The sequence below is a fragment of the Chelon labrosus genome (assembly GCF_963514085.1).
Source record: "Chelon labrosus genome assembly, chromosome: 20".
Classification (NCBI taxonomy): Eukaryota; Metazoa; Chordata; class Actinopteri; order Mugiliformes; family Mugilidae; genus Chelon; species Chelon labrosus.
In genome coordinates, this window is record NC_140353.1 from 5,308,185 (window position 1) to 5,363,169 (window position 54,985).

The window sequence follows — 54,985 nt, forward strand, 5'->3', positions numbered from 1 at the left end:
GCACTAATTCTCACCTTCATAAAGTTTATAGTATTCAGCATTTGTGTAGAATAACCGACAGAGCTGTTGATTCCTATTATTTAGCGTCCTATTATTCACAAACTACGTCCTCCAGTATGATCACGTAGTCAAATCACCACCTTTCTGACGCCGTTTCAACATAAACTGAACATTACAACAGTCACGAATGAGGATTTAGTGCACGACTGTTTGGGACTGCATTCGTTTCCGTTAGTGTACCTAATGTTTTGGCAAATGAATGTAGAAAGCAAAGCGAATAAAGAGAGCTTCCCCTGGCCAGCTGGCCTTGGTTGCCTATCGTCCTCATCTGTTCCCTCGTAAATCCCGGTGGCGACGCAGCAATATTGACCCCAGCATGCGGAGTGATAGATGTGTTCCTGTTTTTCTCCATTTCCTCAAGGCCCAGCTGTTACCTTTATTATTGTCCCCGAATTGGGAATCCCAAAGGTCTGGCGTGACGCTAATTTGATTTTGATCTTAAAGCACTGGCGTGGCTTATAAAAACATACTTGTCTGCACTTGAGGACCGGCTAATTATCCCGGATGTGTCCTAGAAATTTGAATTGAGTGTTTTTTTTTTGCCAGTTTTAGCCAGAAAGCTGTAGTGTAGTATTTTGGAGTGCAATGTACGCACAACAAAGATGAAAATCAAACTGTTAGCCAGTTAAGAGTGCTAATTTATATCCAGTACAAGTTGCTGAGATAGTACATTTGTTCAAGTGGTCTCAGATTATGTCTAGGAAAATATAAAGTGCCAAAATTTTTACTGTAAATACACAAAAATCTCCTTCTAGACTTATTGTTTGATTTCCTTGTTTTTGGGGTTACTGTAGAAAAAGGGCCTCTGGATAATGATAATGAAAATGCAACAATTAATTTGCAGTTACATGTGATTGTACCTTAATGAAAGTACAATTATCAGCACTGTATTCCAATTTCTTCTAATAGATCCCTTATTTTAAATCGTGCAACCCTGGTTTCTGTAACTGCCCTCTTCAAAATACTCAACATCCAGGCGGCGAAATATCAAACGGCACACCGACGGCACAGTTTAAGAGAAAACATGGATGCTTTCCCGGGGCGAGCTCCACCTCTTTCCCTCTCTCTCTCTCACTCCCCCCTTCAAGCTCCACAGCTGTACAGGAAATCAGTCATCCACCATCCACTGCTGTCGCCATGGCAACACAGAGGGGGGAAATCCATTCTCCGTCCTCCGTCACCGCCGCCCCTTCTCCCTCTCCTTTCTTTTGTCTTGTTGAATGAAGTCAGTTGTTTTGAGCATTTTCCTGCCTCGTTTTTTTATTTCTATTTTTATTATTATTATCATTTTTTTAATTAAAGATAAGTCGTCATGCGCTGACCCTGATAACGCCGCAGTCCCACTCTCACGTCTCCATACATCTCATCCCCCCCATCTGCTAGTGTGTGATCATTCGAGCTGATTGTTTGAGAGTATTAGGTGACAGTGTGTCTCCAAACAGCAGTGGTGACCTCTCTGTAAATCCCGTGGGCCATCGGGACAGGACAGGACAGGCGGGGCGGCTCTGCTCCGCTCTGCTCCTCTCTGCTGTGCTCGGCTCGGGCCAGCAGCTGCCTGGAGGAGGCAGATGGTCTCAAATCAGAAATGAAATCCAGAGCCCATCCCCCTCGTGCACACACACGCTCGTGCAAACACTGCATGCCCAGGACCGATGTAGCATCCCTCATCTTCCTCCTACTCACCCATAATGACTCTGTCAATGGGCTGTTAAACGTGAGCAAAAGCATTACAGTCATCTTTTTTAGGTTTGGAAAAATTTACAACTGTTATAACCCTTTCATACGGTGGTTAATCTCAATCCAAGGCAGTGCTTCCTGGTGAATTTTAGCTAATGCAACATATCACCTCTTGCTGCTGCAGAAAAGGCCCTTTTTTCATTTAACACCAAGTCTGAAGTCACCAGAATGTATTAACAACATTTTAATAAACCAGCCAATTAACGCAAACAGCTGCACGGACACCAAAAGATTCAGAGATGATCCCCGGAGCTGATAATAAAACATAGTAATCAGATTACAAATGAACAAATCTCTGGTTTTATCTCTGCTCCAGTGATGGAGGAGGGAGTCTCACTACTATTGCTGTTGCTGCTGATGTCCAACAAGCCCATAAGCTCAGAGCCATTAGTCCCAACCAGGGGTATTTACTTACATTGACTTATGTTGCCACGGGATAAAATGGAAAGCCCAACTAATGGGTGAGATAGTTAGCTGAATGTAAAGGCTAATGGATGAACAGTTTAAATAGTTAGCTAAAAGTAAGATAGTTAGGACTGGTGTAATACTGCAGTCATGAAAAAGTAGGCTAATGTTTAACTAGTTTCAGTAGATAGTAGGCAAATGACTAGACTGATTAAATGCCAATAGTTCCCTAAAAGCAACTGATAAATGACCAAAATGGTGAGCTAAAAGTAGGCTAATGGATATACTATCAAAACTGTTAGCTAAAAATAGCAGTATTTAGCTAACAGTAGGCTAACGGATATACTGTCAAAACTGATAGCTAAATATAGCTGTCGTTAGCTTATAGCAGGCTAATGGATAAACTGACAAAACTTAGCAAAACAGAAAATGGCGGAAGTTAGCTAACAGTAGGCTAACGAAAAACAGTTTACTAACTGCAGGCTTATGGATGGACAGTTAAATCAGTTAGCCAAAAGTAGACTCATGGATAAATTGTTGAAATGTTTAACTAAAACATAGCAGTAGTTAGCTAAGAGTAGGGTGACAGATAAACAGTTTAATGTTAACTAACTGTACGTTAATGTCAAAATGTTAAGCTAAAAAGTACGCTAGCTAGCTAAAAGTAGGCTAAAGGATAAACTGTCAGAATGCTTAGCAACATGATACCAATAGCTAGCTAAATGTAGGCTAACCGTAATAATGCCAGTAATTAGCAAAAAGTAAAATGATAAATAAGAAAAATAAATACTAAATGTAGTCTAATGGAGGAACAGTTAAAAGATTTACCCAAAAGTGGGCTAGTGGATAAACAGTCTAAATGGTTAGCACTAAATACCAATAGCTAGCTAGAGGTAGGTTAGTGGATAAACTGTTATGGTTGTTGGAAAAAATGGTTAGTTGGAAAACAGTCAAGTAAAGGAACAGTCAATTAGCTTAAATTAGGCAATTAGATGAACACTTAACTAACTGTAGACTAATGGACAGCCAGTTAAAACAGTTAGCTAAAAGTAGGCTAATGGATAAAGGGTCAAAATGGTAAGCTAAAAATGCCAGTAGTTAGCTAAAAGTAAAGATAAATGACAGAAATAGTGAGTGAATAGCTAAAAGTAGTCTAATGGAGGAACAGTTAAAATAAACAGTTGAAATAGTTGACTAATGATGTATTTGTCATGATTATCGTTAGACTAAAATTAGTCTAATGGAGGAACAGTTAAAATAAACAGTTGAAATAGCTGACTAATGATGTATTTGTCATGATTATCGTTTTGATATGTTTACTACTGTTAATGAGCAAATACTGTTAATGTGTGCATCAGGAACTCATACACTGGTTGTATTGATTTTGCCATAACACCAAAGCAACTAAACCCTGATAATCGAGTTGTATGAAAGGATTATTGCAACAGTATCTACTTTGACACAATAATGCATATAGATTATTCATAAAAAAACATATTTGGATCACAGCCGATGATGCCAGCGAAGGGTTACATGAGTTCATAGACTTAAAGCACAGCGTTGGTGTGTCAGACGAAAAAGGATGGAGCCAGTGTCTTAATGGACCCAGGAAGGGCTATCCCAGATCTCTGTAGTATCCCGTTAACAGAGGCTTTCTGTCCTCGCCTTCACAGGAACCGTGACTCACTAACTCTTCATCATCCTCCTCCTCCTACTCCTCTCCGCCTGGATGTGCACTGCTGCTACTGTAAGATTCACAGAAAATAACATCTGCGTGAATGGAGGAAAATGTGACTCACAGAAAACGTGATGTTCAGACAGTAAGAGGAATACGAATGATAGCTCAGTGAACCTGCAGGCAAATAACACAACATGCATGGAAGCAGATGTGTGATTATGCTCACGTAAACAGAGATACATAGATAAGAGCTCTGTGTATATGCTGCTAGGAAGCTCTCAAATAGTGCATAAACTAAGTGGCCTCATAGTGAATCATGAGTGCTAATTGGGGCGACTGGGTCATGAAATTTCTGAGAATGCAAATGTTTTAAATTTGTTTTGCTTTTGCAACACTTATCGGTAATATTTAGGAGGATTTCCTCCTGCAGATATGTGGCCTTATCATGTACTTCTGGTTGTGGTCGCACACCATGTCAACCTATATAAACAACAGTATTCGTTTGCACTATTTCATGCAAACAATACTGACATGATGATGTTTAGCAGGTGAAATGTTTTCTAGATCAAGTAGCTCACATTTGCTAATTTGTACTAAGGTGCAGCTGCAGCTTGTGGGAATTGTGGTCTTGCAGAATTTTTTAAAAAATAGGTGGACAATTTTAAAAAGTTGAAAATTAAAGGCAATTCATGCAGCATTTTATAAAATTTGTCACTCAACATCATTCCACAGTCAAAAGGCTTGTGAACCAAGAATGTAAATGTAATAATAACCGTCATAATCTAATCATAGTCTTTGATCGATTTCTATACTGCCACACTACTAAAGTGGCAAAATATGTGGAAATACTGCAAATTAAAAATAGCTGACAGGCTGTGTAGAGCATATTGATCAATATGTTTTTGATTTATTGACTAAATTTAGATTTTTCTCCAAATTATCTCCAAATGACCAAAAGATAACACTTTCCACTCGATAAAATAATCAAGTTTTTCTCTGGCGACTAACACCGTCACCAGATTTTCCCTAAATCTGTTCACTTTTGAACATCCTGCCTGCACACAGACGCGCATGGGACCAAAAACAACCTCCCCGTTTAAGGCAACACCCGTTCTCACGTATGCATACATTGCAGAATTTATCTTGCAGATCTCTCCCTAATTGAGCGTATCCTGTACATGCAAAATATTCCCTGCACACAAACACCCAGATGTACAGCACACTGTTTGTTTTGCGGCTCCAGCTCTGGTGTATGGTTGCTAGAGCTCGCTCTTTTTTTTTTTTTTTTTTTACATCTTTGATTGCTTCACTGTAATATGCAAGCAGACCAAAGATTGAAAGCTTCCGTTCTGGCAGCGCTCATGTCGTGGGTGCAATACAGGATGTTGTTGTTGAGGTTTTTTTTTTTTTTTTTTGAAGTTATGCTACCCTCATATGCCAAGAGGGGAAAAAGAAATGCAAGTTGCAATCTATGCAGGGTACCAGTTAAGGAAGAGAGATATTCAGCTGTAGTCCAGACTATCAGCTGTCCTGGTATGCATTTGTTTACTGTAGCTGTTTTGGAGAGAGAGTTAAGGCTTTTCCTGTGGACCTTTGGGAGGCAGAGGGAGTGTGGCCTAATAGCAGAGAAGACACAAAGAGGGAGGGAGGGAGGGAGGGAGGAAGAGGAGGGTAGTTTCTTGCAGCCCGAGCGCTTGGCTGAAGGGTGGAGACTCAGAGCAGCAGTGAGGAGGGAGGCAGGGAGGATCTCAGCTGGAGTAGATAGAGAGAGAGAGAGAGAGAGAGAGAGAGAGAGAGAGAGAGAGAGAGAGAGAGAGAGAGAGGCATACAGAGGGAGGAGTGTGTGTTGTGAGTGTGGATGTAATCGGCCGCCTCGCTCACTGACTGACCGACTGTGTGTTTGACAGAAGCAGGAGACGAGGAGAAAGAGTGGATACTCCTCCACAGGACTGGATGTGTTTGGAAGGAAAACACGCAACAAAGGTAGGATTTATTTTTGTGCATTTTTGGGTTACAGGTTTTTTTTTTTTATATATATATATATATATATCTGGGTTAATCACATCCTAATCAGGGTGTGTTCTAGAGGTGGAGTTATTATTATTTATTTTTTTCTGTCCATCTCCACGCTCTCTGTCAGCGCTCGAGGGGTGAGATTGATGCTGCTGGCTGGTTTACATCATGGAATCCCCTCCTCCCTCTAAAATAACTAAAAAGCTCCTCGCTCCTCGGAGGTGAGCTGCTGCTTAATACTCCCCCCCCCCCCCCCCATCCATTACCTCCCTTCACAAATGTGTATGAGTGAGTGGAATAAAGAGAATGGGCTCGATTCCTCCCTTTTCCTTCTTCTCCACAAAAATGTGAAGCAAGAGATTTTAAGGGCATCTGTTTCAGGGGGTATTTACACAAGCAGAGAGGCGGAGGGGGGGTTGAGAGAGAGAGAGACACACACAGAAAGAGACAGATGAAGAGGAGGGGATGTGGCTGATAGTAGGGGATGTTGAAGACGGAGGCAGAAGAAGCCAGAGAGGGAGCTTCCCCCTGAGGTTTTCCGACCATTCTTGACCCTCACGCCCTCGCAAGGAGAAAGCAGTCGACCACACACAAGCTCCATGTAGTGGTTGTATCAGGCAGATGGCCGGGGAAGAGGAGGAGGAGGAGGAGGAGGAGGAGGAAGAGGAGGAGGTGGAGGAGGTGGAGGAGGTGGAGGATGAGGAGGGGGGGTTGGTGTTTTTATGTTGCACATAGACAGATACAGTGGCTGACAACAGCGTGCATTCACAAGAAAATCCAAGAAAACAGACGTACTATTTTCTACCCCGCTCGTAGCTCATAAAACAAAGGCATCGTCACGTACGGCTCACATTAAATCACCCAATCACGTGCGCGCGGTTGTGTCACATACCCAAGCCCGTTACAAATGCACAGCGGAGTCAGAATTACGCAAGAGCTCATGTCCAGGCGGGTCGTACTGTATGTGGAAGACGAGCCGCTCTGAGGCCACGGATTGTTTCAAACAATGTTGAGGCTAGAAGAGCGGCTCACACGATATCCAGCGATTAAAAAAAAAAAAAAACCTTGAGACTTTTTTTTTTTCTTAGAATTGAAAGTGCTGAGTGTTAGAGAAAGAAAGCAGAGGGAGGATGGGGAAAGAGATGGAAGAGGATAAGGAAAAACGAGCAGCCGTCCACGCCTTACTGACCAAGCTGACCTCCGCACTCCCTTCACACGTTTGACCAAAACATCACGCCAAAGCCTCGTTCTCTCCGTCTGAATATCTCTATTTGAAATGTAAACCGGACTGACTTGTCTCTCTGAGATGTAAAAGACTTCAGAGGGGAGGCATCATGTGGTAGGAAGGATGTGGTTGTAGCGACGGCTCTGACCTTTGTACTCGCTGCACCTACTTGCAGCGAACAGTGTTGATTTTGGTTGTTAAACTAAATCTAGCGTGCTGTGGTCGAACTGATTAAAACACCCAGAGGTGAGGTTGTTAAGAGAAAGCCTCAAGTCTCGAGCCCTTGGAAGAAGTTGTGAAGACGCACGTCTAGAACATTTTAAACCAGTCAGGAGGTGACATTATTGTGACATAGTCTTCTCCAGACCAGCCTCAACTAACATTTTCGAGTACAAGTGAATTTTCATGTCAGATATCCACCTTCTGAGTTAGCATTTTTGTGACTTAGATGTGACTTAAGTCCATTTCTCAAGCCTCAAGTGTAACAGAACTATGGTCTCGCCCAAACAATTCTCTTGGCAAAATATGAATGTTTTTGCTAAAGTTAAGTCTTTAGGGAGTCAAGTCTCCAAAAAGTCAAGTGTCATGTTAAACCCTAAACACATTTTATGTCGTTTGGACCAAGTCCAAGCCTAAGTCCTTTCTGAGGAGTCTGAAGTTTACTGGAGTTGTTTCTGAGTCTCTCAAAGCAAGTACACACAAAATCTAAAGGCTCACGTCACTGAGGTAAAAAATAAAAGGGTCTTTGCTGAGTCAAATCTGTAGGGAGTCTCAAAAGCTGCAGAGTCTGAGTTGTGTCTCAGGTTCTCTTGTGACTCACTCTAATTAAGGCTTGTTTTAAGTTTTGCCCAAAAAAAGTCTGAAGTCATTTATGGGAAAAAGAATACATGTTTTGGGTTAAGTCTTCTGAGAAGTTCGGCCCAAAAACCACGTTTTAGCCTCGGGACAGAGTTTTTTGTGTCTTATATTTGATGCAAGTTGGCCGGAGCTGATTTTAATTCCTTTGGACCAAATGCAAGCCCAAGTCTCGTCCAGTCAAAAGATTCTTAAGTCTACCAGAGATGTTTTTAAGTCTCTCAGAGTGCGTTCAACCAAGTCTTAAAACACAACTAGTCTTTGGTAAGTCAGTAAAGTTGTAGAGACTTGGACTTATCATGTTTAAGCTGCAAGTTCTAAGATTTTGACAATCTCGAGTTCACTAGAGCTGTTTTTAAATCTTTTGGACCAAATATAAGCCTTTTACGACTTTTCCAATCAATATCCACATCCCAAAGTTTAGAGGTGTTTTTAAGACTTTTTGAAAAGGTCCATTGAAGTCAAGTCTAAAAGTCAAATTCAGCAAAGTTACACAGCTCCAGGAGTCCAAGTCCATCAAGATCCAAAACTGTGACTCATGTCAGTGAGGGAAAAACTAATCAAGTCTTTTGTGAATCAGGTCTGAAGGGATTCAAGTCGTGTTTGAGTCACGTTTCAGGTGTCAAATGCAAGTCTTGAGTTCACCAGAGTTGCTTTTAGACCAAATGCAGGCCCAATCAGTCCTTCAGGTCCAAGCCTAAAAGTCAAGTTCTGCAAAGTCCCACAGCAGCAAAGTCCAAATTAACATGAGACATGAGACTTGAACTGTTCCAATGGTCTGAGTCCTTCAGGGTAAACTTGAAATTGCGTGCCAACTCCAACAACTGTAATTGCTGAAGAAAAAAAGACTTGGATTTACAAGCAGTCTTTGTGTCTTTGTGGCGGTTTGGGTGAGATCTATGACATCCAGATACACAGTGATTCTCTTTCAGCCGCAGTTAAAGCAAGTTGGCATCTGAAATGGTCCAAGCAGCAGACTCTCTGTAGAATCTAAACAAGTCCGGATGTTTGTAATATTGTTAACAGCCCAGGAATCTGGCCGTGTTACTCGCTGCGTGCTGATTGATTCCAGAGGAAAAGTATGTTTATGCCTGCTCACTCCAGGCGAAAGCAAAAATCCTGCTGATTCCTTTACGGCGAAAGCACAAAGATGAGAGGTTAATTGACGGTGGTAAAAAAACGAGCTAATTAACCTTTTAAATACGGCGATCACAGACTTCCAGATATGATTTACACCATGTCTGGTTTTCTTCTAAACCGGACAGAAGAATTTTTAAACAGAGCTCCAACTCACAGCCAGAAATGTGTTAAATTTTCCTCCCTGGTCGCTCAAAGGGACACATGTATGTTCCTGTGACAGCAAGCATCAGACATTGTTTTGTCCACTAAATACACCGCTGCTCGCAAAACATGCACATCAAAGCTTTCTGAAAGCTTTAAATGTCCGAGGAAAAGAAAACCACTTGGCGGCTGCTTTAACAAAGAAGAAACACACCAGGCCTTGATCGTTTGATTTAATAAACATAATAGACCACATTTGCGCTCCCCGGGGCAATAAGCCTCCTCCCTGCTGCCTCCTTGACTTGCAGGGGATGCATCATTTCCTGGGCCACTGCCTTCTCCTCCTCCCCCCCCCTTCTGGGACTTAGATTAACCCCCAACACACGCGTGCATTTGTGCGTACACACACATTCATGTCAACCTCTAGGATGGCAGGATGGGCAGGACATGCTGGGGGTGGCACAGATGTCCGGGCTAATCGAATGATCATGGGTGGTGGTGGTGATCTGACCGAGAGGCAGAGATAGAGTGAGTGTTAATGCTCTCGCTTTAATAAGAGGCTCATGGATTGAGAATGAAGCGTTTCATGTCATATGACTTTATAATATGCATTGCTGAATAATAAAACATTTACAAAATATGTCCCTTATGGACTTTTTCCTCACCAGAAGCAACAAGGTTCAACACAAACTGACAATTTAAGGTAGTTCACGCCAACAAATCTTTACATTTCTTTATTTAGCTCTGATATCTAGCGTCTATCTATTCCTTTTCGTCATCTTAATTTTAGCCTGTGTCTTGTCACGAGCCGGGGTTATTTTAGCCTACTGTGACACGACTTTCTAGAAACAGTTTTTGTGACAATCAATAAATAACGTGTCGGATTAAAGAAACAACTCTCGCAGCTGCATCTATCTCGTTCACACTCGACACCGCCCATTGATAAATTCACCCATAACCGTGACATGTTTCTCATTCTGCGTCAAATAAATATGATGCAATATTGGCATTTACTGCATATGTTTCAGACAATACAACTTTAGGTTTATTCCAAAGATAGGATGCTAATTAGTGTAGCTCAAAAAAGACGTACTAAAATTACTAATAACTGACCTTTTGTTGGCCTTCTGATTGGATGGTGGACCACCAACCAGTGGACTCTTATCCATGGTTACATTTGCTCACATACTTCCTGTTTTTTTTTGTTTTTTTTTTACAACAAATCAAGCATCAAACTGCGAGTGAGAACAGGAAGATAGTAAAAAGGTTTGCACGGCGTACTGAAGTAATTTTTATGCCTTTTCCCAAATTGATAATAGATATTTATTTATAAGTAGTTCTGCCTTGTGACAATACCATTGGCCATTAGTTTAATTTTTCAGTTTCATAATGAACCACACGACCTATATTGTGTCTCTTCACCTGTAGTTTATGAAGCGTTTTAGCTTCTTTCAGCCCACTGTTTTGGTTCTAATTTTCAGTTTTGGCTAGTAGCTGAACAACAAGCTGGATAATTTTACAGTTAAGAAGACAACGTGGCTGGAAACATGACATAAAATTAATCCTAATCAGTTTGATGTTGATGTTTATGTGCGCAAAGGAACTTCCTGTTTACTACTTGTTTCTGCTGCCACCAAGTGGCCAAACAAGTTATTAGTGCAGCTTTAAATATAGATTACGTTAAGCAGTTCTGCCTTGTGTCGATACCATCGGTCGTCACTTCCACAGGCAGCCAATTAATCTTCTTTTTTTCATGGATTGGTAGCGTTTAGCATCTGTAGTGTGTAATATATAATGTGCATAACACTTTGCAGCATATTAAAGCCCTTGTTGCCAACATGTCGTAGATATTTAAGACCGCTACCTTCAAAAGATCTTGCTAATTGAGTCTAGAGGTAATTTTGGAGGAGAGAAAGCTCATGTTAGCAATCACGCTAACTTGTGTTTTCACTTTTTATTCATGTTTTCTTCCCTCTGTTGCGCCCACGCTCGTCGACAGTTCGCAATTACTAGTTTTAATGCTGATGCTAGTTTTTAAATCTACAGGTTTTCATTATTTTTCTATGAGAAATGCATGGCTATCGTAACATTGGAAGTCGGGAAGTCTACTTATTGCTGGAGTAGCTGTCAGAAACGCTGCATATTATAAAATATGTATTAAAAGTAATTAATGCTTTCTTAAAAAGGTAAATTTCACTAAAATATTGGAATACAATTCAAACAGACTTATTTTCATTGTGTTTTAACCTTGTATTTAGTTCTACTGCTGTGTTTAAGCTCAGACATCGTGTTCAGACTGTTTGTGTATAATATTGTGACCCTGGAGGCAGGCTCCATGTCCCTGTCCGGGTCCTGGAGAAGGACACTCGGCTGTCCCACTCCAACTATCACTTGACGGCTCGGCTCTCTGTGTCCCATCACTTTGTGTTCGGAGGGATACGTGTGCCCCTTCTCCTGTTCAAGGGCAGGGCTGCGTGCTGTATTACATTCAATAGTCAATATCGTCTTGATTGTGTTCATTAATAACTCCGGAGGTCAGTTTTATGTTACCTCTCCTTGCTGTGAAAGCCACTCTGGACGAAGGTATTACCATCACACCGTCTCTTTTATCTTCCTTAAACTTTATTCCCAGCTTTTGTGTTCTCGCCTGTCGGTTTACGGCTCTGTAAATCTTTCCTCGGCTGAGTGCGTCCTGTGCTTGTTTCGCAGTGACGTCGCAGAGTGCAGCTCATTGTCCTACGACACCGAGCATGGCACTGCGAGTGCTGAACTTTCTGCATGCGTGAGTGCTTTTTTTCCCTCCTCATGCACCGCCGCTGTTATGTCTTTGAGGAACTAATAATCATAATAATAATAATAATAATAAAAAAGCAGCCTTGCATTTTTAAAAATGTGCAGTGGGGTTTTTGTAGTGAAACACAAAAAGAGAGTCAGCACAGAGAAGAACTGCGTCAGCTTTTATGGAAACAAAGAAGAAGAATCACAATCTTTCCTTTAAGACGGTGACGAGCCAAGCTAATGCTCGGCTGTGCGCCAGTGTCAGGCCATTGCTGAGTGTCTGTGACCCTAGTTTTCTTTTTTTTTTTTGCTCTAATCGGACCCCTGTTCACCAACTTTTTAACTGATTCAGCGTTGAGTTGGCGGCAGCTTTTGAGGACGCACTTACTAAAAAAGACAATGAGCGTATATAAATACGCACAAGCAGCCAAACATTTTTACGTAATAATGTTATGTTAAATGAAGGAATGAGGAAATGACTTTTAATCTTGTGGTAAACTAGCTGCACGGCAACACAGGAACAATTCAGTTTATTTTTCCGTATCATGTGAATGGATCATTAATTGGGAGAGATTGATGACTTTTGGCCTGGAACACGGAGCTTTGGCGCCAGTCTTTCTGCATGTTCTCCTGTGCAGAACCACAATTGAGTAATTTAAGACCCATTTTTGAAGGATTCTCGAGGTCAGAAGCATTAAATGCTATCCAGTTAGCGTAATTATCTAGCGAGCTGCAGCAGAAGTGGAGGGAAACGCCTGTTTGAAAATGAGCTTTCAAGATTTTTTTTGCTGCAAATCAGCCACCGTTGTTTAGCGACATCATGTGCTGTGAAAGATGTCCAGGTCTAACATGAATACGTTAGAAGAGGTGTAATGTACCACATGTTTCCTGCACGTGTTCTCACATTTAAAAGGTACAAACGGCCTCAAAACGGCGTTACTTCTCGCCGTCCCTGCAGACCCTCGCAGGTTAATCACCGGCTCTCCGGGGTCCAGATGGCTGAGCCAGGGACACATTTTTAATTACCACGCTCTGATTTCACACCCTGAGCATCACCGAGGACAGAACACTCCCTGCCTGGCCGCCTTAATTTCTCTCTTCGGCTGCCGTAAAGAGAAAGAGACAGGATAATAAGGTGTGCGCTACAGAAAGAGATAGCGGGAGAAAAAAAGGGGCGGGAGCGTTGAGAGTCAGCGTATGTGGGAGAGAGATCGTCACTCTGGACAGGCCAGGGATTATATTTTCCTCAGCAGGATGTTTCCCGCGGTGCTTAATCACCCGAAGTCAGCGACACCCAGAGTCGAACAGCAGCTATAATCACATCTATGGAGGCCCTCGTCACGATAACAGACCCCCTGAAAACCCAGAGGAAGGGGTTCAAAAACGCGCCAAAGGGCAGGGGAAGGATGGCACGGGGGGTCAGATTGATTCAGATTGATTCGATGGTGTTAGCAGCAGGACGGAGCTAGCTGGGGGTGTTTCAGTACCGTCACCGAACACCTGTCTGTCACAGAGGGAGGGACGGGAAGCAGAAGGCGGGAACACGGGAGAGAAATGGATCACAGCTCACGTCCCACAACGCGTCTTTGTCTCTTCGTCCCCCCCCCCCCCTCAGTACAGTTCAGCTCGAGAAGCTTTGCTGGCATAAAAGTGGAGGACAAAACTGGCGAAGCATTAACGCTGAAAACAAAATGCTTGCGCTCTCTGTTTTAAGACTGTGATCTTGCTGCTGCTGTGCAACTTAAAGATGATGACACAAACTGTTCACAAGGAAATCGAATTCAGCAACTTTTTATTTTTAAATAAGAGTCAGATGTCTTGCCTTTTTTTTTGTTTTTGCAGCGTACTGATCTACGACAGAAAAACTGTAAAGAAGGATGTGAGAGTCATGACTTTGATCGGTATCTGAGTTTTCAAACGCCAGAATGCTAAAAGGTTTTGAAGCTATGTCTTCTCTGGTCTGAAGTAAAAATGTAAAAACGTCCAAAGATCCTACAAAAAGCTATAATCAACGTTTTTCAGTTTCATAATGAACCACATGACCTATTGTGTCTCTTCGCCTGTAGTTTATGGAGCATTTTAGCTTCTTTCAGCCCGTTGTTTTGGTCTTACCTAGTAGCTGACCAACAAGCTGAGGAATTTTACAGCTAAGAAGACAACCTGGCTGGAAACATGACATAAAATTAATCGTAATCATTTTTATGTTGATGTTTATGTGCGCAAAGGAAGTTCCTGTTTACTACTCGTTTCTGCTGCCACCAAGTGGCCAAACAAGTTATTAATGCAGCTTTAAATATAGATTACGTTCACGCAACATTTTTTTCTGTTAGAATTTAAACTTGAAATGGATTTTATAATTTTTTTTTGTAAACAAATTAATGGAAAAAAACATCCTAACATCTAAAACACAGAAGCGTAATTTACACAAATGTACTAATATGTAGATATGCTTCTATTAATACTGAGTACAAACTGCAATTCGTGGGCACAACCTCTCCAGAAATATCTCCTTTACTTTCCTACCATCGCTCAATCCTGCAGCAAACAACAAGACACGACTGAGCGGTTTTCTTTGGAAGCTCCTGAATGTAAATGTGAGCGCGATAAGTGACGAGCCGGATGTCTATCTGCAGGAGAATGTGCTCTGTACAAATAAAAACCTCATCATGGCTCGATCACAAGTTACAGGTCACGTGACTCGGCTGCGACTGTTTGTCACTGTTTGTCCTGTCAGGCCATCCTTGAGTGGGGATGGGTCAAACTGTTTGTAAAATATGAATGCCTTCAGGTTCTTTCTGTTAACATGTAAATAGCTGTAGGGCTGTGTGAGTTACTCAAGAGTTAGTCAAACAAAAAAAAAATAAATTAAATGTATGTTAGAGACAAGATAAAACGATTTGAAAATATGTTTTCTAAATTTAGGTATCAATAGTGCTATTTGGTGGCCGATGGTTAACTGTTTGATGGCATCAAGCCGTTGGTGAGCGTATGTGGGACTGTTGTGGTGTGTTGTTACCACTAGTCAGACCCCAGATAATTTGGGCTTTCCAGCTGAATTTGCGGTGGAGCAACAAACTCCTTTTAGTTCATACAACCCAGTTTGATATCAAGAAGGCCGGACCAGTAACACAATAACCAAAGACAACAACTGCAGATGTTTTCCAAGTGCAAAGAAGCACATTAAGATGATTTAATGAACTTTTACAGAACTTTTTTTTTTGAACAATCTGAAATTTCTTAAGAATTTTTTTTTATTTTTAATTTCAGCTTTATTTCTGCTGTCTGCTGTTTAGTTCTGGGCCTCAGGATGTTGTCATGTCCACTACTCAGACTAAAAACTATAAATGACACATGAAAAATTGCAGTTAATGTAGTTTTTTTTTGCACTTGCCAAACTGGACTCTGGCGGGCTGGTTTTGGCCCTCGGGTTGCGTGATTCAGGAGACCCTTAGCAAAAAGTAGTATACTTGAAGTTCATTTTATTAAGTACACTTGAGTATAAGTATAAGTATAGTAAGTATACTACAGACCATGTACTTGTAGTGTACTAGAAAGTATACTAATTTAATACTTCTTCCGGCTAAATTGGAACGTTATAAGTATATAAAAGTATACTTTAAGTTCACTTATAAAAGTATACTTTAAGTATACTTTTATAAACTAAAATGTAGACTAGAAGTATATAACTAGTACACTAGTAGTATATAGATGAGTGTACTTGTAGTGTACTAGAAAGTATACTAATTTAATACTTCTTCCGGCTAAATTGGAACGTTTAAAGTATACTTTAAGTATACTTTTATAAACTAAAATGTGGACTAGAAGTATATACCTAGTACACTAGTAATATATAGATGAGAGTACTTGTGGTATACTTGAAAGTGTAAACTTAAAATGACCTTATAAAGTATACCTAAAGTATACTTTTATAAACTTAAAAAGTCAGAAGAAGTATTAAATTAGTATACTTTCTAGTACACTACAAGTACATGGTCCGTAGTATACTTCCTATACGTATACTTATACTCAAGCATGCTTAATAAAATGAACTTCAAGTATACTACCTCAATTTTAGTATAAAATAAGTATACTTGTAGTACACTTGAATAAACTTCTTTTTGCTAAGGGGAGGCAAGTTGCACAGTCAGATTAAAGCTCTCCCTAGTTTCCTAGCTTTGCAGCTAATAGTAGCTCTTCCTGTTTTCTACTTTTGAATACAGACTATTGCCACCTTCTGGTGTCAGGAGTTATTTCCTTTCAATCAGTCGTAGAACGTATGTACTGTGACGGCTCTTACCCATTTTATTCTGTTCTTTGCACGGCCATGTTTGAACTTAAACATTTAGGACCACCGTCCATAGTGGTGATGTGGCTAAGAATGGTTTTCTCCATTAGCATGCTAACATGCTAAATTAAGAAGGTGGCAGATGTTCCACCGGCATCTTGCTCAAACCGAAGCCTAACCAAGTCGCTAGCACGGCTGGAGAAGTATGTTTACCTCCTTGGACACAAAAGGTAACAGTCGTAGAACGTATGTACCAGATCGCAGTAGGCTGTCGGTCAAATGCAACTTTTTGGTCAAAACCGATGACGTAAATCAGTGTCACGGTAGGTCTTTGTTGCCAGTAGTGCCCAAAGGCCTAAAAGAAACTACTGTACATGAGTGATACAATGATTACAGCCAACAGCTTGTATAACACAGCGTAGCAGCGTAGATGAATGTAGAAATCATAAACCGAGATCTCATTCTCTCTTTTCTCCTGTTTACGGGAGCGTGGCCAGAATACTATGACTCCGGGGTTCGGCCCGGCTGTTGGCGAGGTTCCGCTAATGGAGGCCTCACTGTAACGCCGCTTTAATGTTGTGCGCGGCCATGATTTACAACGGGTGGAATTCCCTTCCTCTGCAGATCTGCTCATGCAGAGTAATTGGCTCATTTATCAGGAGCGGCAGAGAGAGAAACCGAGATGCAGAGTCAGAGATGCATTAGGAATGAATCCGTGGGACCAGAATAAGAAAGAGAGAGCACGGAGGGGTCAGAGCAGACGGAGGGGCAGCAGTTTCTCGCTGCGAGTGGGATGAAAATAGACGCAGATCGACACTTCTTGTTTGTTCAACGCATGCAAAAGTAAAAGAGTAAACTGGGATGCGTTGTAGTTTAATGGCAAATAATGTGTCCTGAAACAGGAACAGCTAGGCTAAGCTAGGCTAACCAGCTGCTGCAGATATGAAGGTGGCAAGTCTTCTTCTTTAAGTCGTTCCCTTTACAAGCCGGGAAACAGATACACTTTATGCACTACACATTTGGAAACTTGACCTTTGCATTTTCATACACACATATGAAATAGTGAGCCCACTCAAAGCAAGTGGGCCACTTCAGCTGTGTATGCCGAGGGGGAAGTCCATGCGCGCTCACTCCACCCTTGTACATGTCAAACTGTTCCTTCAAAACAATGAATTCTCCCCCCTTCTGTGGGGTGTTGTTCCTCCGTCCTTGTTTTCTCTTGAGCAGAGCCGTGACATTCTGACACTCGGCGATCAGAGGCGACACACACAAACGCCTCTGCGTAATTTATCTGGAATGCAGGAATGAAAGCGCGCGCTGGGAGCTCCGATCCTCGCACTCTCCTGCTCCAGCTTTATCTATTTCCTTCTGTTTTCCAGAGAGTGTGGCGGACGCAAGCTGCTGACTGAACCGCGAGGCTGACACCGGGGGCAGAGTAGCGGAGGAGTTAAGCAGACAAGGTAAGAGGAAGGAGCGCTTTCTCACTATTACAGCACGACTGGTCAGTTTGTGAACTCATCGTGACAGCTCCCGCCAAGCTGTCGACAGCGCGCGGAGTTAAGGTCCGCGTCCATCCCGGTGCATTATTTATCAGCGCCTGTTGGTTGTGTCACAGTTGTATCAGCATGTTGACACCACACGCAACATCTCAGGATGGTATTTTCAGCCGCTGACAGATAGATAGAAAGGAAGGAAGTGAATGAGGTTTTATGATACAGATCCAGACAATGATGAGCTTTTGTCACTGTTTGTTTTAATTTATTTTATCTGCGGGTTGGTTGTCTTTAAGGTACAAGCCGTTCCAGCGTGGCCATCTGCTACATGTCACCATCTCCTCACCCCTCCCTCTGTAGATACGAAAATGTCAGGGTGGCATTTTCGCACACTCCAGCGATAATCGGCAGGAAAGCAACTTCGTGGTCCCCGTGACGGCTCTTACCCGTTTTATTCTGTTCTTTGCACGGCCATGTTTGAACTTTTAGGAGCACTGGAGGTGATGTGGCCAAAAAATGGTTTGCCCATTAGCATGCTAACATGCTAAATTAAGAAGGTGGCAGACGTTCCACCGGCATCTTGCTCAAAACGAAGCCTAACCAAGTTGCTAGCACGTCTGTGGAAGAGCAAGAGGTAACAAAATGCGACTCTCTCCCTCTTCTTACAACCTATTAAGACGCCGTTCTTTATTTGGCTTATTGAAAGCATCACCTCTCCTTGTCAATTTTTAGACAAACTAGGCTATTGTACCACGGTATTTTATGCAAAAAAAAAGACCTACTTTTCCACAGACATCCCAGAAACCTTAAAGGGTGACATCTATCCCTATCAATAGTCTGATTAAACGCTTGGCCTGTTTTGACGTCTCCCCTGAGTGTTGAAATAATATTATGGCCTTGACACGAAAGACTTACTTCTACTTGTCACTCAAGCCTTTGTTGTAAACTTCTGTCCTATTTTTATTTTGGCGAGGTTTGCACTCGGGCCTGAGGGTTTAGGATGTAGCCCTCGTGTGCATTTCAAACAAAAACCGACACATTAACTCCTTTAATGAATGACAGCGCAGCAGATACTGTGACCCTACAAGGTGGCGTTCCCCCTCGGACTGAGAACAACCAGGATCCGTCAGCCGCAGTGGCTGTAAAACATCTTGTTTATGTTACACTGTTAATGCTGTGCAGCCCGCTGCAGGTTGGGCCCATAAATCCTCTTCAGGTTGTCACTTAGTTCGTTCAGAGATGTTCCAGCTCGATACAGAGGAAATGGTTCGGCCCTGTAAGAGTGGGAATTAGGTAAATACTGCAGATCTTGGGTTGGAAACGATAAGAAATACTCTTCTGTTAACTCCAGTTTGGTTTCTAGAAAGACTTATTTGCACTTTTAAACTCTTATTGTTTTAAGTGTGTGATGGACTAAAATTGTCTTACTGTAAATCTTGTTATTGGTCCCGTTGTGGGGGAATATTATAAAGGAAACAGAAGAGCAGCACACAGAGTCAGTAAAAAAAAAAAAAATTAAACAGAGAGAGATAATACGGAGACTGGACAGTGATGGTTTTATTGGACGTTTAACTGTACGTGATGTTATGCACAGTGTTATGTATCTGTAAAGACGTTTGATTCAGGAGATTTTCGATGGTTAGGTCTTTTAGATTGCATTCGATTCAACTGCAAGGAAGTTTATTGGAGCCGGGATGTGAGGGGAAATGGATGGAGGGGTGAGAGGGGTCGGGGGGGATGAATGAATGGGGTCGAAGGGAAGGGATGAGGGGGTGGATGATGGATGATGGTGTTCAGGTGCAGAGGAACCCAGTGAGACTCTGAACAGGGGCACATCTCAGGAAGATAGATAGATAGATAGATAGATAGATAGATGTTTTTAATAGTTGCAGCCACCATGGAGCGGTAATATTCATGCACCTCCCTGAGATCAGTGTTGACCCCTCACCGAGACGTACCACAGCGCCTACAGACGGATGACGGAGGGGGGTGGGGGGGGCGCAGGAGCCATTGATCAACACCAAGCGGGGATGCTGCTTTAGAGAAAAGGTTATAGAAGACGGGAAAGAATCTGGGGACACTGAACTAAACCGTATAGAAACATGAGGAATAAGAGGAATAAACTGATGAAGAGACATAGAAAGTAAATTAATGTGCATTGTATTACCTTTAAGACAACGTTTCGTGACCAAAATCAGTCACGGTGCAGCCCCGGGGAAACTTCTGCCAAATCTGAACATGGAAACTTATATTTTGAAGCATCTAAATCACTTAAAGTGTTCGACAGGCTCCGTTCTAGCCAATAGTTTTACACCGTGACAGATATCTATCTGCAGGTGGAGCCAACGAACACGGCAGTCCAGGCGTTTGGACTGTGCTCGGTCAGACGCTGTGCTTTAACTGGAACACTACTAGACAGTACTGGAGTGAGGATCGATCACTCACAACTCCACAAGAGCACAAGTCCAGACAAGAACACATAATGAGAAATGCTCACACTCCTAAACATAATTTCCTGGGAAAGTGCTGCTGCTTTGGAGCAGTGGAACAAATAGTGTTACTACAACTTCGGCATTCATTACATGACACAGGCCCAAATAGCGTTTTCTCACACCATAATAGGAAAAGGAGAATGTTAGTTAAAGAAAAACTATTTTTATAATCAAAAATATTGTCATTTTTTGGCATTATTATTTGATTCAACCCCATTTCTATGTGTACAGGGTCGACTGAGAGGGATGCTTAAAGGGGAATTACCGTTTTTTACAACCTGGACCTTATTTCTGGCATAAAATACGATCGTTTACTCACCCATATAACTCTGGTGTTATTTGGAGTCGTTCGGAAGATATACTGAATGACTCCAAATCCTGCGAAACTCATTAATTTCACCAATATTTTGTTATGATACGCTAGTGCTATTCCCTGTTGAGTCCGGAGTTACCTGTTGTCTATGTGCGGACGTGCAGCAGTTTGTTGTTCTTTGGCCAGCTGTTCCTCTCTCTGCCTCCGCATCCTCCTTTCAACGAGCTCCAAACGATAAGGACATCCATCATAAACAAAGTCGTCGTCCACAACCTCAGAATCGGAAAAATATTCAGGCGTGTTGCAAAAAACTAGCAGTAGCCAGTATTACAAATGACACCAAAGTTATATGGGTGAGTAAACGATCGTATTTTATGCCAGAAATAAGGTCCAGGGTGTAAAAAACAGTAATTCCCCTTTAAGGCACAAAACTCAGGTTTTATGTGGAAGGATGAGCTGATTTCTGCACATTTTAAAAACGGAAAACCTCGAGGCGTAGAGCAAAGATTTATGTGTTTATTGTTTAACTCTTTCTTCCTTTCATCTGAGTGGCGTTACAACTCAAAACCTACTTAAAACGAATGAGGGCTGGTTCACCAAGCCTTAACTAATATAAGGAGGCTTGTTAATCTGACCTGAGGAGGAACGATGTGGGTTGAAAGGGAAGGGACGTATGAGGGTGAGTTTGGAGATGGAAGATGGAACCCAGGGAGGGAGACTCATGTTTTTGTCCATCGGTCTCCATCGGCAATGAAAGAGGGAAGAAGAGGCAAAGAAAAGGGAAGGGATGGAGAACTGAGACATGCAGAAATAGAGGGGTGGGACACGGCTTTAGAGGTAGGATATAAAGTTGCTCATTTTAAGCTAAACGAGGTTTACGTGACTAGAATTAAAGCTTTCTTTTACGTCTAACGACCGTCTCCCCTTGAATCAAACACAAAATACATCAATTCATCGATTGATCGTCCTCCGCTTGAGACTCACCCGGTGCCCTTGTGTGTCAATAACCGCCACCTCAGTGCAGAACAAGAGCCTTTATGTCTGAAACCAGTAATGCTTCTTATCTATTTTAAATATAGTGCTGGACAAAGCTCCGCCCCCTCACTGTCCTCCCACCTTCTCTGCCTCCCCCTTACTGTCAGGGGCTGCCTAGCAACTGACACCATAAATAATATGCCCGTGTCTGTGGTTTGTGTGTTTTTGTGTGTGTGTTAGTGTGTGTGTGTGTGTGTGTGTGTGTGTGTGATAATAAACAGGGGTATCCGTTACTAGCCCTCCTCTTTGCATGCCTCTTACAGTATGTTGCAGTGCTCGCCTGTGAACTAAGATGTCTGGAGTGTTTAAATCTCCTTCTCCTCCTGCACCCAGACACAGCACACGAGACCTGACTGATAGCGCCCATGGCGAGCAATAACACGGCCAGCATCGCGCAAGCCAGGAAGCTGGTGGAGCAGCTGAAGATGGAGGCCAACATCGACAGGATAAAGGTGGGTGGTGGCAGTTTGTGATTTTTGGTGAAGTTGCAGTTCGTTGTGCAAGCGCTGCAAACTCGCTGCAATTTAACTCCAATTTGGGATTGAAATTAAGTCACCCAAGCTAAAAACTTAATAACATTTAATTACCTTTTATTTATTTATTTTTTTACCTAGTTAGATTTAAAGTCATTATTAACACATGTGAGGGCACGTCTAGATCCCTTGTTGTCAGACAGTTTTCTGCAGAGTAAGCACAATTTTTTTGCATTTGCATGGCGCCAAACTGAGGTCAGCTTAATGTAAAGATCTCAACGGATGGAAAAAGAAATCTGCAAGTGTGTTTTTCTAAATCATGAATGAGAATCAAAAGCAGGGGGAAAAAAATAAAATTAAAATTGGTGCACTAGCCACCGTCATCCTTATGTTTATTTAGCAAGCAGAGACTCAAGAGGACTATGATATTCGCTTCTAAATATTCTCTGTGCAGATGTCGTGTTAGACTCTTGACCTCTGACAGTCAGATGACGGTCAAGTGTGGTAAGGGGCACTTTGAACATGAACTTAAACATTCATAATTTAAATATATCTTAAATACAAGAGTTGGACATGCAATAATCTGTTTTGGGAAATTATAAAAGAATATTGGCTCCAGTACACTTATAATTTCACATTTTTGCATCTTAAACTTGCTAATACGACTCTTAGCGTGCATTTATACGCTAAAGAAATAATTTTAGGTGAATATGCAACTTATTTCAGGCGAAAAAACGTCTCTGGAGGCTGCAGAAACAGTTAACCTGGTGCTTAATCTGCACCAAAATCAAAGTGCAAAGCTAAAAATTCAACGTCTTAACCCCTTGACGCCTAGTGTCGTGAATTTGCGACGCACTGTTTCCGCTCAGACTGCAGCCGAAATAATGCATGTAATACTCCAGTGTTGGTTTGTGCACATTCAAAAAACTCCTAGGAACCTTTTAATAATAATAATAATAATACATTTTATTTAAAAGCGCTTTTCAAGATACTCAAAGACACTTTACATAAAAAGGACATCAAATTAGCAAAACAATGTGAAATATAACATCAAAAACACAATAAACTGAGCTAAACATTAAAAGCAATTTTAAAAAGGTGTGTTTTTGTCAAAAGGTGTGCTTTTGCAAGCACTAGTTTCGTTAAGGGGTTAAAGGAGGTTATTAGATCAGTCTGTATGTTAAGCTAACCAGCTGCCATCTGCTCAGTCTTATCTCTTTCACCAAGAGGAAGTGAACATTTTTTTTTTTTATTTCTATATACTAACATGTCTGTGTGCGTCTCTATCTGCAGGTGTCTAAAGCGGCGGCAGACTTGATGTCATACTGTGAAGCTCATGCCAAAGAAGACCCCCTGTTATCGCCGGTGCCAGCGTCGGAGAACCCGTTCAGGGAGAAGAAGTTCTTCTGCGCCATCCTGTAAAAAAACAAAACAAAACAAAAAAAAAAGCTCGGCATGGCCCTTCAGCAGTCGGCTCAGTGTGGGACTTTGAACCTGGACGTTCAAAACACGTAGAAATCTTCTAGTAGAGGGGGGGCGAGGCGCGACTGTTTGCCAACCCCCTTTTGTCGAACGGCGCCTAAAACGGTGCAAAAATTAAAAAACCACAGAGTAAACGTGTAACCATTAAAGTGATTGCTTTTTGAGGGGGCTGTGCGGCATGTTGAAGGGGTCTGCGCTTTTAGATGACACAAAAGGGATGATGATGATGATGATGATGATGATGATAACCACACAGAGAAGTGATGCACAACCAGTCAGGCAACCAAGACTTAAGGTTGTGATGTGTAAAAACTAAAAGAAAGAAACAAAAAAAAATAGATAAAATGAGAATAAAACTGTTTTGTGGTTCTGTTGGGACTTCCTGATGTTCTGTTACAGTAAATGGTTTGTGGGTGAGTCGAGCGCTGTAGGCCACCAAACAAAACTACGCCTACCACCTGATTATTGGAATGTTTTTTAAGTTGTTGTTTATTTTGTGCTTATCCAACTTTACCTAGATATCTTTCTATATCTGTACGTGATAACTTCAGTCGCTCTCTCTATCTCTCTTTCTCTCTCTTATTTTATTTTTTTTTTTTTACACCAAAAGGTTAGTGAAAGCTTTTTTAATGGGATGTTTGAAACATTCGACTCTGTGACTCTATTTACACCTTTACCTTTCTGAAAATCAGTCTCCGTGTATCGACATCTATCTGGCAAATGTGATGCAGTTTGTCTCCTTCAAGATACAAATCCTCTTTCTACTATTTGTACAAAATGACTAGCAAGTAAAATGTGCTGTGCTGTGAGTTCTGAACGTTTGTGTTTGTATCATTAACTATTGCATGAAATGGACGAAACGCTTTCTCTGCTTCCATGTATGAAACAAGGGCGGCCTCGATCTGGAAGTGATAAAGAAATATATATACATATATACATATATTAAAAGAAGAATGACTCAAGACAGACTCAACAAGGGCATCTCTCAAATATAAACAAGGCTAGCTTCAGTTTTCTGATAAGTACGTGACCAGAGGGGATCAGATTTGTGGACTTTATTTTACGCGCGTCGTTTGTAGTTTTAATCCCTTTGTGTACGACTGGGACTAGTTTCTCTAACTTAATCTTAATCTGCTCACATAAAATATAATTTTAGGAATATTCTTTAGCATATAAACTCTTAGATCTCTACAATAAATAAAGCTTGAACATAAAGAACTATGTTTATTTCGCAGCAAGGATTTTTTCTGCTCAAGGTCTTGACAAGTAGCCCATGGGCACTTCAGCCTGTTATGGAAAAGACCTACATTTTAAAATATGATACAACAATTAAATGATAAATGATTTCATAACAATTTGAGTGGTTTTCAAATTAAGTCTTTCATTGATTTTCATTGAAGTTTTACTTTACTTTGTGTACAACTGAGACTCGTCTCCCCAACTTAATCTGCTCGCATATAAATGCAATTTTAGAAATATTTCTTTAGCATTCAAACTTTCAGATCTCTGTTACAGTTTTAAATTAAGTTAGAAAATTGTAATTTCATGAATTTAAATTTGCATATAATCCAGCCGAGTGGCGATTCAAAGTTTGACCATTCGAGCTTCTCCATTTTATTGCCCTCTACAGGTATTTTGTGCAGCTTTGAATATGTGCATTTGTCATTTTAAATGTACCTAAAAATATTAAACATAATGTTGCAATAAAATAAAATAAAATAAAATAAAAGTAAACGCGTAAGGAAATACAGTCAGTGGTGGGACTCGAACCCACACCTCAGGATAAAAACATACGATCTTAATGTGGAGCGTCTCAAACGGCTCGGCCACGATAAAGCGCGTTGCTAGGCAACCAGATAAAGTTATATAGGGGAAGGCACTCCTATGAATTAGGCTGTTCTTACGACTTGCTGTAGTTTGTATCTCTAAAATGTCTTCAATATATTCTGTTATGCTGTCGCTGAAACTATTTACCTCTCGTGGAGGTTCTTATTCTGACTTTATACGACTTTCCTGGCTGTCGTCGCTTAGCAGCTCACGTTTTCTTCTCAGTCCTAATTCATGACCGCTGCTTTCCTTCACTGGTGGTTTATCTGTCACTGCCACACCTCGTGTTACACCACACTGAACGCGGTAGCCTCGGTTATATAAGGTTATCTGCGCTGTTTTTTTACTGTAGTAGTTACCCGCAGTAGAGAGCAAGTGGCCGCTAGCAGTGGACGGTGCATGTTAGCTTAACTAACTAGCTAGGTAGGTAGCTCGACAAGTAGCGGACCGGCCGGTTCATTCCTCCGCAAGGAAAACTAAGTAAGTAAATAATGTTGTTGGTCATTTGTAAGTCGTGTATGTGGCTTTGGTTGCTAATGCACATGCAGGGAATGTCTTAACGTGATAGTTAACGTTACAGTGACTCAAAAGGTTTACAAAACTGTTAGCCGCTAGCGAAGCTGAAGCATTAGCTAACGTCAGGGTAGATGCCACCTACTTATTTTTTTTTAAATCTTCCAATAACACTAACTGGTTATGCCTGCAGGGTACTTCCACACCCAGTCGGTGTCATGTTATGTTGAAATGTGTACCGTCGTTAAACCAATCCCTCAGTAAGTCACTGAACCATCTAGCCTAGCAGGTAGTGTTGTACTAATGTTGACATGACAAATAGACTAAACGCTGTCAAACAACTGTCCTGTAGAGTATGTTTACTTTTTTTCTCTATCTCTCACGGCTCTTACCAGGTTAATTTGAATTATTAAACGTAATAAAGGGGGTAATATTTGCTTTAAAAGAGAAAATATTAAATATCTAAGCTCAAGCTGTATTTAATTTTTTGTTGTTTTTAAATAAACCATCTGTCTCCTCTCCTCAGTTTTGCACTCATGTCCTCCAGCCCCCCACACAACTTCTCCTGGGTGGATCCGGGTAAGCTGGCCGGACTGGCGATGCCCAGGATGACATGCGAGTACCAGTACCTGCTGGACAATGGCATCAAGCACCTGGTGTGCCTGTGCGAGAGGAAACCACCCTACCACGACTCCTGCCCGGAGCTGCAGCTTCACCACATCAAGATAGCCGACTTCACTCCTCCTTCGCCAGATCAGATTGATAGATTCCTCTCCATCGTGCAAGAAGCCAACTCTAAGGGGGAGGTAAGCATCTTGGATACTGACCGGCTTGATGGATGGTTGTGCTTGTGAAGTATTTTCAGTAGTCTTATGGGGATGAATTCTGGCTCACAGTCCACAGTCATCAAGTTCAGTTGACATCCTTTAAAGCCCTGGATTAGAGGCTGGGAATAAAATTATTTCACAACCTTGGAGCTACTCTAAAATGCATAAATCAAGAAGCATTTGCCAGTTTATGAGACTGCATAGTATTTAAACATTTACAAAGGCTTAGACAAACAGTCTGCTTATTATCCCCTCAATTAACAGATTGCCGTGTTTGCTTTGATCCTAAACCATGAACTTTTGGCATGCCAGGAGCTAATGCAGGATGTTGGGCAGGCATCAGACGTCTGAAGCAAATTAACAAAGAATTGTTCCCCGTCAGGGCGTGGCGGTCCACTGCATGCACGGTCATGGGAGAACAGGCACCATGCTTGCCTGCTACCTGGTGAAGACGAGGAAGATGTCGGGGATCGACGCCATCAACGAGATCCGCGGGCTTCGGCGAGGTTCGATTGAAACTCAGGAACAGGAGAAAGCTGTGGTGCAGTTTTACCAGCGCACTAAGTAACTTTAACAGAGGAATTAACATATTGGAAGCAGATGCAGCACAGAGTTTTACAATTAATAAGCATAAAATATTTATGAAAAAAAAAAAGAAAGTGCCTTGGCTAAGTGAATACTTTATTATTTGTGATAAGGAAAATACAAGAAGTTTAAACAGGCGACAAATAAAAAAACATGTTTGTCCTGTACAGCAATGATGAGCTGAAATGAATAACCACAACATCAACTGAGGATGTTTAACTAAGACAAACATTTCTACAATAGATTCATACACACACTGCCTTTAACATGGTACTGTACATTCTATATAATATTGCTAGCAAGTTAAATTTTTTCTTTTGACGTTTTGAGCTTTGTTTATGCACTGGACGCTAGAGAAAAGAGACGCTGACGCTCCTTGAACGTGAGCTTTTCAGGAGCCGACAGTCTCCTCATTTTCTCCTCCTGGTTTCTGCAAATGTAAAACCACAACAGCAGAGGAAATACTTGAATTTTATTACTTATGGGGACACAAAACAGCCTGTGCTGTTGTAAAAACACATTTTCGTGGGTGTGGTCTGCAGATTTCTTTTACTCAGGGATATGCTTTTTGAGTTTGTGTGAAAGAATCTAATTGCTTTCTTGCCGTGCATAGCCGTGTCGTCATGAGTAGAAACGCTGCATAAACAGCTGCCTGTTAAACGGGATTACATATTAATCTCCATATGCCAAAAAACTGTAAACTCACTGTTTGGATGCCATGTTGTGACCATCCCGACTCGGTACGCTTGGTCTTTGAGCTGCCAAAAATAAGGACATTTAAAATGAAATGACGAAAGCAAATTGTTTCAAATAAATGAAACTGACAGCAAATTTATTACCTGTCTTTGCCTCATGTTCCTTTTCTGAGAGGTGAGCTCTTGTCGCCTTTTCTAGCTCTTTCTGTTCCTTGTTGTCGTTTCCAACAGAGCTGCTCTTGTTCTAAACATGGAAAAAATGAAATAATTAGATTAGATTATGTGGCTTTTAAATGTCAATTTTAAATGTACGTTTAGTTAAAGATGTGTGAATATGTTGGTAAGTGAATAAAACAACTTTACGTAGCATCTTCCCATTTAGATTTACAAGAACCTTTTATTTAAATCTAAAAGAATCATAGATAATGTGTATTTGTACTTCCTATCCGTTATGCAACATATTGCTCAGATGTTATCTAAATTCTTTGGACGATACTTGATTAAACCCCCAGTACATAACTTTATTCAGTCTATGACTGAGCCACATTTCACGTTTCAGCTTTAAGTGCTCATGTAAAGCTTTGCAGCCTAAATGTGACATACTGTAATAACTTATTTACAGTGTGCACAGAAAGTAAAGTGCGTATTTCCCCTTTAGCCTCGACCTGCATCCTTCACCTGTGCTCTCATCTCCAGCTGCTGTATCGTCACCATCATGTCCAAATCCTCGTCTTCCTCTTCGTCCTCTCCTCTTTGCTGAACCTCCTGCAGCCTCTTCTGGAACTGCCACTCCAGGCTGAGCTTCCGGAGTCGGTCGTTCTCCTCCGCCGTGCGCTTGGCTTTGGCCTGAAGCTCTTGCACCTCCTGCTCCAGGAGCTCCACCACCTGAAGCCTGTGCTGCTTCTCCAGCTTCTCCTGGGCCTCCCTTCTCCACGGGTCGGACAGCTCCTGCGGGTCTTTGTGCTTCGCGGGGCCGGTGCTCTTCCTCTGCTGAGGGGGAGGTTCTTGGAAGGAAACGTGTTTTGTTGGAGTGATGCTCACTTGGGGTTTCGCTGCTTGGTCTCTTTGTGTGCTGCATCTTTGCTGCTGCGACAAAAGTGGCTTCTTCTTAGTTGCAGAAATGGGACACGCATAAATATGGCTTTGAGGACTCTGTTTGTGTCCACTGACTTGAAGAGTTTGGCTCTTCTTCACCGCCAGCGCGGATGAGCTCTGCTGGAAGGTGGTGAGCGGGGGATTTGAGTACGAGTTCATGGCTCTGGTTATCGGGATGTCGATGCGTATTGGCTGAATCGAAGGTGTAGATGTTGAATGTTGTGAAAAAGGGGTTCTCCACACACCGGCGCCACTTGACCGGCTGCCCTGCTGCTGTCTCGCGCGAGAACTGTTATCAGAGAGGATGTCGTGAGTGGACACACTTGAGCGGATTGGGAAAGAGGAATAGTGGCTTGTTGTTTGCCTTGCGCTCTGATCCTTTAGGGCCCACGTGTTCTGTTTTTTGTCCAGCAGGGGGCCTCCACTGTCCACACACAAGTTCTCCTGTGAGAGGGCTTGGCGCTTGAAAAGGAATATAGAGATTTCAACAGCATTTACCTACAAAGTTCCTACTCTTAATGCTAGTAAATACAACAAATTATAATGAAAGACACATAAAGACATACCATGTACGGTCTCTTACTGGAGCTCTGTCCATCTAAAGGTCTCCAAGACACTTTGAATGTTTGCTGGGGTTGACCAGGTTCAGATACCTTCTTATCTTGGGATTTAGGGTTTGGAAGTGTCAAGTATTGCCTGTGAAATGACTAAATAGAGACACAAAATAAATAGTTTGTGAAATAAAGGCAGCACGTCTTCCAATTCGAGTTTTTTCTCGCAAAATGTCCAAAAAACTGTCCAAAAAAAATCCAAATTGGTGTGAAAAAATCCCCTTTATCAGAAATGTTGGCTTTTCTATCAATGTAAAGTAATTATGTGGGCATTTCTACAATGGAAATGTGGAAAATCTTCAGATTCTAAACAACAGAATGATTTGCTGATGATTCAGTCCCTACTGTGTGTCACCACTAACAACTAAGGTTAAAAAAAAAAACTCAACCAAAGGTCAATTAAATGTAGAAAGGCCTCACATCGGTGCAAAGATTGATGCTGGAGACCGAAGCGATGTTGTTTCCTCTCACGGCGGGGTCACCGGGTGCATCTCCATCCTCCAGGCAAAAGTCTGCCGGAATAAGGAGAGAGTAAAAATACCGCGGCCCTCCTAATGACTCACCCTGGAGCTTTAAACATATTTCACATTGAGGAATATGTGCTGCATGTGCCTGGCAGCAGTGAGTGAACCAAACAGGAGAGCACTCACTGGTCATATTGGGGTTGGAGCGATACAGTTGTCTGTTTCTCTGGATTATCTGCTCTTTCTTTCTTTTGCTGCATCCGTGGAGCTGATGTGAGGGACTGGAATCCACGACACTGTACAGCCGGTAGGCTTCACCGTTCGACTTAGCATCTCCTCTATCACCTTGAGAAGAAACTTTTAATAAATATGATGTCCTGAAGGGCAGAAGGTGCTAAGAGTGTGCAGAGTTTTTACCCATATTTTTCTCTGGTTCATTCAGGAGAGCTCCCAGGCCGTGGTAGCTCGCTCCAAGCTTCGCAACCTGTAAAGTCACAATGGGGCCGGTCTGCATCATGATAGCTGCTGCCCTGAATCAGTGTAAGATTAGTGAGGATAGAAAAGAAAATGTGTCATTCATTAGTTTAGAGACTGTAGGGAAGATGATTGCTTTAAGATTATTTTGATCCTGCACGTTTCAAATGTGAAGATTTGCTGTTTTCCCCTGTGATGACTTTGAATAACTTTAACTTCAGTTGAAGATTTAGAAAACAGGTGTCAAACATACGGCACGCGGGCCAAAAGCGGCCCACTAGAGGGTCTAATCTGGTCCACATAAAAGACTGCATATTTTTAATGAAAATAGCTGCTGTCCCTAATTAGTCCAATGTTTCAGTCAGAGAAGTGGACCGAACACAACACTGAGACCCAGGACTTAACAGCAGACAGCAATGTGCCCAAATTGCACTTAGGATAGTTTATTAAATGCAAACATTCTGCTAATATACTTGTTCTTCTTTTTACATGAGCTCATTAGCACTAAACAGTAAAGTATAGCTGAGGCTGATGGGAATGTTACATGAAAACATCCGGTGCTAGGGAAAGTTCAGTACAAAATTTCATGCCAGTCAGTCCAAGGATTGATGAAACTGCCCTCAAAACCCCAAACATCTACCTCAGGTGGCACAGGAGGAAAAGTTAAGAGTCACTTGGAGTCACTTAGAGCGCTAAAAGGCTAAAAACATTAACTCTCCCTACTCTAGCTCTACACCAGGCTGTATAATGTAGCTACCTATCTTGGCTGAGTCCAACCAGGCTTTGGCCGTCCACACTGAGCAGCTGATCTCCGGCCGTTAATCGTCCATTCTGCACACACGTATACACAAATGATTTATATTCAACAGTTTAACTTTCTACATTTCAAGTTCAGCTGGATCTAAAACCTAGTCAGGTCTCACCATCTCAGCCGGTCCTCCTTTGACAACAGATTTAATATAGATCCCGAGGTTACCCTGCCCTGCTCCCTGTCAAAATAAGAGGGAGGCTGTTAATTCATCGTCACATTTGGAAACAGTTTTGGTGATTTCGTGAATCGTCACAACTGGGAAAAATATTTAGTCCGAACTGAGACGGTTACCTTGGCAGCGACAATGCTGATTCCCATCCCGCTGTTCAAGGGTTTGTTCAGTGTGATCGTCTCAATCTCTGGTTGTCTGTGTGCTACCTGTAGTAGAGGATATAAATAAAATGTTTAACTTTATTTTAACATATCTGGTAGAATATAATCAGTGTTTTTATTTTACCAGGTATGTGCTCTGCTCAGCAGGGAAAGATTCCCTGAAGTACACGGTCCAGTCGCCTTTGGAGTTTGGTTGAGATGTCAAAGAGCAGAGACCTGCAAGAACACGATGTAATATAATACAAATATGTGACAAAGAACCCATTTCAGGTTCAAGTACAATTCAAAGCTGGGATCTCAAGTCTAAATTTCACACCTTTCTGGCAAATTGGCTCCAGAAACTCTCTGAATCCTGCAGGGATTCCTTTCACGGTGTCACAGGAGTATCCTCCCTCCGGCAGCAGGAAGGGCAGGTGGAGGTCGAGGCTCTCCTCCAGCTGGACGTCCCGTCCTTCACTCCGAATCAGGTTGTCTGCTGAGGCTGAGGCGGCCGTCACTACAGCATCGATCAAGTCCTGATGACAGACGCGGGATTAGACAGCGGAAATACATCAGGAAAAGGTCGATCTAGGGTGCGGACTAGATGGACATTTGTCATTTTGTGACAAGGCGTCAGGGATGGGACATCTAATCTTCAGTGCTGTCCCTGCGAGATGAGTCTGACCCCTGACCTCCCTGCACAGGTGGAGAAGGACAGCTACAAAGTGATTTTATAATACTGGTAATAATGAAGCTGCTTGTTAGATTGCTTTAAAGGTTCAGTAGAAATAAGTAGAAGTTGCAGTAGAAAGCAATACAGTTTATTATAAGTCATCGCAACAGGAAAGTAGCTAAATACACATGTTGAAGTAATATTATGAGGTACACTTATTTTTCTTGTATACTTTATCCTTTGACTTACTTTAATATTAATCTTTAATATGAATCTAATCAGCTTTATTTGGAACACAGTTTTCAAACAAATCAGACATGTAAGTTCTTTAGATCACATAAAATAATAAAATAAATGTTTTGTTTAATTTTTTTAATTAAACGGTAAACATTTGTGTATATAAAACGTCAAGTATATGCAAGTAATAATAATAATAAATATTAATTAGTGACGCGCCTTTCTTATTGGTTATTGGACAGTAGTGCGGAAGCGGCAGTAGTCATGGTAACAGCATAGCTCTCGAATTAAATTTAGAATTAAATTTAGCTTTTTCACTGGCAACAGTCTTATTATTAGTAATACAATTATTATCTGCAATGGAGATTTATTTATTTTTTTCTTTAATGCAACAAAGTCCGTGAAATATTAGAAACTATTATCATCTTTTAGAAGGCGCGGTCTATTTAAATTTCCGTTTCTTAGCCGTTTGTTAGCTTCCTAGCTAGCTAGCTAGCTAGCTAACAGTAACTAAACCAGCTACTGCTATTGTTTTCTACCATTTGGGACTCTGGATTTTCCTGCCCTGCTGTGTGAACTGCTGTTCTGTGTTGAGAACCTGGAGAACAGGACTCCCTTCATCACTTAAGCAAGGTAAATATTTTCTTTTTGTATTTACAAATGTCCATGCTCAGCTAGTGTGTCTGTATTTGGCTAGGCTAACTGCATTAAGCTGCTAGCTAAGACTGTGTTTGATAACTTGAAGTCTGCTGAACCTTGTTTGCTGTTAATTTAAGGTTTTACTCTACTTAACTACCCCGTGACACATTTGCTTATCCTGTATTATACAGTATGTGTGAATGGATTGATTTGAAAAGACAAGCTAATATCTGTGTTAGCATCTGATCCTCTACAACAAACTTGGGGAAATTTTTAGATAATTTCCAGTGTCTAAAAAACTAAAACTAAACTTAGGCCATCTCAACAGTCCTGCAGTCAATCTTACACTTTCATATAATTAAATAGAACTAACTGAAGTCTCTGATGTGGCTGAAAATGAGTAGAAAATGTAATCAATGCCTCCATCAAACGGATCTTCTTGCTTGTTTTTTGGGCTGCTCAAGACAACAAATTATAGCAAACAGTAAGATCTACATAATCATAATTTTAGACCTTTGGTTCGCCCTACAAATATTGTGAAACCAGTGATAACTGTCTTTAAACTACCTTTTTGAGTAGCACCGTGCTTTCATGTAGTTAATATTGATGAAATATGGAGTCTGATGTTTAGGTTTGAATGTTATGGACAGAATAAGGTTTGTGGCACATTTCCAGCTAAGTGACTGCTGTTGTTTAAGATGGCATTTTATAATCCCAGGATATGATGGCCGTCATCATGTACTGCTCATTTACAAAATAATTTCCCTGTCAAGTCTTGGACTAGAAACATATTTCCCCCACACCTCACAATCAACAAAATATTACAGCAATATTTCACTCAACAGCAATAGGGTAATGTGACAACTCACTTTACTATCCTTCATATATTATTCATTAACACATTCATCATTATTTATTATTCATACTGTTAAATCTATACGGCTGACCTCCTGCTATGCTGAAAAACTCTGAGTAAACCTTGAGCTTATGTCTATTATTAGCATCAAATTAAAAACAAGCATGGTCCTTATCGTCATTGCAGAACACAAGCTGTACAGTGCAATGAGATTTTGTTTCAGCTATAATCACATAACACCGTGGTGACACATGAGTTGACTGAGTTGAGATTTAGGTTATCAGGAGTAGTAGGCTGATTTCTGCAGGCTATCCTTTCTTACGTGACTTTGCTGGAATTGGTGGAGGGTAATGGTCGACTGGAAGTACTCACAGGGGGGATGTGAGGCTCATTGGGTGCGTAGAGGTAGCCGGCTAGCAGCATCTGCAGCTGCAGTGAGTTCAGCTTGAAACAGGTACTTTGGATGTCCTTCGCGTCTTGCATTGAGTACTTTTTCATTTTCAGGAGCGTGGTTGCCTAGAAACAACCAAATGAAATGAATGCTTTAAAAGAAACCAGAGGGCTCAGACATTGAATTTGAATAAGTTCAATTTTAGGAGGTAGAAACCTTTTTGTTATTATTATATTTCAGAGCAAAAGTCCTGTTCAAGTGGAGTTTTTAACCAGTATTCAGATATGGAGGGAAGGTAGTGACACACCTGGATGATGTGTCCCAGGTGGCAGTCGGCAGCCAGCTCCAGGCCCTGCCTCTCCGCCCAGGCTTCGATGGCGGTGAGCCTCTGGCGGAAAGAAGCTCCCCAGTAGTGCGAGCGCAGGCCCGGAGCGCCGGCCTCTGGGCTCATGAGCCTGTTGAAGAGCCAGGTGCTGATGAAATGGAAGAGCTGGGAGAAGAGCTGGATGGTGAGGGCGGGGTTGACGCGGCAGCGGCGCAACAGAGACATGGCGTTCATCAGGGTGTTCAGCACCATCTCTGTAACAGCAGGACGAAAAGGAAATAATCTTTCCAAGAGAGGTGTAGCCGAGTAATATGATTATATCTGTACTATTTGTAATCAGACATTTACCTATACCAGCTGGCAGGGCGCCGTGATGCTCAGGATCAATCAGAAAAGTTGGCAAATGTTTCTTTAGCTCATTCTGTAGACACTGTAGCAGGTAGCTTCAGGGTATAAATAGAAATGAAACATCACTCTGTGAATTGTGCATCAAATTAATTAAAATTAAAAAATTCTCTTAATTTTATTGTAATGTTAACAAATACTTTCACAACTGAAGATGCTTTAAGCAGTTGTAGCTTTTCTTGGCCGTTACAAATACTACATATAGGCCATGTTTACAAAGTAGGAAGAAAATCGTGCATGGGCGAAAGGTTGTGGTCTGTACCTGTAGGCTCTGTGTACCAGGTGAGACAGGTTCAGCTGACTCTGCTGTGTGAGTGGGCCGAGGTCTCTGTCATGCTTGAGGAAGTTCAGCAGCTCAGAGGAGTTGGCCATCCAGAAGGCGAGAGCTCCAGCGATGGTCTGCTGCCTCTGGGAAGGCAAATGGATTTATGTAAACCTACATATAAACACCTGCAGGTATGACTTTAACATGGCACCCTGTGATGGTGAAATATAGTTTAACTTAACGAATTAAATGTTCATAAATGAGGCCTTTTCAATAAATTCTGTCTTTGCCAGTATAACAAAAAAAGTTTTTATGGACTTGCCTCGATGACCGTCCCTGTCATGGCCACCATTTTGTTTGTGATTGAGGCCACTCTGTGTGTGTCTCCCGGGGCCTGGGAGCCGAGGCTGTAATGGTGTCGCAGAGCAAACCGGCCCGCGGCGTAAAGGACGTATGCAGGTGAGAGCTTGAAATGGACTGTGGAGCTGTTGGTGTAATTTATGACTGCGGACAGGAAGGGATCCTCAGCTGAAACGTAAAAGGCGCCAGCAGGGGGCAGGAGGACATTATGAGAGGGAGACGGAGAGGCACTAATCTGAAAGAAACACAGTGGTGAAGACAGTTTGTGTTTGGGTTTTATACTCACACTTGTCGCAGAATTTAACTCCAATTGGTAATCCAGGTTGATCTGAGAGAATAAATTAAGAGAATTTTGTCATACAGTCTTTACTGAGCAGAGGTTAAATATGCTGTAATCTTGGAAAGCATATAGTGATTTGCTGTTTAAGATTACTTACCTGCAGCTGTCTGCATCTGTTGCCTTTTATGTGTTTCAAAGTGAGACAAATAAATGCTGCTGTCGTTCGGTGGATTGTCATTTAACCTGGATATTAATTTAAAAGGAGAGGGTGATATTCAGATAGTTAAGCTCAGTATAACTGCTATCAGTAAAAAGTGAACAATGACACATCGTACCTGTTCTCATCCTCTGAAACCTTGTCGGCCGCATTAGTTTTGTTCTTCTCTTTCTTTCCTTTTCTTGACAGCGTCCTCTTAAAGTTTTGGATCACACCTCCTTTCTCTTGGCTGTTTTTCTTGAACGATTAACACATAAAAACCAAGCATAGATATAAATATCAGATGGCACATTATTTCATAATTCAGATGTATGTTATGTTTGAGGGTTACCTCCGAACTGTCCTTGTCCTTCTTGAGGACAAAACGCCCTTCTCTGTTGTCTGAGCTCCAGTTTAATTGTACGACTAAAGGTCTCTCATCCAGATCCAATTTGCGTTCTGATTCCACGAACAAAACACATAGAAATAGTGAAGGCATATTAATTTATATTCATTCAAAAAAAATGTGACAGAGTAAAGACAGATTTCACTTTCACAGAATCCATTTGTGGATATTTTGTTTGTTTTATAAAATAGAGGTGCAACTCGCAACCTCTTTTCAGTATCAATTAAATCTTATGCATAGTTTCAGTTCCTTATTTCATCTGTGAAATGTCAGAAACAGGAAATCTTCACAATTTAGAGTCTAAAGCAAGCGTTGTGCTTGTTAAATAAACAGTAAATTGTCAGAATCAAATGTCTCCTCTAAATAAACTACAGTAATCCTTATAATAAACACAGTGGAAATTTATTGCCGGCGTGTCCCATCAAAGAGGCACAGAAGCAGCCATGCTCTTTTATTCACCTGTATTCTGTTTTATAAACCACTTACCTTTATTTTTGTGGATCTCAAACAGAGAATAACTGGTCGTCAGCATTTTCATATCGGGCCTGAATTTCTCCGAAAGACTTTCAATGACCTCGCGAGTTGCGGAGCTGCTGCAGACGCGCAGGCACTTCGTGGCCACGTTGTCGCCGACATGATCCTCAAAGTAGAAGCGCATCACACCGTGAAACTCAAGCTTCTGCAAGAAAACAGATGACCGTGTTTAAGTGTTTTTCCCATTTTGTTCTTTTGTCTTTTTACCTGCTTTTCTCTGAGAGACCGTCCGACTGTACTTACTTCTTGTACCAAACTATTAACCGTTCTGTAAACTTCAAATCTGAACTTAAAACCAGTTGATACAGAGAGAGAAAAAAGTACGTAGTTTGGAGTTGAATCAGTTAAGGGCGATTGAGTGCATGTTCAGTGTTCAAATCATGAATCCTGAGATCTGAACTCAAGTGGCCACTCAAGATGTATGTGGAGACACAGTCTACTACCATGTATGTATCACCAAGTGATGTATTGAGAGCTATATACTTGTGATTTGATTATTCAAGATGCATCTTAATGCCAGGTGTCAATAGGGCCTCAGTCTATACACCTCCCCTCTATACATACTCTACTGGACTATATAGACCAGGGGTGTCAAACTCATTTTAGTTCAGGGGCCACATACAACCCAGTTTGATGTCAAGGGGGCCGGACCAATAACACGATAGCGTATTTACCTATGAATAACAACAACTCCAAATGTTTCCCTTTGTTTTAGTGCAAAGAGTTCATTATGAAAATGTTTACATTTAATGAACAATTGGATATTTCTTAAGAAAAAGAAATGCAATTTCTGTTTAGTTCTAGGTCTCAGTGTTGCGTTGTGTCCGCAACTCTCACTAAATCTGTGTGAACCCTTGGAATGGCAATTACTTTTATTGGAAAAATTGCAGTTAATGTCTTCAGTGTAATTTTTGCAATTCGCAAATTCATCCCGCGGGCCAGATTAGACCCTCTGGCGGGGCCGGTTTTGGCCCCCGGGCCGTATGTTTGACACGTATGATATAGACTGTTCACACTGCTGACAGTTAATATAAGGTTGGAAAAAAAAAAAACATACCAATTATATCTCTGTCTCTTTTTATTTTGAGATGTTAGAAAATAGTTGTCCCACAGCCTAAGGTGACGTCTTCAGATTGCCTGTTTGACCTAAACCTCAGTCAAGAAACTAAATATATTCAGTTCATGACATAGATTGCTGCTTAAAACCTACCTGATTATTTAATTAGAAGTCATTATTAATTAATTAAGCATGTAATGTAATGCTTCAGCTCTGTGTGTCTGTATTTCAGTGTTTGAGGTACTTTTTAGTAGACACATTTACCTCATTATATGTGGAAAATAATAAATATTCTTTAGTTGCAATGAACATAGGCCACAACCATAATCAACTAATGGTGAAATAAATTCTCTGTGAATGAGATTTAACAATTTTTTTGATATGTTTACAGTTTACACAGCCATAATTGTTGTTTCTCACTTAACTGTAACTTTGAGATGATATGGGTAAAGTTTGCTGTATCTTATTTGGTGAGTGTGTTGAAATATGAAGATATTAGAGAAAGTATGTATAAAACATTAAAATCAGCCTCTAACCAACCAACCATCCAACCCATCATTAATCTGCCCATCATTTTTCAGTTGATTGGTTTTATTGTTTGGTAGGAAAAGTCAAGAACATGGCGAGATCTTGGAAAGAATCAAGGTGACAACTTCAGATATCTTTGTTTGTGCAAAATTAGATAAGCAGCACATCTTGCAGAGGATATGACAACAGCTATTAAATGTACTTGGATGGTAACTATTAAAAATACAACTACAAATCCTGACATATGGTTGCAGACGACTCACCTCATCAGGTTGGGTAATTTCAAACAGGTCCAGTCTGTTGTTGTTCCACTGTCGAATGACTTGGGATAATTTCTCTCGTTCTTCCTCTTCTGGCATTTTTTTTAATAACAACCAAACTCAAAGTTTCTATCTAACCAGATCTCCCACTTAAAAAGAAGAGATATATTCTCATGAGTTCCCTGACTGTTGCATCTATCAATAGACCCCACCTCTTTTTCAATAAACTCATTATCCTCTGCATTGAGTTCTTAAAAAAAAATAAATTGCCACATCCTCATCCCCTCTTCAAGCCCCCACACCCCCCCTCTGACCTCATTTAACAGGTCAGTGGCTCTTTGTTATGTGAGGCAGTTTCCTAATCATACATTTGACACACACACACATGATTTGCATCTTCATAGACCACTTAGTTTAGATTTCTCTTGTCGTTTATATGAGCCAAAATGCCCAGTTTGACAGTTTATTGTGTATTTTAACAATAATCCAGGAGACGTCATGTGATGCCGACTGTGTGCACTGCTCCCAGGAACCTTTTCACAGCCACCACGAGAGATTTTCATCCTCCGTTTCGCAGCGACACGGATATTTACGCTTGAGGGAATCCCACTTCTCATGCATACCAGTGATTTTCAGCACAATTTCTGGTTACATGTCTTCCCATTCAGTCAGCAGTATGTATGTGGGGCAGCTTTTGTTGGCTGCGCCGACGCTTCCTGGGTAAATTTACAATGGGACAAAGGCCTTAAACAAAAACAACCCTCAATTAGATATACAGTAAAAGCAAATGGAAACTAAACAATCAAGGGTATTGTAGTCTGGATGTTGGAGCGTACAGTGAAGATCTGTTAGTAGGAAAAACAAATTATAGTTTCTACTATAAGAATTCATTGAAGAAACAGATACAAGGCTACATCAGTGTTATTCAAAGTCACTATTTATTTGCAGAAGTCAGACTACATAGTAGTTTAGGAGATTTATGCATGTTAGATTGAATCACATTAAAATACAACGCCTATGTTCATCCTAACAAAGGAACAACTTGTACATCAGTGTGGTTCTTCGATGTGTTTTTAATAGTTTGTAGTCAACAACAAAGCTCCATGCCACAGAGGAATAATCGAAATCAGACTCCTTGCAGAGGATTTATTGACACCACATGTATTCTTTAAGAGCCGTGACACACCAAGCCAGCGGTCGGGCTGATAGTGAACGTGACCTTAGTTTTAGTGGTGTTTTTTCTGCTCATTCAGGAAAGAGATCACTCTGATTGGTGTTTTGGCATATAGAACTAGTTAACCAAAAAAGAAACGGAAGTGATCAAGTTGAGAGGCCACATACAGAATGCTCTTATTGTGTTTCGTCCTCATCTCTTAACACTCAATATTTTAAATATTGTCACAACGTGAACATGAACATGAAAATAAATGAATAAACTGTAGACCAGTTGATCGACATGGCTCAGGAGAGGTCTGTGCATTGGTTTGTAGCTCTTCCTATCTTCCTAGCTAGTCCTTGCTCTTCCACTTTTTTAAAAACATCACTGCTAGCTGGAAACACGTTTCCAAAATCCCAAATATTATGTGGATCTGTTAAAAAAGGCCAACAACTTCAATCCTGCTAAGTAACAGACAAATATTTAAAGAAAAGGTTAATCTCTATCTTAAATATGTGGCATTTCTACAGTATCTTGTAAATCCCATTATCCTAATTGCCATTAGCAACAATACATAAAGATATGTATTGTTATTTTAATTAATATCCTAACACCCTCATACTTTTATCTCTTCGCAATGCAAAACTCTAGTCAGCGCCTATAAACACCTCATAATAATAATGTAACTCAAGGCTGCAACCCATTAACAACTGGTTCTAAATCTAATGAGCAGACTCCAACAAGGCATTATGTGTAAATACAGATCTGTAGAATATAATCCACCAATGTCGCTGCTCTTCAGGGCTTCAGTGTCTCATCATATGATCACGCTGTTTCCTTCTGTGGTCTTTGATACTTTTGTCCTGTCAGAAAACACATCAACACACCTTAAGAATTCAAGCACAAACCTTTTTGCTGCATGTCACTCATTGTAAATTTAGATTCACAAGAATCCTCTCTTTCCAGTTCAGTCACTAAGCGCTTATTCTCAAACATTTCTAGTACCTTTTCCTTGATTTGTAGGTCACTATTGTAAAGTTACACTCATTTTGCTCTGGATAAATACTTAAAATCTAATTTACCCTCTCAGATTCTCCACATCCTCTACGGTCTCTGGTAGGGCGACTCCACTCATCTCGGGCAACATCATCACCAATGCACTGTACACGATGGACATCACACCTTAAACAAATATATACACACATCTTCATCTCAGAGCGCAAATTATACATTTTAAGTTGGCATGTTTAAACGTTCTAGGCAGTTAAGTAGTTTAAATTTACCATAAACAAAAAGAGGCAGCTCCTTATAGATGCTGGCCAGTCTGTAGAGCACGAAGGGAGCCACAATGGCTCCAATGTCACTCGCTGATGAACACACTGACACACCCAAGTTTCTGTGAGAAATTGAAAAGCTGCAATGAAGTAAAAATGCTTCTGCAATAAACATGAATCAATGCAAAACTCAACAAAGCATTTAAAACCAGAATGTCTCCTACTAGTTCAGGTCATTTCAAGAAGTTGCTTCTTGCTTCGATTTAAAAAAATTAATTTAAGTTTTGCAATGAAAGACAAATTTATTCATGTCTTCATCATCCTCTTTCACTTCACAGCAAATCAAAACCTCTATCAATGCCACACGGTTTCACACCTCAGAGTTGTTGGATACATCTCTGTGTTTGCAAAGTTCACAGTCTCAAATCCAATTGCAACAGCAAGCCTCCCAATGATTGCAATCGACTTTCTCAACCAGGCAAAATCTGTAGTTTCGACAGAAGAATGAAAACAGGGTGCAGGCAGATGCGTCATCAAGCACCATCAATGACTTTAATGGTTCCTTTAATGGTTTAAGGGTTCAACTGTACCTACCATTGGACACAAAAGGAACTACGAGGCAGGCGATGCCAGCAGTGAAGTTAGCGATGGCCATCAGGGAACGTCGACCGACTCTGTCGACCACCAGATAGAAGATGAGCCCGGTGGGAAGCTCCACTACAGCAGAGATAAAGAAATCCAAGAAGAGGTTGTCGCCTGTGATTCCCAGCCGCAGGATCAGGCCTTGAAACACAACAGTGCTTGTAAACCTGGATCAGAAGAATATCGAGTGAAATTTATACCACAATTTCCCCTCCAGGAACAATCAATAGGATATTTTAGTATTATTTAGTATAAAATGACCAAATAAAATCAGAAGAATTTACATCAATGTGACTTACCAGGCGTAGGTTAAAATTAGTGTGTTTTTTCTCATAGTTGGTGTCCTAAACAGATCCATAATGGACACAGGATGTACTTCTTTATTTTCCTCCAGGAGACTTGCCTGAAAATTTAAAAAATAGAGAATCAGTTTTCCAGAATGTACATTTGCAAGTCACAGTTTCTAGGGTAATGAAGAAGCACTGTCTTCCAAAATGTTTATCTACCTCTGGGAGATTATGTGGTAAACATTTCCCATTACATTTTGCAATGTCGGCAACAATTTCCAAGGCCTCTGTTGTTCTCTTCTGTGAAATCAGCCAGCGTGGAGATTCAGGAACAAGCCTTTAAAAAGAGACACACTTTGTATCGGACTGAGTCTCAACTTCAAAGATCCCATAAAGACCGAAACTAAAGGAGACATATTTGAGGCGTAACATGTATTCATACCAGTGGTATGAGATAAACAGTATACAAGGAAGACTCATGGCCAGCTGCAGAGTCCTCCAGGAGATCAGAAAGTAAGCCAGACCAGGGAGGATGACCATGCCAGTGGAGTAGAAAGTCCGACCGACCATGGAAACAAATTTCCTGTTGCTTGATCCAAAGAATTCGATCACTGTGTGAAAGTAGACAGTATGTTTAGACAGATCAATCTCTTAAACATATAGTTGTCAAAGCACAGCTGACTGACCTAAAAATTCTCTTAACAAAATCCTTAGCAGTCAAAACCACTGATTTAAACTCATTTAACTGCTTTAGATCATTTTGAAAACCCCAGTTTGAGGATTTAAAGAATTGTCCTGTGTAAATGTTTGGACATACCGAGCACATACGTGGCTGTCCATGCTCCCTTTCCCCAAAACCCTTGTAAGAATCGGAAGACGAGCAGCAACGGGTACCATGGAGACAGCGCGACACCTATACCCGAAATACTCAGGCCAATCATTGACACAATGAAACATAGCTTTCTACCAAACCTGTGAAGAGACCACACGTGTTTATCACTGAACATCTGTTCAAAATGTTAGTGAAAAGAAAATGGTTGACTTTTTGGTCCCAATAACAAACCTGTCAGCGACATAGCCGGTGACAAAAGAGCCAACAAAAAATCCACTTGCCAGGAGGACCTGATTCAGATCAGCGAGCCAGGAATTCTTACAGACCAATGAAAACTAGGGAAGAAAAATCGTTGAAAAACCAAATTAGCACATCAAACAAGTTAAGAAAGAACAACAGAAAACCTTTATGCCCAGGGCAGAGCATTTCTTATATAAAAGTCCTTGTTAAAAGAGGATTTCTCTCAGAAATCTCACTGTAACACTGTTTGCTCGTGTTAGTTTTAACTGGAGGGCTTCTGGGGTCACGTTGCACAACTTAATGATTTACGTCCTCAGTTAGAAGATAAATATCTAAACGTTATGGGCTGTAATGAAGAAACTTTACTGCCTCGTATTTCAGACTTCTAACACTGTTTATGTTGCTAGAATAAAATCGTCCTACCTCAGAAACAACAGTTCTGTGGCTGTTCTCAAACACCCATCCGCTGTCACACCGAACCGGCTGGGTCTCATTAGAGGTCAGCCACCAGTCGATCTCAACACACTTGTTTTGTCTTTTGCTCCAGTCCACAGCAAATCTCTCACAGCGGCTGAAAGATCCCGACCCTTCAGTGCGGGGAACGGTCGCGTCCCGCACCTCGACCTCCGTCCAGCCGCATTCCTCCTGGAGGCGCTCAGTCCCTGGACTCAAGCACCAGTGATCCGGAGTGTTGCCCAAGAAAACTGCTCCGACGAGCACAAAAGCAAAAAATATGCATGGAAGTGAACCGAGCGTGACAATCTTCTTCTGGAAAGGTCCAAAGTCTCCAACCTGTTCAATGAGTTTGTCTGCCTTTGCCATCTCTGCTGATTATTTAAAAAGCTGGTTATGAAATGTGGATTCCTTTCACGCAGCTCCACTCTGAGACTGTCTAAGAAGAGTAGCATTTTTAAAGTGACGAGTGGGGCCCCAAGTGTTGACCAAAGTCCCTCTTCCTTTCGCACTTGAGTTTACTTGTTAGCCTTTCGGGGAATTGAGGAGCCTTATCGCGTCGTTTAAAAGTGCAGCATTTTTAGTGTTTTGTAATCAGTGTCACTCCAGGGGCCACGTTTGCTCATTCAGTCGCTCTATACCTTCCATTTTCCAACAAGTAAAAGAAATTAAGTCTTTCCTTGGAGATTAATTTTTGCTCCCAACATCCTTCCTACATTTACATAATTTATCAAATGCAGCTTCCAGATTATAATATCTCAAAAAAACTCCAGAGGGATCGCAGTGAAATCTTGTGCATGTTTCATGATCCCCAGAGGATGAATCCTAATCATCTACTGTGGTTTATAACAGAATACCTAGAAAATGAATAACACTGCTATTAGATATAACCCTATTTTGTATTTAGAGCTAATTAGCAAATATTAGCAAGCTAACACACTTGACAACATAACATCTAAATATCAGCATGTTAGAATTGTCTTTGTGCATGTTAGCATGTAGACATCAGCACTTGTCTTGAAACACCTCTGAGCTAAAGCTGCTAGCACAGCTCTTAGTTGCGTCAGTCACGTTTTAACCTTTATTATTCATCAAAACCATTTGTGCTTTCAGAGACTAGCTTGACAGTAGCAGTGCTTTCAATGACACATGAATATATGACACAAGAATATTCATTCCAAAACCTTGGCTGCAACAGGACCACTCCTTTTTCTTTTCTTTTAATTTCATAAAGACCCAGGAGCCAAAATACTCTGATGCATAACATTTTTTCTCTACATTTTGCATGAGATGAACTGCGTTACTCAAACTCACACCATAATGTAAACATTAACCAACTCTGAGTTTTGCTTTCCAAGAAACTAAAGATATGTATCTAGAATCTTGTGGTGTATGTACGCTGCTCGTCTCTGTACATTGACCCAGATACTTCCCAGACATATGTAACAAGGGCTTTGTGTTCAACCAGTAAACCAGTCTCAGTAATTGTTGCAAACATTTTGACCTTGAAAGGATCACATGATTGAATGTGAGTAACAGCAATGTAGGCAGCTAAAAAATGTTGAGCCACATTCACGTACATTACTGTATATCGATACAAGACAGCTTACATGATACGTTACGCTTTATTTGATTCATGTAAAGTCATTATATACAGTATTCTCGGGCTGATACTAAAGCTTTGTCTTGTGCCTAGAGCTGCACTAATGAGTCGCTTAATCAATCCGTCAGTCTGCAGACAATTACAGGTGGATACAGTTAATATTTGAACTCTAACATAATATTTGTGAAGTTGTGGTTTCCAGTTTTAACTTTTGAAAACCTTGCAACAGTCTTTTGGTCGTATTGATACGTTTGGGACTGGACAAAATAATAGGAACACCTGCAAAAGGCATACCCAACGTCAGCGCCAACATTTTTATTAGCTTCACAGACAGAGCTTGTATTTTAGTTAAGATTATATTATTTGCTTGTTTGTTACCATTACTTTACGCATTATACCACAATTTGAAACTGTAGAATAGAAACAATAGAAACTACAGCATGTAACAGAACACTATTGCTTGAACCAAGACGTACTGCAAAGAGACTTGTGTTTTTAATACGATTTTTATTACAAAGTAAGTTTAATCATTCCTGTTACAACGGTAAGACATCTCCAAATGTGTACTGTATTTCTGGTTTACATATTTATCATATGTGTAAACCAGCAAATTCAAAATAATTAACAACATTTACCACTTTATGGCTTGGTTTAACAGTCACTCTGTAGCAGAAATGAATCAGCTGATATCACCTGTTCCTGCTCTGTCTTTAATTAATCTCTGCTGAATGAGTTTAATTTTCACTCTGCAGATAAAATGTCCTCCACCGTGGGTCGGTCTATCGGACTCTGGCAGCAGTGAGACAACAGAACCCTGCCATGTTCGTCCAAAACAAAGTCACCTCCCAGCTGAAACGAAAAAGAGAAGCCAGTAACAGGTACTTTAATTATTATTTGAGACTTAATGTTTTTGTCCTGTCAAATAGTTACACAAATTTACACATGCAGTTCTATAATCACTATCAGCTGCTTCAAACTTCACCTGAAACATGTCGTCTTGAATCGTTGGGAGACTTCGTGGAAACTCCATGTTGTCGGCTACGTATTCAGCGTAGAGCAACATGTTGCTGAAGTTTAACACTTTCTTCAGGGACGCTCCAAGGCCGAATGCAGCGTACATCTGCAACACCCAACAGGAAGTTTATTTATTTATCAAGTCACGCAAAGAACGAAGAGCGCTTCTGCTGCCCGGTGTTGACCCCTGACCTTTCTCTCGGGGTCCAGCAGCATGTCGTACTGACAGCCTGTGCCCTGTAGCCAGTGTGAAGCTCCCTCATTACAGCCGAACGACACAACCACCACTTGTAGTGAGTGTTCATCCAGGGACCTCTGCAAGATATGCAAATAAAAAGATAAAAATAAAATATAAAAATATAACCCATAAGATTCCTAAAGAGGCACTTTGGACCTTAGTGTGCCCTTGCTGTCTTAGTAGCACCTGACTAATTCATTAATTTGTTAACATGTTTTAGATTTAGATTAAGATTTTAGAGAGTATGGCTTCAGCTGATCTTGGCTTTACAAGAGAATAATCATTTAATTGGATTCCTGATTGGCCGACTGATGTTTGCTGGGAGCCAGTGGAGGGAACGAGACCTAGGCTGAACTCTAAACTCACTGTGTGTGCAGACTAAATCAAAAAGAAATAATTGACTCAAAATATATGTAACCATGAACTGGACATCGCTTCCAAGAAGAGAGCTTTCCGATGTCTATTAAATCATTAAAGCGGAAAACAAACAATTAGTTTTAACTGTATGCAAATATAATTACTGATTCACATTTGAACCAATTTTACACAGAAGGACTTTTATATGTTGTCAGCAGACACAAAGTTGATGCGGTTGTATGTTAAAAACGTGAGCAGTACCGATGGGTTTAGACAAAATGTTTTATTGAAGTCTTATTTGGACGAGTGTGCGCTTGGTATTCACCTGATTCTTCTCCAGATCTTTAATATGTAGCCGACACAGCAGACAGGAGAACTGACGGATTAACACCAGCAAAGTCTTCTTACCTCTCCTGAGATATTTCCCCAGCGTCACTGTTCTGTGAAAACACAGAGGAACAGAAAAACAGTTCAGAACTGTCAAAGATGTTTAGCCAGGTGTTTCATAATAGGGCATAAAAAAAAAAGACTTTAATCAAACTCACTCTCCGGTTCTGGCATCGATGAGAGGCGTGTCTGGTGAAATACATTTTGAGCGATGGTCCCCGTCCAGTGTTTTCACACTCAGTTGTAACTCATCATCTAAACGCTGCAGAAAGGCGTCCCACTGCACCTGTGTTACATTGGCTGCAGTCAGTAAATATAAGAGGGTTCAGGCAGTAGCAGGAGTTTCTTATTTTTATTTCAATAACTCACTTCTAGCTGATGAAAATCCTGAACGGCTTCCCGCAAAGCAGCACAGCTGTAACATCAAGCGGCATAGTTTTATTTGAGTTCACGGTGGCTGTGACTCGGTATACTTTCTCAATAAATAAGCATATACACAGGAAGGTTTACTGCACAATCAGGAGACTCTCAGCAGGTTATTATCACCAGTTACAGTCATTGGTCTGAGTCAGTCCATAGTATTTAAAAGCCATAAAAATAAAAGTAGATTTTTGTTTTTGCTCTTACTGATTGTTTTCCCCCCACAGATCTTCTGCATCCCTTTTCCTCGTCACAGAGAGGCTGTGAAATAAAAAAAAACTCAAGTGTAAAGCTGAGTGCATGTTTTTATGAGCCTCGTCAATCTATGTGCTTTTATCGCTGTAAACTTATTAAAAGCTTTTACAGTTACAGGCTGTTAATGTGCCGAAGGTGCTGCTCACAACCTGCTGTACAAAGCTGCGGCGGCTTCGATCAGACCCAGCAGAGACCGCTTTTCCTCTATGCGGATTTTCTGCCTGATAAATTCCTGACGTGAACCTGTGTGACACAAAGTACATGAAATTAGTGTGTAACGGTGTTTATAGGTTTAATCTTAATACGTAATGATTGACGGGCCTCCTGCTGCTGCCACTCGTGGTACAAACCTACAGTAAACCGCAGGCCAACTGCGGAGCACGGTGTCTGCATGTCTATTTTTAAGCACACTTGTCTGGCCTCGCGAAATGCTGCCTACCTTCCCTGCTCTCCTTCTCGGCGAGGTCCAGCAGAGCTTTTCCTCTCTGAACAAAAGCTGCGAGAGCTTTCGCACAAGACGCCGCAGTTGACTCTAGTCCTTCAGCCATTTTTTTGAACTTATGTTCACATTCTGACACAGTTTCTTATCAGTGACCAGAGCGACAACAACCTCTGCTTTCTCTCCAAGTCCAGACTGGGCAAAGATTTTCCTGTGAAGCTCAGTTCAAAGGGGCACTTGACTGATTCTACTCATTATCATCAGTTTGCAAGAAGCACAACTCACTCTGTGAAACCATTTGTATAATGTTCCTGTGTGGCTATGGAGGAGCTTTGTGAAGTATGAGAATGGGATTTATAAGAAATGCATTTAAAGACATAGGAAGGCTCGAATACTCTTATGTGGGAGGAAAGGTAATTATGGGAAGGACTTCCACAGTCACAAACTTAAATTTGCAGCTGCTGGTTTTCTTGTTCTGCTGCTTCTCATTCATTAATAGAGATTCCTGTTTTAATAATCAAACGTGACAGTAATACATCAAATAGCGATTGTTTTACTGCAGATTTGGACACTTCAAATTCAGTATAGTGCTGCATCTGTGATGTTGCGTCATGCTATCTTTAACACCAAACTCTGGATATTGTGAGACGTCCAAATTGTGTTTTAGTGTCTAGTTGGATCTGTCTGAGGCTTTCCAGGTCGTAATTGCAGCTTGAATGTTGCCGTGACTAATGGCTATTTACAAGAGATAATTACGCTAACTTCAATGTTAGAGAAATGGAGCATAATACATAAATTCTGTTTGTAGCGCCATGGGAAAGGAACAAATCTGTGACTTTGGAGCTAAGGAGTGAAACCTAAAAATGAGTGAAATCTAGTGATATCAACATTTTTTACTATTTACTATTATTAATATGTCTAAAATATGTGCCATAATCCTAAGTGGTGTGGAATCTTGATAATCTTTAGCGTCTGTTTCCTGTTAGCATCGACTGTATCGTATCTTTAAAGAGAGTGAAAGGATGTTTGTGCTGTTGATTATTCTTATAACAGTAACCTAATGAGCCAGCTGTGCACCTGTTAAACTCTTCAACAATTAATACTTGAATTACTGGCTCTATCCATCTTTTTTTAATCAATTATTAATCATGAATATGTGCTGCAGGTATGCCTTATCCAGAGGCACCTTCGTCTTTTTTCTGTCTCTTTTTACCCGGCCGGCCTCAAGCAGATAACTCTTTCGATATGGGCTTGAGGTTCTGCTCAAGGTTCAACAATTAATACTTGAATTACTGGCTCTATCCATTTTTTTTTATCCATTATTAATCATGAATATGTGCTGCATGTATGCCTTATCCAGAGGCACCTTCGTCTTTTTTCTGTCTCTTTTTACCCAGCCGGCCTCAAGCAGATAACTCTTTCGATATGGGCTTGAGGTTCTGCTCAAGGTTCAACAATTAATACTTGAATTACTGGCTCTATCCATATTTTTTTTATCCATTATTAATCATGAATATGTGCTGCATGTATGCCTTATCCAGAGGCACCTTCGTCTTTTTTCTGTCTCTTTTTACCCGGCCGGCCTCAAGCAGATAACTCTCTCGATATGGGCTTGAGGTTCTGCTCGAGGTTTCTTCCTGTGAAAAGGGAGTTTGTCCTTGCCAGCGTGACCTTAACGCTTGCTCTGGCAGTTTCAGGCTCAGGGTTTTGTATCTAAGATAATCTTTTAATTTGTCCCACAGTGGAGAAATTGTCTGTAAATCTGTAGGAATAAAAATTAACTGTACATGCAGTTTGGGGGTTGTAGCAGTCATGCTTAACTTCTTGTGTTGTGTACCTTGGTTGCGTGATCACTGAACCAGTTCATTTTCTAATGCTGTTGTCAGTGTTTTGTGTTAATGATCGTCAAGCTGTGGTACATAGCCTCACAATATAAATGAAGGTTTTATCTGTGTTTTAGAAAATGCCTTTTTAAAATGAACCTCTTAACATATCAGGGTCAGACACTGAACTCAAAGCCAGCATTTCTCTTTTTATTGCTATGAATCTCACATGAACCAGGTTTCTTTTCACAGTGGTTTCACCATTAATCGACTGACTCCATTTCCAGATTTCTCTGTTCTTGGTCTTCGTCCTCGTGGACTTCCTGCTGTTTGCTCTCCTCTATGTGGTTCTCTTCTTTCTGCTGGACGTCCTCGGAGAGTACATGCGAGTCCAGGCTAGTTTCTGTGGGTACAACATGAGAGATTGTGAAGGAGTCGGCGATCTCTTTGAGGCGGGCCTCCTGAGCCTTCAGTTTAGCCAGCTCCTCGGTCAGTGGAGTCGTGACTGCCGGTCTTGCGGCCGGGGCGGCGGCTGTAGTCTTCTGGACGGGTTGTTCCTCTTTTGGGTCTTTGGGGGCCTCCTGCACGTCAGGGTGCTCCTTCTCTGCTGCCCCAGCAGTGTTGACATCCGGTTGACTTCCGCCTCCCTGCACCTTCTCATATAGGCTCTTTCTTTCTTCTTGCAAAGCCCTGCACAGATTCTCCAGCTTCTGATTCTTGACGACGAGAAGCTCAAACTCCTTTTCCTTGATCGCTTTCTGAAATAGTATTAAAACAAATAGAACATTTTAGTGAAGTCTAGTACGAGTGAGTCTATTCATGGCTGAAGAGAAATGTTTCTTACATCCGACACCATGTCAAGGAGACTCTTGTTGCAGCTATCAAAGCGAGTCTTCCATGACTGGCACTCTTTATCCAGCTTTTTCATTTTCTTGGCCATCTGCACCACAAAAAAAGCAAAGCATGTCAACCATGTGCACACAATCAAAGCCTCCTCTAAAAATAGTGATAGATATAGGATTGTCAGTATTTTTGAAGCGTTCTCGAAAAGCTCATGGGACTCTTTCCTTTCAGCAGATAAGCTAAACAATCGAATATCATGAAGACTTCAAATGTTCTGTAAAACCGTGCTTACTTTGTCCATGTCCTGTTTGAAGCCGCTGTAGACGCTGTTACTCTTTGATACCGTGCCCTGGAATTCATCAAACTTCCTGGAGTACATATCGAGCTGAGGAGAAATGGTGACAAAACATTATCTGTGTCTGCAGAGAAGCAGACAAACAAGTCAATGTTTCTCTGTGAAGCTCTGTTACCGTACCTGGGTCTTCATATCGATCTCTTGCTCCTTCATGACCTTGACTTTCATTTTATACTCTGCCGCCTGTTTTAGGAGCTGTGTGGAGATTGAAATGATATATGAAAATGAGCATTTGGGGATTGCAATTGTGAATGTGTTTTTGAAACGGTCGACAAATAATGATACACAAAACTTACAAGCTCTTTCTCCAGCTTGTGCTTCTCCTCGGACTCTTTCAGGATCAAGTTTGCCTGCGTGAGTTTGGTTTCCAGCAGCTTCTCTTTCAGGTCTCTGTGCTTGAAGACCTTTTCCAGGTTCTGGAAGACACGCAGGTGAATTTATGAGTGGTTTTTCACACAGAAGGCTGTTTCATTTTCTCGCCCAGGGAGTTTTGGCTGCATAAAACTGAAATACTGTAGCTAATAAATGTTAGACCCAGGCGCGAATAATTCATGGGCACAGATGAGTCTGGGTTTATATAAGTAGGGTTCATCCGGTTTCAAGTTTGAATGTAGATTGGGAGTGCAAATTGACTTTCTGACATGGTGTGACTGTCTGGTCTGAACCCTCGTCTGCTTGTGTATGTCGCAGGGTCCATACCGCCTCTCGCTGGTCGTACTGTGAAATGAGTCCCTTCAGTTTTTCTGCGAGGGCACTGTTCTCCTGACACAGCTTGGTGTTGCGGGTGCTGTGTTCCTCGATTTGGGCCTGAATGTCGCTGAGCGTTCCCTGGAAGTGGGTGGTGATCTCTTTCCTCTTTAGGTCGTCCTCCCTGCATCTCTGTAGGGTTTCTTCCTGTAATTCAGAGGCTCATGTTACTGCTAAAACCACACAAACTGAATATACTGTAGAAGTCTTGAGCATTTAATTAAGACTGGCCCAGATTTCAGACTGGACTTCCACTGCGATTTAAAATAAAATCCTGCTGGTCTGACTGACACTTGGCTTCACAGCAGGAGTTGTGGGTGTTGCCGTGGAGGAGGTCAAATCCTGAGCTTTGACATAGTGGCTGATTTCTGGTGCCAGCTGATGTCGTTTCCTGTCGAGCACAACATATGCTGGCACCACCTGGCCCCTCAGCTCAACTACCAGCTAAAACGCCATTCTTGTTTAGTTCATCTTAAATCTTGTCGAGGAGGAACATCAGTACCTTTAACGTCTTGTTGTGTCTCTGCAGCTCTCTGCAGAGGCTCTCCAGTTTACTACGAGCCAGCACGGCCCGGCTGTGCTCGCTTTGTAGCTGGTCCTTCTCCTTCATCACCTGGAGCAGCTTCTTCTGCAGAACCTTCATCTGCTTCTGATCACTTCGATGCTCCTCCAACTGCAAAGACACACACAGAAATGCGCCTGTGAGGCTGGATATATGTTTTCCCTGCAACCATTCCCCAACGCGTCTCTACGCAGAACTGCGCTTTCCTTTTAACTTCTCTTTGCCTTCATTCATCATCCTCTCACCAGCTCAGCGTGCTTCTTGATGATGGCCTCCAGTTTCTTTTGTGGGCTGTCGAGTTTGTTCAAACTTTGCATCAGCAGCATGGCTTCCTTCCCTGAACGGCCGCAGAGAATTTCAGGTTAACGCGATCACCCTTTTATCAAAAACTCCGTTGTTTCACACTGTGAACAATCACCTAGGCGTCTAGGCACGCAAACTATGAACGATGTGTGGAAATACTATTTTACCTGCACATCTACTGCAGACGGATACGCTTACACGCGTTACGGCTCTGCTTACAAACCTATCAGTTTCAGTACAACTTGGACTTCTGCTGACTGAGCTGAATCAAAACCACCTCTGCTAAAATCAATAAAACATTTTGAGAGAGAGAAAAAAAAACACCTAGATTTTTGAGCATCTTCTTCTCTAGTTTCTGGTCCTTGCGGGTGTCTGCCTCTTTGACGACTGTGACCTCCTCTGTGTCCTCTGGCTCAGCTGGAATCTCGTCAGCCTGGTAGGTGCTAATGATGTCCTCCAGCTGTTGATCCAGGTCCTCTGTCAGGTCAATGTGGCGATCCTCGGCTGGCGAGGCTTCCGGACCCGTGGGTGCAGGGCAGCTCTCCTGACAGGGCTCCATTATTCTGAGCTAGCGCTGGGAGGGAGACTGCTGGTTCTGTAATGGACCCCGGGAATAAATAAATTATTTTCAGGAGGGTTAGGATTACTGTACGATTAAATCTGACACGTTTTATTTTTTGTGAACTACAGTGCGGTACATTCAAGTACTTTACCCTTGTGTATTCCTCTTTTTGGGCAAAAGCCTCTAATTTGACTGGCAATACATTTAGATGTAATTACATAAAATAAACCATATTAATCTTAGCTATTTGCTAACAGGGCTAGGTGAGTGTCTTTGCAGTCTGTCTCCATCAAAGCGGATGAACAACCAGACACATTAGATGTCATATCTTGACATATGTCTGTACAGACGATTATCAACCAATTATTTTTATTATCAATAACTCTGTTGATTAATTTAATCGTGGCAATTTAACTTGATGGCAGAGGTTTGGAAAGAGACTGAATCTGTGAAGTGACTACCCTCATCAGGTACCACCACGTTGCCCTTGAGCAAGGCACGTACAAACTGCGGATTGAGAAATATGATATTTTTTCCATAACCTTAGCGGCTGCAGGCTTACTTTTCTTGGTCTTGAAAACAGCAAAAATGCCGGCTTTTGTGTTCAAAAGTCAGCCAAGGTAAAAGCTAAGCTCATTAATGTATTAAAGTGATCGCATAAATGCTGTAGTATCTTAATTTCTGGTTGCGTCTCTCTTGTGTTGTGCAAGCTCACAGCCAGAGCCTGTTTACGTGCATAAAATTAGTGCAGCCTTCACACTGCCTGTGCTTTCACAACCAGAGCACATGGCACCTGTTCCAGACCCGCAGGCTATTTTAGGAACTTCTTAATATGGGCACGTTATTTATTTAATTCTAATCCACTCTTATTGATGTCGGCGTCAGTGGTTGTGAGTAGAAAAGCTGCATTTTTTCAATCACTAATATTCAGTAAAAAACACATTAATGTTATAGTATGATTT

General features: G+C 41.3%; 5 protein-coding genes across 5 annotated transcripts; 2 read left to right on the forward strand and 3 right to left on the reverse strand.

Annotated features, from left to right (window-relative positions):
• Nucleotides 1-5,655: 5,655 nt before the first annotated feature.
• gng2 (guanine nucleotide binding protein (G protein), gamma 2) lies at nt 5,656-24,530 on the forward strand. The gene is made up of 4 exons (XM_084568461.1): nt 5,656-5,863; nt 17,697-17,777; nt 21,984-22,102; nt 23,417-24,530. The coding sequence occupies exons 3-4, from the start codon at nt 22,016-22,018 to the stop codon at nt 23,543-23,545; spliced, it is 216 nt and encodes a 71-aa protein (XP_084424587.1). The 5' UTR covers nt 5,656-5,863; nt 17,697-17,777; nt 21,984-22,015; the 3' UTR covers nt 23,546-24,530.
• An 838-nt stretch (nt 24,531-25,368) lies between these two features.
• On the forward strand, nt 25,369-27,677 carry dusp23b (dual specificity phosphatase 23b). The gene is made up of 3 exons (XM_084569629.1): nt 25,369-25,912; nt 26,472-26,751; nt 27,155-27,677. Exons 2-3 carry the CDS (start codon nt 26,482-26,484, stop codon nt 27,338-27,340), a joined length of 456 nt encoding a protein of 151 aa, XP_084425755.1. The 5' UTR covers nt 25,369-25,912; nt 26,472-26,481; the 3' UTR covers nt 27,341-27,677.
• Nucleotides 27,678-27,681: 4 nt separating this feature from the next.
• On the reverse strand, nt 27,682-39,396 carry afdnb (afadin, adherens junction formation factor b). The gene is made up of 22 exons (XM_084568489.1): nt 39,235-39,396; nt 37,339-37,531; nt 36,799-36,905; nt 36,558-36,704; nt 35,933-36,310; nt 35,608-35,753; nt 35,289-35,383; nt 34,923-35,194; nt 34,597-34,740; nt 32,157-32,355; nt 31,965-32,056; nt 31,799-31,885; nt 31,620-31,685; nt 31,454-31,527; nt 30,640-30,752; nt 30,409-30,579; nt 30,179-30,270; nt 29,714-29,854; nt 28,731-29,609; nt 28,197-28,296; nt 28,075-28,115; nt 27,682-27,903 (listed from the first exon to the last, which is right to left on the reverse strand). The coding sequence occupies exons 1-22, from the start codon at nt 39,328-39,330 to the stop codon at nt 27,694-27,696; spliced, it is 3,843 nt and encodes a 1,280-aa protein (XP_084424615.1). The 5' UTR covers nt 39,331-39,396; the 3' UTR covers nt 27,682-27,693.
• Nucleotides 39,397-41,063: 1,667 nt separating this feature from the next.
• slc22a3 (solute carrier family 22 member 3) lies at nt 41,064-44,554 on the reverse strand. The gene is made up of 10 exons (XM_084569721.1): nt 44,086-44,554; nt 43,654-43,757; nt 43,408-43,562; nt 43,033-43,201; nt 42,810-42,927; nt 42,603-42,706; nt 42,256-42,470; nt 42,038-42,146; nt 41,671-41,783; nt 41,064-41,569 (listed from the first exon to the last, which is right to left on the reverse strand). The coding sequence occupies exons 1-10, from the start codon at nt 44,482-44,484 to the stop codon at nt 41,466-41,468; spliced, it is 1,590 nt and encodes a 529-aa protein (XP_084425847.1). The 5' UTR covers nt 44,485-44,554; the 3' UTR covers nt 41,064-41,465.
• Nucleotides 44,555-50,909: 6,355 nt separating this feature from the next.
• Nucleotides 50,910-54,471, reverse strand: txlnbb (taxilin beta b). Its single transcript, XM_084568462.1, has 9 exons — nt 53,786-54,471; nt 53,404-53,495; nt 53,099-53,269; nt 52,549-52,743; nt 52,146-52,265; nt 51,970-52,044; nt 51,787-51,879; nt 51,496-51,591; nt 50,910-51,409 (listed from the first exon to the last, which is right to left on the reverse strand). Exons 1-9 carry the CDS (start codon nt 54,018-54,020, stop codon nt 50,915-50,917), a joined length of 1,572 nt encoding a protein of 523 aa, XP_084424588.1. The 5' UTR covers nt 54,021-54,471; the 3' UTR covers nt 50,910-50,914.
• Nucleotides 54,472-54,985: the final 514 nt, after the last annotated feature.

Excerpts from the sequence above, each read along its gene's own strand:
- gng2 (XM_084568461.1), top strand. The coding sequence starts at position 22,016 with ATGGCGAGCAATAACACGGCCAGCATCGCGCAAGCCAGGAAGCTGGTG. Across the intron at positions 22,103-23,416 it reads CCAACATCGACAGGATAAAG|GTGTCTAAAGCGGCGGCAGA; the intron begins GTGGGTGGTGGC and ends CTCTATCTGCAG.
- dusp23b (XM_084569629.1), top strand. The coding sequence starts at position 26,482 with ATGTCCTCCAGCCCCCCACACAACTTCTCCTGGGTGGATCCGGGTAAG. Across the intron at positions 26,752-27,154 it reads AAGCCAACTCTAAGGGGGAG|GGCGTGGCGGTCCACTGCAT; the intron begins GTAAGCATCTTG and ends GTTCCCCGTCAG.
- afdnb (XM_084568489.1), bottom strand. The coding sequence starts at position 39,330 with ATGCCAGAAGAGGAAGAACGAGAGAAATTATCCCAAGTCATTCGACAG. Across the intron at positions 35,384-35,607 it reads CTGGTACACAGAGCCTACAG|CTACCTGCTACAGTGTCTAC; the intron begins GTACAGACCACA and ends TATACCCTGAAG. Across the intron at positions 29,855-30,178 it reads GCATCAATCTTTGCACCGAT|TCATTTCACAGGCAATACTT; the intron begins GTGAGGCCTTTC and ends GTCTCTATTTAG.
- slc22a3 (XM_084569721.1), bottom strand. The coding sequence starts at position 44,484 with ATGGCAAAGGCAGACAAACTCATTGAACAGGTTGGAGACTTTGGACCT. Across the intron at positions 43,758-44,085 it reads ACAGAACTGTTGTTTCTGAG|TTTTCATTGGTCTGTAAGAA; the intron begins GTAGGACGATTT and ends TTTCTTCCCTAG. Across the intron at positions 42,471-42,602 it reads CTAATTTTAACCTACGCCTG|GTTTACAAGCACTGTTGTGT; the intron begins GTAAGTCACATT and ends CTTCTGATCCAG.
- txlnbb (XM_084568462.1), bottom strand. The coding sequence starts at position 54,020 with ATGGAGCCCTGTCAGGAGAGCTGCCCTGCACCCACGGGTCCGGAAGCC. Across the intron at positions 53,496-53,785 it reads GAAGATGCTCAAAAATCTAG|GGAAGGAAGCCATGCTGCTG; the intron begins GTGTTTTTTTTT and ends GCGGCCGTTCAG. Across the intron at positions 52,744-53,098 it reads GACACAACAAGACGTTAAAG|GAAGAAACCCTACAGAGATG; the intron begins GTACTGATGTTC and ends TCTGAATTACAG.